The sequence below is a fragment of the Carassius carassius genome, chromosome 11 (genome assembly GCF_963082965.1).
Source record: "Carassius carassius chromosome 11, fCarCar2.1, whole genome shotgun sequence".
Classification (NCBI taxonomy): Eukaryota; Metazoa; Chordata; class Actinopteri; order Cypriniformes; family Cyprinidae; genus Carassius; species Carassius carassius.
Genome location: NC_081765.1, coordinates 15,412,733 through 15,484,821, shown reverse-complemented (window position 1 = coordinate 15,484,821; position 72,089 = coordinate 15,412,733). Strand labels below are relative to the sequence as shown.

At 37.9% G+C, this 72,089-nt stretch overlaps 3 protein-coding genes across 13 annotated transcripts in view; 2 read left to right on the top strand and 1 right to left on the bottom strand.

Moving 5' to 3' along the window:
* Positions 1 to 13,125: 13,125 nt before the first annotated feature.
* Positions 13,126 to 37,444, bottom strand: LOC132152845 (rho guanine nucleotide exchange factor 7-like). 5 transcript variants are annotated; one of them, XM_059561770.1, is made up of 22 exons: positions 37,031 to 37,444; positions 27,814 to 27,897; positions 24,038 to 24,122; positions 23,648 to 23,796; positions 22,333 to 22,534; positions 22,149 to 22,237; positions 21,879 to 21,973; positions 21,577 to 21,672; positions 20,769 to 20,891; positions 20,548 to 20,686; positions 20,397 to 20,456; positions 20,140 to 20,286; positions 19,182 to 19,268; positions 18,937 to 19,015; positions 18,695 to 18,834; positions 17,578 to 17,799; positions 17,216 to 17,309; positions 17,044 to 17,133; positions 16,428 to 16,598; positions 14,698 to 14,797; positions 14,489 to 14,543; positions 13,126 to 14,377 (listed from the first exon to the last, which is right to left on the bottom strand). In XM_059561770.1, exons 1-22 carry the CDS (start codon positions 37,193 to 37,195, stop codon positions 14,255 to 14,257), a joined length of 2,595 nt encoding a protein of 864 aa, XP_059417753.1. In that variant the 5' UTR covers positions 37,196 to 37,444; the 3' UTR covers positions 13,126 to 14,254. The 5 variants fall into 5 exon arrangements, with proteins under 5 accessions (XP_059417753.1, XP_059417754.1, XP_059417755.1 ...); XM_059561771.1 differs by having other exon boundaries at positions 23,663 to 23,796; XM_059561772.1 differs by lacking the exon at positions 16,428 to 16,598.
* A 3,455-nt stretch (positions 37,445 to 40,899) lies between these two features.
* LOC132152844 (AF4/FMR2 family member 3-like) lies at positions 40,900 to 57,628 on the top strand. Of its 6 annotated transcripts, XM_059561766.1 has the most exons (20): positions 40,904 to 41,193; positions 41,643 to 41,935; positions 44,325 to 44,478; positions 45,707 to 45,784; positions 46,220 to 46,253; positions 47,135 to 47,192; positions 47,765 to 47,816; positions 49,362 to 49,399; positions 49,744 to 49,936; positions 51,804 to 53,858; positions 53,995 to 54,104; positions 54,213 to 54,372; positions 54,541 to 54,674; positions 54,787 to 54,850; positions 55,311 to 55,447; positions 55,777 to 55,848; positions 55,962 to 56,055; positions 56,193 to 56,239; positions 56,332 to 56,525; positions 56,768 to 57,628. In XM_059561766.1, the coding sequence occupies exons 4-20, from the start codon at positions 45,710 to 45,712 to the stop codon at positions 56,887 to 56,889; spliced, it is 3,639 nt and encodes a 1,212-aa protein (XP_059417749.1). In that variant the 5' UTR covers positions 40,904 to 41,193; positions 41,643 to 41,935; positions 44,325 to 44,478; positions 45,707 to 45,709; the 3' UTR covers positions 56,890 to 57,628. The 6 variants fall into 6 exon arrangements, with proteins under 6 accessions (XP_059417752.1, XP_059417746.1, XP_059417749.1 ...); XM_059561763.1 differs by lacking the exon at positions 44,325 to 44,478 and having other exon boundaries at positions 40,903 to 41,193; XM_059561767.1 differs by lacking the exons at positions 40,904 to 41,193; positions 41,643 to 41,935 and adding an exon at positions 42,559 to 43,061.
* A 4,612-nt stretch (positions 57,629 to 62,240) lies between these two features.
* Positions 62,241 to 72,089, top strand: part of LOC132152843 (M-phase phosphoprotein 8-like) — an 11,346-nt gene continuing 1,497 nt past the window's right edge. The window contains exons 1-13 of one of the 2 annotated variants that reach the window (XM_059561762.1): positions 62,241 to 62,431; positions 65,828 to 65,977; positions 66,102 to 67,130; positions 67,671 to 67,761; positions 67,853 to 68,335; positions 69,255 to 69,377; positions 69,535 to 69,623; positions 70,005 to 70,145; positions 70,341 to 70,427; positions 71,089 to 71,243; positions 71,368 to 71,525; positions 71,611 to 71,735; positions 71,839 to 71,922. In XM_059561762.1, the coding sequence (XP_059417745.1) occupies positions 62,333 to 62,431; positions 65,828 to 65,977; positions 66,102 to 67,130; positions 67,671 to 67,761; positions 67,853 to 68,335; positions 69,255 to 69,377; positions 69,535 to 69,623; positions 70,005 to 70,145; positions 70,341 to 70,427; positions 71,089 to 71,243; positions 71,368 to 71,525; positions 71,611 to 71,735; positions 71,839 to 71,922 (2,814 nt within the window). In that variant the 5' untranslated portion in view covers positions 62,241 to 62,332. Of the gene's footprint in view, positions 62,432 to 65,827; positions 65,978 to 66,098; positions 67,131 to 67,670; positions 67,762 to 67,852; positions 68,336 to 69,254; positions 69,378 to 69,534; positions 69,624 to 70,004; positions 70,146 to 70,340; positions 70,428 to 71,088; positions 71,244 to 71,367; positions 71,526 to 71,610; positions 71,736 to 71,838; positions 71,923 to 72,089 lie in introns of both variants that reach the window. The other variant, XM_059561761.1, reaches the window with a different exon arrangement.

Below are 72,089 nucleotides of genomic sequence, written 5' to 3'. Positions count from 1 at the left end.
GGTTGACATCCTGATGTCTTTGAGGAGACGGAAACGTAATCACTGGCCTGTGTCACCTCAACGCTGACACCCCAACCTTTGCTCCTCGAAAAGGAGTGGAGAGCAAGCCCCAGCTGACAGCGGCACATGAGCTTATGAGAGACTGTGATTAAGCGAACACTGCTAATCAATGGAACATTCATTTGGTTTCCTGCACGACGGCTCATTCCTGACTCGGCCTTAATTGGCCTATTCTCTGTTAAATAAGATGAGTTTGCATCCCACTTCAGCATTTGGCAAAATCACTCACATCTCTGTCTCACAAACCCACAACACCCCACATGCACACAGCGAAACATACAAACACACGTGACTGGATCTACAACCCAAATTCCGGAAAAGTTGGGACGTTTTTTAAATTTGAATAAAATGAAAACTAAAAGACTTTCAAATCACATGAGCCAATATTTTATTCACAATAGAACATAGATAACATAGCAAATGTTTAAACTGAGAAAGTTTACAATTTTATGCACAAAATGAGCTCATTTCAATTTTGATTTCTGCTACAGGTCTCAAAATAGTTGGGACGGGGCATGTTTACCATGGTGTAGCATCTCCTTTTCTTTTCAAAACTGTTTGAAGACGTCTGGGCATTGAGGCTATGAGTTGCTGGAGTTTTGCTGTTGGAATTTGGTCCCATTCTTGCCTTATATAGATTTCCAGCTGCTGAAGAGTTCGTGGTCGTCTTTGACGTATTTTTCGTTTAATGATGCGCCAAATGTTCTCTATAGGTGAAAGATCTGGACTGCAGGCAGGCCAGGTTAGCACCCGGACTCTTCTACGACGAAGCCATGCTGTTGTTATAGCTGCAGTATGTGGTTTTGCATTGTCCTGCTGAAATAAACAAGGCCTTCCCTGAAATAGACGTTGTTTGGAGGGAAGCATATGTTGCTCTAAAACCTTTATATACCTTTCAGCATTCACAGAGCCTTCCAAAACATGCAAGCTGCCCATACCGTATGCACTTATGCACCCCCATACCATCAAAGATGCTGGCTTTTGAACTGAACGCTGATAACATGCTGGAAGGTCTCCCTCCTCTTTAGCCCGGAGGACACGGCGTCCGTGATTTCCAACAAGAATGTCAAATTTGGACTCGTCTGACCATAAAACACTATTCCACTTTGAAATAGTCCATTTTAAATGAGCCTTGGCCCACAGGACACGACGGCGCTTCTGGACCATGTTCACATATGGCTTCCTTTTTGCATGATAGAGCTTTAGTTGGCATCTGCTGATGGCACGGCGGATTGTGTTTACCGACAGTGGTTTCTGAAAGTATTCCTGGGCCCATTTAGTAATGTCATTGACACAATCATGACGATGAGTGATGCAGTGTCGTCTGAGAGCCCGAAGACCACGGGCATCCAATAAAGGTCTCCGGCCTTGTCCCTTACGCACAGAGATTTCTCCAGTTTCTCTGAATCTTTTGATGATGTTATGCACTGTAGATGATGAGATTTGCAAAGCCTTTGCAATTTGACGTTGAGGAACATTGTTTTTAAAGTTTTCCACAATTTTTTTACGCAGTCTTTCACAGATTGGAGAGCCTCTGCCCATCTTTACTTCTGAGAGACTCTGCTTCTCTAAGACAAAGCTTTTATAGCTAATCATGTTACAGACCTGATATCAATTAACTTAATTAATCACTAGATGTTCTCCCAGCTGAATCTTTTCAAAACTGCTTGCTTTTTTAGCCATTTGTTGCCCCCGTGCCAACTTTTTTGAGACCTGTAGCAGGCATTAAATTTTAAATGAGCTAATTAAGTGGATAAAAGTGTACAATTTCTCAGTTTAAACATTTGCTACGTTATCTATGTTCTACTGTGAATAAAATATTGGCTCATGTGATTTGAAATTCCTTTAGTTTTCATTTTATTAAAATTTAAAAAACGTCCCAACTTTTCCGGAATTCGGGTTGTATTAATTTCTTCAAAAACACAATAAAACGCAACCCACAAATGCAATTAGTTGAATATGCCTGTACTATTAAGAGCATGTTTTACATTTCTGTATTAAAATTAATTTTGATATTTTTAGGGGACATGGAGTTAAGAATTGTCTGGACCATACCTTAATGTCATAGTGAAAAATACTATATAAAAGAATATTATTTTTGGAAAGAAAACCTTATTAAGGAGTTTGGGATCATCTTGTGTTATTATTTCTTAATAAATAAACTATTTGACTGTGTGTCAAGGTCAATACATCTCTTATAATATCAGCTTATTTGACCTTTTTATGACAAGGCAAGGTTAAGTCAGGTTTTAAAATGTCATATGGTGCAACTCCTAAAAAACTGAATGATACGTAATTATAATGATGTGTACACTCCGTGTTTTCATTGTTTAAGAAAAATCCATTATTACATATTGCTTCACAGTTACACAGTCATATATATAATATATATAAATTTCTTTTAAAGGAGATTTTCTTTTTCTTTATCGTGGACACTATTATGTGTGATTGGCCCTTTGACCAAAACAATTTGGTTTGAAACTCAAAAGTTCTCCAACCTCTTCAACCAAATAAAGCCATTTAGCTTCAAAATGTCCAAGCCATCAATTAAACTCCATGTTGTTTAACCAGTTTGAGGATAAACAAATAAATCGAGCGAAAGTCACCAATTCCTCTAAATTGCACTGTCAGTGCTGCAGTGACAGAAATGTAAGTGTCACTCAATTTAAGAGAACAGCACTTGTGTCGAAATAGACGCCATTACAGGCCTCTCCATGTAGCACCATTGACTCAAAGCATCCTCTCTGACAGGTTTGTGTGTGTGGATGTGTGTATTCGCTCTGACAGGTAAAGTGATGGCAGCACACACCTCGCCTCTCACTGTCAACAACCCTCAGCATTCAAGAGCACACTAAACACCATTACAGATAAAACACACGTAAATATTAGTGCAAAGAGTATGTGTGGTGCCCAGCGCACTGAGCCGAAACAAAACACTGTAAGACTGTAAGGTCCACACAAGTAAAACCTCTCACTTAAATGTCGCACTGATCTTAGCTTTCTTAAGCAGGTCAGAGACAAACTCTGTAGCAGAGCTTCAGTGGGTATCGTGTTTGTTGATACAGTGATATTATTTCAAATAATAAAATAGCTTTAGTTAAACATGTTATGAACAATTTTGGACCATTAGACCATTTTCATCAATTTCCTCTTTACAGCACCAACTCCAGAATTTTTTTTAGTTTTTACTCACTTACACAAAAGGCAAATGAAAATGAAATAACTTTTAATTCTTATAAAACCACATTTCCATTAAAATGCATTGCATTGCAAATTTGTTGAAAGATATCTAATTTATCTAACAGCACATTCAGAAAAATGAGGCAAAGGTCATCCAGGCTGACCATCTGTAAAACTTACCTAATGATCTGTTTGTGAACTCCAAGCTGATTTCAAATTGCTTAATTGACTGCACTTTGAATGCCGGCTTCAGTGATAATGTGAATGAACAGAAAAAAGTTTTTAGTAAGGAAAACACCTACACTGGTGTCAGAGTGCTGTAATATTTTCTTGCATGAATAACAAAGCAGAGCAGGTAAGCCAGAAATAGCATGAATGACAGTGGGGGGAAACATGAATAATATTAACACATTTGTGTGAGCTCTTATTAAAATGACTGTCCTTGAAAAATAAATAATTTATTTAATAACTCTGAGAACAGCAAAGGACAGTGCCATTCAAAACTAAAAGAGAAATGGACCACTCAGCGTCCTGTTCTTTCGTGTCAAAAAAAACATTATTTTTGAACTCGCTGATCTCTCATATATGTACACACACACACACACACACACACACACACACACAGACACACACACACACACACACACACACACATATATATATATATATATATATATATATCTGACCGAAAGGGCACTTCAGCATCGACAATTAAAGGGGAAGGGGCAGGGGCAGGTGCTCAAGCTCCAGCGAAAGTCAACATTATGTCTAAGATTATGCCATTATAGATAAAGGCACAGTGATCCCTGCTTGCACTATTAGAAAAAAATACACTGCAAACTGAAAAACTAAATAAAACCTTAAAACACTAATTGGAATAAATGGAATATAGAATGTGTGAATAAAACAGATAAACCCACTGTGTTACCAGCCAGAAGAAAAAGTACTAGTACACCTCATCCTAAACTGTCTCCGTTACAAGAGAAGAGACAAATTAGGGAAGCAATTCACACAAACTGGCAAATAATGCTATCAGCATCACATCAGAAAGTCAGCAGACCTCCACTAATGCTTTCCTTAAATACGTAAGGACAGACAAAAGGAGATAAATGTTAGAAAGGTAATAGTCGTACATCATCTCCTTTACATACACCCGCCGTCAATAGGACTGCAAGGTCCTGACGCTAATCACTACTGTTAGATAAAACTGTGAGGGTTAATGGTCCATATGGCCCTGCAGCACATGAAGGATCAAGATAGCAGCCAGGCCTCTGAATCACTGCCCTCAACAAATCCATCGCCTGCTCTCGCAATGTGGGAGGACAGAGGACTTGTTAGGTCTGGGCAATCGATTCAAGCACAGAGCACTCTTTTACAACCCAACATTCAAAGCTGCAAAACTTATTGTAAAGTCAGCGGGTGAAAGGGAGGGAGTCTTGCCCTAAAGCACTCCCTTTTGTACCCCTGTCACCTTCATTCCAGATTTATAATACTCTATTACAAAAGTGTGCATTGAAGCCCTATTCAATTAGCCTATCAAATTATTTATGGCCAGATTGTGAATGGGTTATCAGAGCTGGAGATAAAAGAATTTACGGAGCTTGTAATGATTCACAACAAAAGGGTTTATGCAAGCTCTGTTCTGTCTGCGACTTTATTAAAAAAACTAAAACAAAACAAATAACCTGTCCAATATAAAATCATTATCATATTTACTATAAAACACACACATACAATCACACACACAAATATATATAAAGAGTACAGACTTTCTGTATGTATAGAAAATCATTTGAATATGCCATCCAAATTATTATGTTAAGATATTAAAATACAAACACACACAGATATACATAATCTCTATGCATAAAATACTTAATTGTAAAATGCTATGCTGTTCAATATCAGATACTATATCAGATATTAATAAAAGTTAACTATTTAATATATATATATATATATATATATATATATATTATTATTAATTGAACTCTTTCATTTGAACTCATTATTTATTATATTAAATAATACACATACAAGATGCATAAATATCAAGTATTTTATATAAAGCATAATGTGTGTGTGTGTGTGTGTGTGTGTGTGTGTGTGTGTGTGTGTGTGTGTGTGTGTGTATAATTTATATCTGTATATAAATACTTCATTCCAACATGTCATTTACACTGCTATGTAAATATATTAATAAAGCTTAATAATGTATATAATGGTATAATATACTGAATATCCTACAGGGAATTCTCTCTCTAACAATACAAAAATACGTACTCTTTTCCAATGTGCATACTATCCACCCTATCTGCCATAAATAGTATTGAAAATGAGTAATATCACAAAGAATTTATCATGGATAGTGTGCACATTGGGATGCGGGCCCGGTTCTTAGAACAGGGCTGTCATTTTAATGCAGAGCCCTGCAGAGTTTAGACTCAGCCTAATTAACCACACCTGATCCAAATAATCAAGTCCTTCAGGCTTATTTGGAAACTTCATGGTATGTGTGTTGGAACAAACCTCTGCAGGGCTCCAACCCTCCAGGAATTGAGTTTGAGACCCCTAGCTTAGAATATACATACACTTATATACTTATATATAACGGCTCCAAATATTCTTATATATAGGCTATATACACACAGATATATGACCAGCTTTGACATTAATATTCAAACCATAGGCCCGCATGGCTCAATTTTGAATGACAAATAGGTAGAAAATAGACGACTAGAAAATAGCACTCAATTTCCTTTTCACTAATGCAGCCAATATACTGTCCCCTGGATCGATGGAGATGCGCCGTGAGACGCTGACCATTACTGTGATTGAATCTCCACTTTGACGCTCTAATATGGAAGAGACTATGGTACTTTAAGTACAGCACCTCTTTTAGGCCGAGGAGATGGATTAATACAGTCTCTTTGCCATAAAAGATGGCCCAGCTCATTATAGCCCTACTGTCTCTGCTAATACGAATCACATATAAAAATACACTCGCTAAGTAAAGCAGCGAGCTGGCAGTCACAGGCGATGTCAATTTAAAAAGAAGAAAAAGCACATACAAACACTCATGCAAAAGAAAAAAATTGTGTCCAAGACCGGTGACCCTGCCAAGCTGCACATATATTGTGTGCAAGCAAAGGATAAAAAATGAAAATGCAAAACGCCTGGACTGTTTACCTGAGAGGGAGTGGTTGACATTTGGACATCTGTCAATCAAATATTCAATAGTAGAGCCCAGTAGTGGGCATGGGACTTTGTTGTCATGGATACGGCTGTAGGTAAAAATGTGCAGCCCGCTGGGCTGTTCCTTTAACAGAGGCTCTGCGTCCACATTCAGGTAGCAGCCAGGGGCATGTTCCCATGCCAACACCCATCTATTTGTGAAATGTAAAACCAGGTAGTAAGAAACAAGATGATTCTTTCCTTTCTCTCACGTCTGTATGTCACGCCCTGTGTTCAAATTTATATATATCTGTGATAAGAAGCCTTGTCTCAGACAGAGTTGAAAGGGAGGTGGCAGTGAACAATTACATACAATGGTGAGAGAATTTTCTGTCACTGTACTCATAGGCGGAAATCCCCTATCTGAGGGTTGTCCCCCCCTAAAATATAATTGAAATATGTGTATTGTAAATAATATAATGATATATAGTTAAACTAATTGTGTAAGTAGTAAAACAATATAAATGCAAACGGAGCAACAACAAAAAAAGTTTTAAACATCTCGAGTTCCCCCTGCTTTGCCTCACATTGCTTTGGTCCACTTCCTGCTCCCATTTTTAGCTCACCTCACCACCGACACACACGTTAGATTAGATTAGCGCGGGTGCGCATTTAGATTTTCCCGCGTTCATTATGATTTATTCGGTTTCAGTGGCGGCTCGTCGGGTGAGGCAGGGGAGACAAAGTTTTCCCCCAAATTTTGAGGTGAAAATGAGAAATGAAAAGGAAATGAAAATAATGTTAATAAAATGCACTATTCATTTCAGTTCATGTCTCAGAATGTTTATAATTTTGTTAGTAATTTCACAGTTGTAATACCATTACATGAAAGCTCCGCTTTTCTATCGCGAATGTGGCGAATCTGCTGATGTAATTACAACCGCTAAGTGAAACAGAAGGGGAGGGGGAGGCCAGGGGAACCAATCAGCATCGAGTGTTTACTTTCAGCGCTGAGGAGTGCTGAGAAAAGTAACATCATAGAGGATGCTAGCCTCCCTTCTGGAATATCAACCCACCATCATAGAGACACAAATTACGTGCTATTAGTTTGAACGTCTCCCGGAGCGGCTGGGCTGATAGAATATATATTTATAGAATATATTTTCTTTACGGTTTCTGACTAAAAGCCACCAAAAAGGCATTTTAAAGTGGTTAAGCAAATAATAATAATAATAACAATTGGCAGGGATCCCCAGACCAATACAATTAGTTTGCCTCCTCTATTTTAAAATCCACGAGCCGCCACTGGTCGGTTTACTTCATTTAATATAGTCAATCTAATATAACATCATACTAAGAGTGCAGTTGTTCTCCAGATATTAGCATAACAAATGTGGTTTATATTTTTATAAAAATTGAATAATCAAGAAGTTAATATTAAGTGCATTTTAGGCACCATATTGCCTGTTTTAGCACTATTTCACCAACGAAAAAAGTTGAAAACTTATCTACAGCAGTAACAGCACTAATTTTGAGAAACACAACGAGGAGGTGTTTCCAAACTGAATGAATCCACTTTTTGAACAAATCAGTCATTGATGTAGCTAATAAATTATTATTTTTTGTTTTTTCCCCTCTCTTTCACATCTATACCGATCTCACTATACAGTTGTGTGAGGGTGTATGTCTAAGAGTGTGTATGCCTTCATTTTGCTAGGCATGGCAAATGTTTTTATATATGCATGTTTTAATTATAACTGTGAAGCAACAACATTGCTATTAAATGTGCTATACAAATAAATAAAAGTTGAAGTTAAGTTCAAATTCCATTGTATTTTGGTGGCTTGATTTTGTAAACAACTTCAAAAACATTGCAAAAAAAAAATGTTTTGCAGAATGTTTTGGTCAATTTAGTCAGCTTTTTCATTGAACCAGAAAGAAACTTTGAGAAGAAGGAAAATGGAATGGTCTCCATGCAATAGTAAGGCTTTCCTCTCTGTAAAATCTGTTTTATTGGTGTACCCTTCAAAACTTGCTCGTGAGAAATGTTATGTTTATTGTCCCCCCCAACATTTAGATGAGATTTTCGCCCCTGACTGTACTTGTTATTTCTGAATAAATATCATCTAGAGTTAAACATATATTAAAATTATTGGTCTGCTTATGCATGCCTGAATGTCGGGACATTCAAAGTGTTTTAATTAAATCCGCTTCCTCCTGAAAGGCTATTCGTTTGCCCGTTTTTTCTTCCAGTTTCATTTGCGGGATTATTGATTCGGCTTTTGATGCTTAATTTAAAAATAAATCTAATTTTAATTAGATGACATTTGCACTTTTGTTAATGTTTGCTTGTTATTTTGTGCTGAATAAACAAACTGAAGCAAGGCGCACTGTTTGTACCTGGTTTAATAGAGCAACAATGTATCATTTTACAGGCTTTATTTTCTCTATAAAATTTTAATTAATTGAGAGTTTTAATTAATTACTCCGCATTTAAAGTGTAATTGTAGTCAATTTTATAGCTGGGATTTGCCAAATATAAATAGACAACTGTTCAACCTTTGTAAAGCGAGCGCTGTCATTCTGTTGTACTGCGGAGCTTCTGTCACGAAAACAAATTCCTCGTATGTGTAAACATACCTGGCAATAAAAGCTCATTCTGATTCTGATTCTGATTCTGAGTGTTTTCAGCGCAGAGTTGGATCAGCTATGTGACCGATCGTTTATAGATCAGTGGTTATAGCGGTCTTGCGCGCCCTCTAGAGGATCAGGACAACTACTGCACATTACCAGTTCACTTCACACACACACACGTCAATTACAAATTTACTCACTCTCATGCCAGTGCTCACCACTGCTCATCGTGCACTTTTGTTGTGTGTTAAAGAGATGCGATGGAAAATAAACGATGAGTGAGGGAGCCAGTGCATAAGATCAGGTGTTTCACAGGGCTGGAACTACACGAGGGAAGCCTGTGTAAATAATGGCAGAATGTTCATTCCTGTGTGAACTGTCCCTTTTACAGTAACACATCTTAACGACAATTTGACAATATATACTTACCAAATAAACGGCAAATAATTATATGTATATTTAAAAATAAAAATCTATTTAAAAATACTACATTTTTTGAAAGGCGCCACTTAGCGGCGACATATAGTAGTAATTAGCTTTTTATGGAAAAAGTTCAAGTTCAAATGACATATTAAAAACGGTTTTCCAAATTAAATTAAACAGTCTAAAATATGCTTTACTATGTTAGTTTGATAGACTACAGAGCCGAACATGCATTTACACAAAAACCGCACAAATTGTTTTCAAAATATGTTACTGCAGTCTGCATCTTTACAACATATCTCAAGAAGTACAGGATTAAATCGTATGCATAAAGCGCCTCGGGTTGAATGTTGTCTCATGGAGCACCACTGCCACCTGCTGTTGAGCTGCAGTACTGACTCTGTGAATGTGACTAAACACTGCGCCTTTGATCTTGTACATTTCTTCCAACTTATGGATTTAACGAGAATACAACTGATGGGCAGTTGTCATAGCAGCTTACATACTATGCTAGGATATTATGAAGCGAGAAGTTCAGGAGACGTGGCCTACATCTGAAGACAGAAAACTGTTAAATCGGTTTATGTTTAAAAGTTTGCAAAGTTGTAACTACATGAAAACTAGACGAGTGGGCGGAGAAATTATCCTTCGCTTGAAGAGCTGTTGTCAAAAAAATTTTTTAGCTGGAGTTTATTTCATTCAATGGCGTAAAGAGGTACTTTTGATTAGAAGTACAGAAACTTTACAGCCTTCTAATCGCTTATAAAGTTGTCAAAACATATTTGAAAACTCTATTAATTAGCTCTTTAAATACGCAAAAGCGACAAAACTCTCAATATTACCACAACAGGCTGAAAGACTCACGTGCTGGTGATTTATTTGAGTGTCATCAAGCAGCAGCATCAGAAGTTATTTTATAGAAAATCCCGTTTTCTCAGGAAATGACATTCTAAGTCTTCATAGCACCAGTTGCAGTAGCTCAATTTTGAGCAGCTGAGAAAACTTGATGAATGTTTGTGCCACAAGGATATCCTACTTAAAAAATATATATATTCCAAGTAACATAAGATGGAAACAGGCTTGACAAAATCTGCCATAAACATTTATCTCCACGGCTAATAACTAAGTAGAGCAAGTGATCACAGGAAATTCATATCGAAAAAAGCAATGTCCAAGCGACACAACAGATGTCCAAGTACACGGATAGTACAACACTAATCCTTAATAATCAAGTAGGTACTTGGTCAGCGACAGTCCTGTCCTGGTCTTGGTTCATAATCTGGCACTGAGGTTCAAGATCCAACTCACTCCGTCCAGTTGCCCTCTGACCGCAACTCTTCACGCACATGCCCTCCTACTTTGGACAATCCACTTTTTCTCCCAAGAGAGAAGAGTTTAGGAGCATAATCCAGCACCATCCAGAAGTTCTCAATAATATATAGCTTTGCTCAGAGGAAAGAAGTGAAAAGAGGAGGAGAATGTGAGAGCAAACAAAAAACCTGACAGGTCAAAACACAGGGGAAAAGCAAGAGGCCTTTGAGAAAGGTCGAAAAGAGCCAGCAATTGCAGGAAGAAGAAAGCTGGAAACGAAAAAGCATGAGGAAACTGAGGAGATGTCAGGAGCATGAGAGAAATGGAGAGAGACTGAGAGAAACTGGTGGTTACCAGAAGCACCCACTGTGCAGACTGCAAATGAAGAGTCCAGGACCAGTCCTTCCCTCCCCTCATTCACAGAGCCACAGTCCTGCACTGCCTTCTATAGCCTTTCCACAGCATGAATATATTACTAGCCACACAATGACGTTGCTTATTGTTTATGAATTACTGGCCTGCCTGACAACAAAGGCTATTTTCATAAGAAAACTCTAATTCATTTCAGTTCCTATTTGATTAGAGGCAGAAGAAAAGAAGCCCTTTGGTCATAGCCCCCAGAGGACTGTTTTTATTCAGTCCGTATGAATAGGGCTTTATTGCTCTTCTTTTCAAAAGCTGACGGGGAAAAGCTTTTAGAGTTAAACATTGACGAAAAATTATTGGGCGGCTGTTTTTGTGCTATAACAAACCCCTTCAAAAGGACACTAAGCTCTTATCCTTCCTCCACTCACTCACTCTTTTCTCTTTCTTTTTTGGCAAATTGTAAAGCCTGGAAATTAATGACAGACAGTAGCAAAAGAGGGAGAGAGAGAGAGAGCAAAAGAGAGAGACCAGCTCAGCCACAATGCATGTCAAATCTAAATGATCACAGTCTACTGAATAGTCCAAAGGAGGAAAAGAAAGGGAAAGACAGGGTCTTAGACAAGCGACTGTGTGTGCGTGTGTATGTGTGTATAGACTGGTCAAAAGCAAAATGATTCCATGTCCACAGAGTTCTGCCGCCCCTTTTGCATTTCGACGACAGGTATTGTGCTTTCACCATTACCGTAAAGAGGCTGTTAATACCTGGGAGTCAAACTTTTTAACAGTAAGAGTAACTGCACAACCATTATGTCCTAAACTTATGCTTTAATCCAACATGAATGTCAACAATGAAGGTCTGAAGCATCTTCGGTGAGAAATTGTGATATTATACTGATGATGGCAAGGTAGCACTAATTGTCCTTTCAACAAAACCAAATTGTCACTGAAAGCGACACCTGTCTTCCAAACTCGATATGCTGTAAAAAGGGAAGCGAACCGCAGAGAACAAAAATGAAAAGGCCATCCTGGCATTTATCTGCAGGTTTTATCTATACACCAAAGGATAAATCAGGGCTTCCTTTATCAGGAGGGCATTATGCTCCTTTGTATTTATGCAGGAATATTTAACAGGAGACAAAAGGTGACTTTCTTCTTATTCATCTGCGAACAAGGCAATGCTGGCATTCTGAAAAGCCTGACATTTGAGCTTTTTGCCAACACTAGCAAAATTATATCCTTTCCATTGTTAATCAGTGAAGTAGAATCATCGCCCACAATGGGACTAGATTGCCTTGTCACTATAATAGAGCCTGGTGCATGCACAACCTTCACCCAGAACTGTTGTGTGCAGACGAAGGCGAGGGCATAAAGTCACCCTTGTCATCGTGCCCTTCCTCTTGACAGAGTACGGAAACATAAACTCCCCGTGTTGAGCACCACACATCTGTTCATTCACACGCAGTTAATACATCTGCATGATGCGTTCTCACATTGCTCATGCTGTAAACATCAGAGGTCAGAGTTGCGGGTTCAAGGTGTTCACAGTGGGAAATCTTCCTACAGTTATATCATTGACTATAAATAAAAAAAAATTCAAGGATGCATTCAATTTATACAAAAATAATAGACTCCTTTTGAACTTTCTATTCATCATAGAAAATTGAAATATTAGGCAGCAACCATTTTGTCAGTAATAAGAAATTATTCTTGTGCAGCAAATCGGCATATTAGAATAATTTCTGAAGGATCATGTGAAGACTGGAGTAATGGCTGTTGTAAATTCAGCTTTGCATCACAGGAATAAATCCTATTAAAAAAAATTAAATCTACTGAAATTATTTTAAAATGTAATATTTTCATATTTTTTTTTCTGATTTAACAAAAATGCAGCCTTGGTTAGCATAAGATGGCTTTCAAAAACAATTAGTACAAGTACTTTGCAGTAATTTTTTTTAAGCCCAACTGATTACATTGAAGTAGAGAAGCAAATAAAAAACCGTCTTTATTTACAGAATTTACATTTATGCATTTAGCAGACGCTTTTATCCAAAGTGACTTACAGTGCATTCAAGGTATACATTTTTTTTTATCAGTAATTTACAGTAACATGGAACTGAGGAAAATAATTCTAATTAATAAATATCCAACATGAATTCTGATGAGGCTATTCTATTAGTGTTGCTGTGTAAGCACTATAGGAATAAATGTCAAGTACAGTAATAAGTCACAGACAGTCAAGTCCATAAATAAGAGTTTGGCTCTGCTTTTGTCACAGTAAGTGACTGACACTGAAATGTATACAGATATAACTGATATAAAAAATTATTCAGGTATAATGAGTATCATAATATTGAACTGTCACAGCTTGAATTGCAATGGCACCTAAACAGGTACTAAACATACTGACATAAGCATCATGTCCCACATTCAACATATAGAGTGACATCTGTGATGCTTGTGCACACTCACTCTGTTGAATTAAAGATTAAATATCAACAAACAATTAAATGGAATGAAAAAGTTCTCTGTATATTTCTCATGTAAATATTCACAGATCCAACATCTTAAATCAGAGAGCATCTGAATAAAAGTTATTTAAAAATGGAACTTAACAGTAAAATATGATGATCTCTTAAACCTTTGTAATGACAAAAGTATTACGTAGAAAACAGGACACTCACAATCCCAAACATTAGTGGGACTTAAAGACTGAGGTACTCCCTCAACACCTTAACATCAGGTGAAAGACAAACTGGTCAGGGATATTCACAGGTTACACTCATGCCACCCGACAAGATTTAGCTACCACTTCAAGCAAGTCACATCATAATTGTTCAGATATAAACAAGTGGTTTTACATTTCTTCAGGATTTCACAAACTAAATCTGCTTGGTGTAGGTGCACTAAAAGACCATTTTTTTTAGTTTTTTAACATTGGAATGAGCCATGTAAGGTCAAATATGTAAGATTATTTTACTACAGACTTCTCTTAAGGTGGTTTCAATGTAAGAAAACACATGATAATTTGAATGTTCTGGTTTAACTTCCCGATCATCTTAAACACTAATGTAAAAGTACAAAAACTAATAAGGAGGCAACATTGATCTCATAAATTGGTCTCATCCCAAGAAGGATCGTTTATATTCTTTAAAATTTTTCGAACTATCCTCTCCAGATCTTTCCGGGCTCTCTGTTCTTCCTCCAGACATTTCTTCATTTTTTTATAGTCCTGTTAGAACGGTAAAATCATGTAAGCAGGAAATAGAAAATATTAAATACTAGTGTTTTTTGTTAATTTAAATATTAGGAAAAACTTCCTCCAGCCCTCAAAGACACTCACCTGTTTAAGTTCTTGTACCTCATCTCTCAGAGCATAAACGACATCCACAAGGCCCCTAGGAAACATAAAATATTGAATATTGTCAGTACATACCTTTTTTCTTTTAAATCTTAAAGCTCTATTCGATTTGTGCTCTCTTGACAGGCATCCCTATTTATTTATTCCCATTATAAACCCTGCTCTGGAAATGGACAAATATGCAGGCTTACTTCTCCTCCAGAAGAGTCTGACCATTACTCTTCAACTCGTCTACACTGAACGTCTCCTCCCCATGAACTATCAGAACTGGACTGGTATCTTTCCACTGTCCTGTTTGCAAAGAGAAGCCCCGCAGAATGATTTCGGGAAGATTGGTTAAGTTGGACTCATTGATTAGGTCAGTACAGGACCGCTGTGCCTCAAAAAAATAGTTTGGACTGGATCAAACTTACACAGGACTGTGCGTGAGTGAGACAGGAGTTAGTCATGCAGAGAGGGGTCATCCAAGAAAACTAAAAGCATTCAAAAACCAGAGGACCAAGGGTTTCCTGAAGGGCGGTAAAACTAAAATTTCATCAACCCCAAAAACAAAACAAAACCCATCAAGTGAAAATAAGCTATACATTTATATAAAAAAGAAAGCAAAATCAAACAAAAACAAAACTTTTTGTTGCAAGATAGATGGAAACAAACTTTTAGTTTTGCTGTAATTTTTAAAGGATAAACATGCTGTACAAAACAACCCAAGATTTATACAAAATGTATATTTCAATGTTTGTGGTATTTTGTCATGTATTTGACTCTGCATATATATATATATTTAACAGACATTAATAATGTCTTAATTTCAAACCACATAAACATCACTGAAGTATCTCTGTTGAAAGGTTTTAAGAATATCTGAATGAAACGACCGACAAAAAGGTAGTAAATAATCATATTGTCTTGTTTTGTTTTTTTTAACCACAGAATAGAACTTGGTCACAAGAAATCACAAAACATTATGAATTATACTCTTTGTCATTATTGAAATAACTAGCAAGTTGATTTTCTTGTTTCTCTCATACATAAAAGAAGAAAAGCATCAAACACTGAGGCTTTGACAGAGTCTCGAATGAATGGTGAAGAAGTCGACTATTACCATCCACACACCTGATTTGAATGGGTTCTAACAATTTAAACCAACATTAAAATTCATTTGTTCTGTAAACTTCCATACTTTTCACCATAGACACACCACTATAAACTTACATGTTAGATACAAGCATACAAAAAGTCCAAAATCATTCAAAATACATTTCCAAATTGAAAATAAATACATTTATATCACATAAGTATGAGCCAGACGTCCCCAGTAATACTGTCCATGATGCCATCTGAGAACCATAGTTATGAATTTCTCTCATTCAATAAGCTCTCTGGTAAAAGACCCAACTCCTTGTTTCAGCAGAGTGGCGATCTAATGTTCACATTCAGTAAAAGTCCAAGTTAATACCACATATTTCAGATGAACGACAATGCTCTAATATTTACAGACACTTTTTTTTTTTTTTACAGCAGAACCTGTCCTTGTTGCCTTCAGAGTGTATTGTACCTTCAACAGCATTAACAATTAAATACATCTGGGAATGAAAACATCAGTTTTTTTTTAAAGGACACTTACATAAATATCAAATGTGATGCAAAAAAAAGTTTAAAAAAACTGAGTTAAGTGAGGTGGTGGTTTCGGGGGATTCAGATGTCAAGGCAACAGGGAATTGCTTTGGGAAAGTGCATATATATGTAGAAAATGATGACGAGGTATGAATAATACAACACTGAGAAATTAAAAAATAAATAAAAATGAATAAAATAAATATGCATTACAGTGACCGATCATTAAATAAATAAATATAAAGTCACTTGAAATAAGAGGAGTGAGGGGGAGTTTAATTTTGGTGGGAAATGTAGGAGCTCTTACGGGAAACAGAGCCCATCCTGTAACTGTGGGCCGTCCATATACTATCATAGTCAGAGTCCTCTGAGAGGTCCGAGGTGGTCTCGGGCCTCGAGATACTGCTACGGCGGCCCAGAGAGTCCACACTGGATTGATCCAAAACGTGGTTATGCATGAGATCAGTGCCTTGCCAGGCTGAAGACGACGTCCAGTCGCAGATGATGAGAGGGGGGTCAAATCAAATGAATGAAGGGAGGGAAGGAGAATTGCAAATGGAAAGGATATTAAACAAGGGGGCCGGACAAAGAATGGATGTGGGTTGTGAAACCACACAGATGGAAGAACCAATTATACCCCAAGAGAGCAAATAGGTTTTATAAATAAATGAATAAACAAAAATGATGTGTAAAGATGTCAAAATGAAAATATGGGAAGCAGGGGATCATGATAAATAAATGAACATTAAGTATGACGAGTGAAAAAAAAAGAGAGAGGTTATTGTTATAAGAGATCTCAGAATAATTTTGTTAAGATCAACAGACTGGTTTAATTCTATGGTACACATAGATAAGTAGGTATGAATGAAGAATGTCTCAGAGGATACGAAACGGAGGTGAACAGGCCCTCGTACGAGACTTACTTGAGTTCAGAGTCTGTCTGGTTTTGGCACTCGTGCAGTAGGCCTCGATCACTTTCAGGATCTGAGCATCTTCCTCCAAAGCTACAGTACCTTCACAGATCAGAGGATACATCAGATGCATGATCTTTCAGAAACTCTCAGTATCAATAACATTATAAACCAGCTGACTTACTCTTCCTCAGTGCAAACTCCTCATCGGACGGCTTCCTCTCTGGCTTTCTCTTGGGCAGCAGCTTTTTCATAGTCTTGGGGCTTTTACTGAGGTCCTGAAAGAGAAGGAATAGAAATAGGAAAGGGAAACAGAAGGAGGTAAAACTGAGACTTTGCAGTGCCATGAGAGAGTATATGAAGTTATTTAGAGGTGTTAATTAGTGTTCACATATTACCATAGTATCAAAATAATAGTGACTACAGTATCAAGGGAATTAATCAACAATTAATCAACAGGTCTGTATTATATTATACTACATTTAATATATTTTCACAATATTTTTAACTAGAAGTCCAGTGTGCTGTAATCTGAGCCCAGAATACCTCTTTATAGCAGAGAGCAGCTGAGGGCCTGAGTGGGGGCGCTGGACGCAAGCAGCTCAGGCTCCAAGGCTTCTGGGTTTTGGGGGGCTCCAGGGGGCCCCACATCATGGTGCTGTGAGGGGTCCCATGAGAGGAGGGGTGTGGTAAGGTGTGGTATGCTGGAGCAACTGTAAAGCCCCGGCTTTCTCCATGTCTGGACGGCGTCAGAGGGTGAGACGGGAGCTGCAGGGGCAAAATGTAGGTTAACCTTGTAGTTGAAGATAATTGACATATCCATTAGATAATGGACATATAGGTCATAATTCAAAAAGAAATAAATACTTGTACTTTTGTTTTTTGTAAAGCTCTTTAGACTGTATTTACACATGTGTCTTTTACTTTTTTGTAAAGCTTTTTGTGCATACCACCTATAAAAGTGTTAAATAAATATAGACAAAGAAAATAAAAGAAAAATGTACACTGAAATATTTCTAAAACATTAATATATCTATTTAAATACTATATGTGTGGTTTACTAAAGGCCAAAGTATACTTTGTTTTTTTTACGCATTTTGCAGTTGAACATGTAGCCGTTTAAAGTATAGTCCAGTCAAGGTGTGTGTGAATGCAGGCGGTCTACACATGTGCTCTAGAAGGCTTCATCTTTGTCCAGTGTCTGCTCGGTTTTTCTACAGAAGTTATGACTGATAAAATGGCTTTGTACTGTTTTAGAATAAAGTTGCTGTGATCTCAAAACCCTCTCACACAAGCGCTTGTCAATGCAGGTATCTGTTGTTGTTGCATTATTCCCATTATAAACCCTTGTCCATTTCTTTTGAAATGGACAAATATGCAGGCTTACTTCTCCTCCAGAAGAGTCTGACCATTACTCTTCAACTCGTCTACACCAGTATTTGTTGCTGTCGTTGTTCCGTCTCTTTTGATTAATTTTCTACTGTGAAAAAATGACCCGGGCCAGTGTCGCCACCGTGTGGAACAACTGATTAGTGCAAAACTAAGTCAATGCGGGTGCATGAGCTGCGCATACATAGAACAAAAATTGTCTGGTACGCGTACCCTTGTGTAAGTGTAATACTGAAGTATACTTTGGCTTTAAGGTGTGAAATAGATGACTCACTGTGTGGCAGGGGACAGTGAGGGGTTTCATGCTGGGAGCCGCCATGGTGGTGTGCTTGGTCTGTCGGTTCAGATGCTCGAGCCAGTCCTGCAGATCCTGTTTGTTATAGCAGATCACCTGAAGCCTCTCGAACATGCTTCCTATTGGATGGACAAACACACAGAGTCAATGAAGGACTAATAATGATCAAAAACACTTGACTGTGTCCTGAACACAAAAGATGTGCATCAGTTTGTCCTTACCCGAGAGTTCAAAAGCATTTTTGTGAATTTCACAGTCTTCTAATGGGGTCACTGTCATCCCACTCAAAGGTAGCTTGCCCTGAGAGAAACAAAGCAGACATTTTTTCTTTGTGCTAGAGCCGTAAGTGCCATTTTAATGTTTTGAAAAGATGTGGTTTGAGTGGATTTTAGGGGGTGGCAGAGCAAGGACAGTGAGATTTATTCTGCTGCGTAGTAATCAGTTCTGACAGCAGCTGGGTTCTGACCTGGTAGATAAAGCCACTCATCCTTGGACTTGCAGACAGGATGAGCAAGACATGAGGAAACAGCAGCAAGTAACGTTCATGCCTCTCCTAAAAAAAAAAAGTTATATCAATATAAAAAACTATAATACCATATAGCCATTATAACTATAGGACTAAAACACATTGAAAAACTATTGCCATTTTTGTCCATTTGAATTTACTTATAATGCATTTGTGCTGTAATTTAGCTTTTTCCATTCATGGTGTCCATGACTGAGAACAAAATATTTAAGGATATAACTTTCAAAAAAACACATATAGTTTCCAAAATGTGCCTCAAAAAAATAACAACTATATCTGTAATAGAGAATATCGTTATATAGATCAGTGGTATCACCTGAAGAGGGTCTTTTTTTTTCAATCACAACAGTTTGGCACCATGTCACTCCCAGACATAGGGCATGTGGTATGACTGCTAACAAACATTTTTGTCAGAATGTTTTGTCTTTATCATAAGTATTTTTTTATATTGGTTTCCCCAGAAGCAACCTGAACTGTTCAAGACCCAGTGAAACAGAAGTAGCGACAGATCTGCTCTTTTATATTGTGACATACATCAGAGTAACATATCTAAAAAGGAAAGAAAAATAAAGAGCAAAGACTTAGTTTGATGCATTGGTTGTTAGATGGAGGAAGATCTGAATGTGTTTTCGGGGTCGATTGTAAGAAAGTGTCGGGATTTAAACAGACTAAATTATCATTATTATTATCATCATTAAGTCCAGATTTTTGATTAAACATTATTAAAAAAAAATGCATGGATGAATCATTCACAGTATCCTGAATAACATGCATTTAGAATAGGGTGAATTTCATTTCATGCTGACATTAATGTCTGGTTTTGGTCAAATCAAACCCTCAAATTCACAGTATTAGGAGAGAAAATGTTCATGAGGTGTACGAGCTATTGAGATCTCACCTCACAGCCGTGGTTCTGGACCATGGCCTGGCTCATATACAGCACTGAACCCAGAGTCTTGATGTCCTCCCCCTCCCACAGACGAATCGTCTCGGTCAGGATCTGAAGCTCGAGCTCCTTGCGCTTCCGCACCTCCTGACATTGTGCCTGTAACCATGGCAACACAACACATTAAGAAGGCTGTTTTCCATGGGAATGATCCACACCTAACTGCAGTGGCAAAACAACCAAGTCTGCTTTAGCATTCTTACACTCACAGAGAGATTCTTGAAAGCCGTCATACATTTCTGAATTTCTGTCCTGTCCAGATGACCCTCCTGAAGGGGAAAGAAAACAGTGTCACACGAAATGCCACCAATCAGTAAAACCTCAACAGAAAAGCCCATAAGCTCAAACTCTCTCTTCTACCTCCATGTGTCTCTCCAGTTCTTTTAGTAATGTGGGATATTTGTCCAGTCTCATGAAGGGTTTGCTGAGGCCAGAGGTCAGTGTGAGAATGCCTGGTGTCGACGCACCCTTCTCCTCCATGAACTCCCCGAGCTCCTCGCTACAGGGACAGAAATGAGAAGAGTCACCAGTTTTCAGAGGAGAGGCTCTCTGTAAAATCAGGCCATGGTATGGTGGCGTACCTGTGATCGGTGAGAATACTGACTGCCGACGGGTGGTTGGAGCAGTAAGACACATAAAGAGACCTCATCTGGGGAATGAGATTCAGGAAGAACCCTCCCACTTTCTGCTGCAGCTCTGGAAGCCTTAACCACAGAACATTACAGAGAATTATTTCACAAATATTGTGCTAATATTCTTCATTTATTTTGCTAAGGATTTTTCTGAAACCATACTCCTAAGTAGGATATAAATCTATATTACAATGTTTTTTACAACACCTTCAATCAGCTTAAATTTACAGACTCCAATCGTTTTGTAGATACACTACCATTCAAAAGTTTGGAGTCAGTAGGACTTTTTGAAAGAAAGAAATTAATACTTTTATTCAGCAAGGACACATTAAATTTGACCAAAAGTGCCAGCAAAGATATTTATAATGTTACAAAAGATTTATATTTCAAATACATGCTATTATTTAGAATGTTCTAAATTAATAATTCTAAATTAATTCATAATAATAAAAATTAATTAATATATTAATTAAATAATTAATTAACTGTTAATAAATTCATAAACCGTTTTGCGTTATCCAAACTTAATAAAGGATTTACCACTAGAGGTCAGTCTAAATATCAGAAACCTCTAGTGATACCCAAACCCTTTTAACGGACCTCAGGTTACCACTCAGGTCTGTTTTCATCAGCTAGAAGTTGAAACTTGATACATTCAATTGAGTCTCAGTTTCACGAAGCGCTTCGGCCCTCCTGTCGTAAATTACTTAGGGGCTAAGTAATTTACACGGCTGCTCACGGTTAGAATAATACTCACTTTGTACAGTCCTCCAGTGACTGGACCAAAGTCTGCTGGAAAGTGCTGATTTCCTCCAGGTTCCCGAGAATGACACTTACGTCTGAGGTGTTCAGTCTATGAGAAACAATGAGAACTGTAAATCAGTGCTCAAACTGATTACATTTTATGCCATCACATTATTATTTTTTTTTATTAATTACACAAAATTACCAAATTATACCCAACAGCCATAGACAGAGCACAGAATAAATGTGAATTTTATTTCCTTCTTATATTTTATTGGTTGTGTGTTTTTTCAAGGGAAAAGCCAAACTTTTTACTTTTCTGTCATCTGTAGAGGTCTCAGGTAGTTGGTCAAAAGGCTCTGGAGCTCCTTTGAATACTCCGTTTCAGTTTCTAAAATGTTCTGTAGCACCTGAGGACAACCAAAGAGCAGCTGTTTTTAGTTAAGATATTTTTAACACAATGATTACAAATCAGCTGTGCTCATTCACAAATCAGTCTGATTACTGTTCATGCACAAAACCTTTAAAATTAAGCAAATCAACCTGGTGTCCCCTGAAAAGGATAATTTATTGAAATGTGCTTACCAGGTTGTAGTAGGTTTTACTGATGGTTGTGATATCAAAACCTTTGGGAGGGCTTTTAAGTGTTCCAAATTTAGGAGACACGTGTTTGTCTGTAAAGACACAGAGTTTTAATAACGGTGCACTGTGGATCAAGAGAAGACTGTGTTTATACATTTATAATGGTCAACAGCAAACTGACGCTTACCAGACCCTTTAACCTCTCTGACGTAATTACTTGGAAACCAGCCAGTCTTGCCGTTGAGGGATCCCTCCCACCAACCCCCTTCTTCTGTGCGAGTAACACTAATGATGTCACCCTTGCTGAAAGAGAGCTCGTCCTCATTGGTCTGCTGGAAGTTGAAGCGAGCTTTAACCACTAACTGTGTGTTACTATTCTCCGTCATGTCCTTTGAGAGAGAGAGAGTACTTATGTTTACATGCAGCCTCATAGTGTGTTAACAACTTACGTAAATCAAAACGGACCCAATTATGTGAATTAATATGTTTATGCTAGACAGAGTTCCAGGACACTGTTTATAAAGCCATCAATTTAAGTTGGAAACCTCAAACAAAAGACATCTTTTTCTTTCTATTAATCAAATTAATGCAGCCCTGGTGAGTATAAGGGACTTCTTTTCAAACATTTAAAAAAAACTGACCCCAAACTCTGTAACGGCAGATAGGGCTGGGTATCGTTAAAATTTTATCAAAATCAATACCTTGACTTTGATACCTGTTCCTGAACAATACTTTTTTTGATACCAATTTTATGAAATCCATTTGAACAAGATTACATTACCTCAGGAAACTATTTTTTTTTTTCAGTTTGTTGAGGTTTCTACACTCAAAGACCCACTTCACAAAGGCACAGAATGTAACCAACACAATAAATCAGTGCAAATATTAATAAAGTTTAAACAGTATTCAGGGCAAAATGTACATTTTAAGTCAGTATGTGAGGATCATTGCTGCATGCCCAAGATCTTTAAATCACTCAGCAGTTCTTAAAAAAAAAACTTTTATAGGGATGACACAGTGTGTTTATAGAAAAAGGCTAAGCAGGTGTAGCGATTAGCTTGATATAAAAGGCTACAAATAACATATCTCTGCAGTTATATGGCCAAGACACACATTAGATTGCAATCGGGAAGTTATTACAAACACTTGATGGTGGTTTAAAGTGAGTTTTGAGTAAAAGCATAGTATACATTTTATGTTTTGTCTTATGTAGCATGATGTTATAATGTGAATTGTCACATAACAAGCATTTTCCTTGATGCATCGCAAGAGCCAATCACTGATTTAGGCTCATCAGACATACTGCACACTTATTGGCTCACTGTGCAAATTTGGTACAGAGCAACAAGACATTTTTCGATACTCGATGGTATCGAGGCAATTCGGTCGGTGCTTAAAAAGTATTGAACTCAATACCCAGCCCTAACGGTAGTGTAGATGGGACGAACAATGTAAATGAATATTTTCATTGAGATCCGCTGACCCTGGTTGAGTGTTCTCACCCCAGTGTTACTCACAAGGCTGCGGAACTGGTTATGGAGCAATTTAGAAGATCGGCCCAGCGAGGACTGGGAGGCCAGTGATTCGAAGGACTTGATCCGGTGTGCAGAAGAGTGACGGGTACATACAGAGTCGCTGCCTATGCCAATATCTACACCAACAGAAAGAACACAGAGAAGAAAAATCACCAATGGGAATATCTGTAATACTGTCGCATACTAGAAGAGCTATAAGCACATTCGCAACTTTGAACACATTTGAAACCGTTGATAACACTGTGATTCAGGGATTTTAAATTTGACAGTTTGTTTCTTTGTTTTTGTTATAGTAATCATGTTTTTAAAAAATATTGTGAAAATCTATACAGGATAATTCTAGAAAGATGCACTTACCTGCAGTCACTTTATTGAGGGCAACCAGGGTAGTTAGCACTCTGCTGAAATTGTGGCCCTGAAACAGGTCACCAGCCTCAAAAGGCTACACAGATAGAAAAACATTATATAACATCATTAATCTAGACCCCCTACATGCCATTTAAAAATATGAGAGAACCATATAGGACTAGTTCAAGCACTTAAAGCATGGCTCCTCAAATCTGGCCCACAAGATCCACTTTCCTGCAGAGTTTTGCTCTAACCCTTATCAAACATCGTGAGCATGCTAATCAATGTCTTCAGGATCATTAGAAAATCACAGGTAGGGGAGTTTGATTAGGGTTGGAGATTAACTCTGAAGTGCGTTGGACTTCCAGGGCAAGATTTGAGGAAGGGGGCCATATACTTTACAAGCGTGACACGAGAGGCATAATAAAACTAGTCTTACACACTATTCAAGCCAAGCGCACACTTTATTTACAAGGCGGGAATTTACAGTGCTTAACAAATGTATTAGACCACCACCCAATGTAAGGTTTGTGCCACAGCTACGATAAAGTAATAGCATTGTTGATTAACAAATTCATTCTTTATTTTTCTGTAAAGGTTAATCCAACCGTATGTGTAAGCTCTTTAGTCACAGTAGTATTTGTAATGCTAAAATATGGTTGTTGTTATCAATGTTTCTTTTAATTTACTGTTTTACAAGAAAGGCAGAAAAAAATAGTAAAGCACCTTATTATTATTATTTTAATTCAGATGCACAATTACAGTCAATAACAACAGAGACTGTAGAAAAGTACATAAAAACAATGCCAGCAAGAATGCAAGCTGTTATCAAGGCCATAGAAAATATATAATATGGTTATTATGTTGTATTTAGTCGTTTCAGTTTTTATTTGCCTAATAAATAACAATAAAATGTTTAGTTTTAATCAAGTTTTTGCCCGATATATATTCTATATTTTTATATAAAACACTTATTTTTTCTAATCAACAATACTGTTAGTTTAGGGCAGCTGAGTTACAAACTGTGTGGTGGTGGTCTAATAAATTTGTGAAGCACTGTAGATAAAAAGAAAATACATCAACATTGTACTCCAATACACAATATCAAAGAACATTGAAAAATCTAGTTAAAAATAACCCTGGAACGTTTTTCACTCTTTCAAATTATATGCACCCATATATCAAAATGGTCAAATCCATGTATATTTTTATACAAATATTTAAATGTATGCAAAATGCTTGAGAATGATTGCACAATTTGTCTAAAGATATGAGGCTTCCAAAACGTAATGGACAAATATAAATTACTTTGTGATATCATTGTGATATTCAAAATATTGCATGCCAGCAAATATGGTGAATATGGTGAATATTTCATATATACAGTCCAGACCTAGAAAGAGTCCACATTCATCATCTATGGAGACAATCATCAGTCATTCACTGCGTATGCCGTTTAGACTCTGAGCAGGTGGTGTGGTTAGCTAGAGGTCCCTTATGTCTCTTTGCTCATAAAGTGAGAAATCTGATTTGTTCAGCTCTATATGGTCTGTCCTGTGTTGCCCTTTGCCAGTATTATGTTTGATGGACAGTTATGTGTCCTTCTGTCAATGGACAGAGGCATGTGACCTTCAGTCGGAGAAAACATCAGCTTCTCTTTACTTTCCGCTCTGATTACAGTTTATGCCCTGAGAAAAGCAAAAACAAGTGTGTGGATGTGAATAAGTGGACAATGCATCATCTTACAGCTCCTTCAATGATACACTAAATCACTGTAGGAATATCTTCCACTTCTACTGTTAACATAAGAACATCAATCATAGGTTTTATTTTTATTATGCTCTCCCACCACAATAATTTAATGAAAAATGTGCAGTTTCAATTATTTTGGTATTAGTAATCAGAAACATGTTTTGGGGTCAGCACGATTTAGATTCATTCCATTTAGAGTGAAATCAGACATTAATAATGGAAGTTGTGGGATAGAGTGTGAGCAAAATGAGCTGAATGAGCTCAGTGCTTCGTGAAGGAGCTTCAGAAGAGGCTGCTCATAAGGCAGAGTGAACTGGACACTGAACAGATTAACCAATATCCCTGTAAACCACAAATTTAGAGCAATGTGATGAGCTTTCATCCCCAGAGGTCAAATAGTCTTACTTTAATACAAAACAAGTGCAACACAAACTCTCAGACAATTAAAAAAGCCTTTCAATCAGGCCTAGTTGTATCACATAAACTATATGTTAGGTCTGTCATCTGAATGTGCATAAAATTTATGGGCTGGCTGGAGGCATGACAACAATAACACGTCCTCACAATATCTGTGACAAGCGCTCACAGCTCTAATGTTTCAGTCATTCTAATATTCTAATGTTTTAGTCATAAGACTAAATATAAGTGAATACTAACAGCTCATTTCTATTCCAAAATTTAGCAAACTGTGATGGTGCTGTTGATGACAGCATTGAACCGCAATGAAGCCTTGGGCACTGCCAGGTCAACCAAATACCTTTTAACAGCTCGGAGAGGAGCAAATTACTGTGAGGTGCAACAGAGAACACTCAAAGCACAATAAAATAAAGATGGAACCTAAACCTACACAGTGTTGAGAAGGTACAAAGCAAAGTGAACTGTGAGATTCACATATACGAATGAGAACAAATCCTGAGATTAATTAATTAACAGAATCACCAGCAAAACATACAGATCTAGATCGTGTAGAAACAATAAATGTACATCTGACACAGCATTAATGTCAAAGATATGGAGTAACGATAGCCACTGAACTTGAGAAGAGGGCATCTTTTCCTAAGATATTGTCAGTACTTGTTTAGATAACGCTTCACACATTACGCAGCTACCAAGATCTCCATGTGTGACATGGGCTTCAACCTCACCATGTCTAGATACACTTGACAATACACTTGACAATACATTAGCATCACCCTGAACCATCTGCTCCTTAATAAATGCGCATAGATCCAAATCCCACTAGCCCTTTGTATGTCTTTCTGTCCACATTTGTGACAATTTTAACTGATCAGGCTCTAATAGTGGACAGAACAAACTTTTTTTAGAAAAAGTAAAGTTAAACATAATGCAAAATTTACTTTTTTTCAGAAATGTTATTTATATTATAATACAATGTGATTTAATAATTAAATTAGCCTGAAATAGCACTGACAAATAAAAACATAATTAAATTCTGTTAACATCTCTATAACATTACGCTTACTATATTACACTTACAGTATAAACCTAAAATGTCTGTAAACGCAATATATAGCCGTCTATATTTTTTGAAGGATGTCCCTCACATAATAATCATCATATTAGGGGTACTTGGAGTTAAAAAGTTAAAACACATTCTTAAAAGACAGTTTTGTTTACTTAAACAAGCAGAAAACAAAACATGAATTTATACCAGAGCTTCAAATTCATGCAGACTCAGGAAAAGACAAACTGTAAGTTACATGAATGGACAAAGCAACGCCATTCATAGATGGGACACAGCCCTATGCTGTAGCGAACAAACTCACCACCAAAAATACAAATATGTTATTGGCAAAAATTGCAACAACAACCAAAAACATTTTCAGAACATTGCCAAGCTTTTGTCCCACTAGACTATGACAATGAAGCGATGAGCAGGGCATGATCTCTCTCATCGGTCCAGGGTTGCGTCTGCTCTGTAGACTGCACGTGTCTTTTGTTGATTGTTTTCATTGTGGCGCCAATGCAGCAACATACAGTAGAGTCAAAAGAGCAGAAACACACCGACTCACCTCGACGCGAAACACCGCGCAGCCCTTGAGAAACTCCGTGATGTTGCTCAAGCACTCGCTGTCGTTCTTGGGATCCTGATAGATCTGAGGAAGACGGGAAGAGCAGTTAAAAAGCGTAAAAGCTTTGGGAGCGAAGGGCTGCCTCTACTATCCTGTATGAGAGAGTCCACGGGCTGACTGCCTGCCTATCACCACTTCCACACACACATCGCGAAACAGAGCTGCGGCACCGTGGAACTTTTTTATTTATTTATTTTTTTAAGCGAAACAAGACTCTTTATTAATCCAACACATGGGACAGCACCGTGGAACTGGACAGCAGGAAGTGGGAGGACGTGACGTCCACAGATGGACGTGATCCAACACACCCCTGCTCTGGCGGGGCAAATTAAAACGGGTCCGTCAGTTAGAGCAGGTGAATGTTAAAACTTTCCGATATATAATGTAGTCATCTGTATATATCATATTTTTGTCTCTGACAGTGTATTCGCTAATCTGTGAAGGTTTTTTTTTTTTTTTTTTTTTTAGAAAAATAGACAACTTGACAACTCCAGCGTTAATGTCAGTCGCTTAATTTTATTGTAGCCTATACTTCAGCGTGGAGGCACATGTTATCAATGTATTGTGAGCTGACACACTAAAGGTAAACACGTGGTGGATTCTGGGTGGAACCAGAAGAAATGTAGTCAATATATTATCACTGTAAAAATTGAAAAATTAAAATATAAATATAAAAATACTTGATCCAACGTTTGGGTTCTCAGATTGAAACCTTCTTGAGAAACGCTAGGTATACCCTTTTTAAACTTGCTTGGATATCTTTTATTGTGTACTAACTAAAAATGACCTTTAATAGGCTATATATTTCAAGTGCATCAAAGCCTTCCCCTATAATGGGGTTACAGTTTATGAAGTTCTTTCAGGAACCGCAGTGTGCTCCATTTTGCTCCATCAAGTTCCCAAGAGATGTGTGCCTTGAGGTTCTCCTGAGGGTTCTGCCAGTGTGGCGATCTGTTTTTCATTTTCACACTACAAAATGATCAAATTGGGATAAATGGGGTAAAAGGAATCCTTGGATGCCTGCCAAGCCACTGATGCTTGTGTGAAATAATCATAGGAATAACAGTAGCCTACCTACAAAAAAATGCAATGCTAAATCTTTAGTTAAATCTATAGGGGTGGTTTCCCAGGCAGGGTTTAAATTACGTCTAGAGTAGGCTTTATCTAGAATAGTTAATCATGGCTTTAAAAATGGCTTTCTAAAAACACAGATTAAATACAGATTACTAACTCCTGGACTATGCAGTCCTGGGGCCAGTACCATAAAGCTAGATTAGCTGGTTAGCCAGGTAAGTTTCAGGTTAGTTTGCACCAATCCTGGGTTTAAGGTACCACGTAAGTGGCTTCGCTTTTAGCGGCAATTTAATTGTCTTAGTAACTTACACTCCACAGCTAACCTGCTCCGGGGCAGGTTATGTTCTGGGTTAGAGATCTCAAACTGAAGTTGGACCAATCAGATGTGAGAGAAGTGACACATGTCTGACACTAAGTCACTCCCCAAGTTTGTCTTGCTCCAAATTAAAATTCAATAATGCTAAAAAATAAAATAAAATAGAAGTCTGGCTTTAATGATAATTACGGAGTCATTTTATGATTTATATAATTATTGTGATTCATATTATTATTATTATTTATCTTTTACACAAAAGCAATTTAGTTTAACAGTTATTATAAATCGTTTATTTTAAATAAATAATAATATATACAGATCATGTAATATAAATAAGCTGTAGTATCAAAAGACTGCACTATTTAAAAAATAAAAAATCTGACCTTACATGTTCGAGTCTCTATCACTAAATATTTTCAAATGTATAAACTAACATAACAAGTTTCACTAGTCCCTGCACTTATTTTATTTGTCCACCTTCATTTTTCATATGACATTTAAATTTGTCATATTCTTCAATCTCTTAACCTTTAGCAAAACCTTTAACCTTTTGTTTTGAATCTTGCTGGTCCCTCGCGAGAAGGAAATCAAACTTACTTTGTGTTGCAAAGCTCGTGATTGGCTGTTCGCCAGTGATGTCACACATTCATGTGAACGCACTCCACAAACTCAGGATCAAAGCCTGAGTTGACAAAGAAAGTTGATGAACAGCATCATGGTACCAACAAAGTTGGATTGGAGAGGTTTGGTTTTGTCAACTCAAAACTAAACCTGTAACTCTGAATTTGTTCAGCTACCATCATGTTACAGGCCCCTGAACTAAAATTAACTAGATTAATTTAAAACCAGCTGTGCTAATCTTAATTAGCATGACAGAGGTTGTCTATAAAACATGAAATGAACCAAGAAAAGATTAAAATTTTATGGAATTGAGAAGCAAATCTAAAGAAAACAATGACAGAAGAAAACATACTTCAATCAACATTAACTGAACAAGAGGAATCTTTTTTAAAGCAAGCTAAATAAACTGAAAACATCATGTGTCGAATAAAAGAAAAGGAATGCCTTGAAATCTGTTTGTAATGAATTCTTGCATAAATTCTTGCAATCAGGTGTCGTCAGTTTAGCAAAATGTTTATTATTTTTTATAATCTTATATATATAATGCAGCTTAAATAGAGAGAGTCATGGTCAGTATTATTGGCACCCTAAGTACATATGATCAAAGAAGATTGTGAAAATAAATGTGTATTGTTTAATAAAAAAAAAGCTAATAGAAATTAAATAAAAGTTTAAAAAAAGAAAGAAAAATACACATTTTCAACAAAATCACATTAGGAAATGTATCTCTAATACACATTGGCCACAATTATTTGTACCCTTAGAAATTGTTATTAGGCAAATATGAAGTCAACAAAATAGACAGTCAATTAATAAATAAAAGTAAGAAGATAGCTAAAGCATTGTAAATGTCCATCATTAGGACAATAATTAAGGAGTTCCAATCAACAGGAAATAAAATCTACGTATATTGTCTAATGTGTCTATAGTGTCTTAATGCAACATGAAGAGGAAAGCTTGGGTAGCCAAAGACTCTGCAAGGAGTCTTGGTATCAGAAAGCTTCAAAAACAAAACAAAAATCAAACACCAACTTCATCACCACAAGTTGTTTGGGAGGGTTTGAAGAAAAATCCTCTACTTTCATTCAAAAATAAACTCCAGCATATTCAGGTGTCAGACACGACTGGAACTTCAAACAGAATTAAGTTCAATGGTCAAATGAACCTAAAAACATGATGGTTTTGGTAAACACAGGGATAAAATGTACTTCATGTGTACAATGAAATACACTCACTGGTCACTTTATTAGGTTCACCTGTTCAATTGCTAGGTAACACATATTGCTTATCAGCCAATCACATGGCAGCAACTCAATGCATATAGGCATCTAGATGTGGTGAAGACGACTTGCTGAAATTAAAACTGAGCATCAGAATGGGGACCAAAGGGGATTTAATTGACTTTGAACGTGAAATGGTTGTTGGTGACAGACGGGCTGGTTTGAGTATTTCAAAAACTGCTGATCTACTGGGATTTTCACGCACAACCATCTCTAGGGTTTACAGAGAATGGTCTGAAAAAGAGAAAATATCTGCATCAGAGAGGCTAAGAGACACTACTCCAGGAGGATAGCCCATTGTTTCAGCAACTACAGAGACACTCAGAGCCTGTGACCGGGGATACAGACCATTATGGACTACAATCCCCCACCGCAGGCCTGTGACGGCACCATCTCCCTGCTGAACGCCGCCTTCGCTTGCTTTGAGGCACAAAACAGCACTACTGCACCATAGACTCGAACTCCTCCCGGAGACCAGGTGATTAATGCATGCAAAGCTCCAGGTCCTGAAATCATTCCTGGGTGTGTACTGAGAGACTGTGTAGTGGAACTCACTGATGTCTTCACATACATTTTCAACATCTCACGAAGTCGGGCTGTTGTCCCCACATGCTTCAAAGCTACCACCATCATACCTGGTCCAGGTGGGGCTCAACACTTCGCTGTGCAACTAGCTGTTGGACTTTCTGAGGGGAAGACCTTAGGCAGTACAGGTCAGCAGCAACACATCCAGCACCATCACACTGAACACTGGGGCACATTTATTTATACATGCCCTTATTTGTATACTTGTATTCTATATTTAATCTGTATTTTTATGCTCTACTGTTAGTGTTATCTGTATGCACAAAGGGTCTGAGAGTAACGCAATTTCAATTCTCTATATGTATGTGCTGTGCATGTGGAAGAACTGACAATAAAGCAGATTTTGTCTTTGACTTGACTTTGAAACCGAGGCTACAATTTGCACAGGCTCACCCAAATTGGACAATAGAAGATTGAAAAATGTTGCCTGGTATGAAGAATCTCGATTTCTGCTGCAAAATTCAGATGATAGGGTCAGAATTTGGCGTAAAGATCATGAAAGCAAGGATCCATCCTGCCATTTCTCAATGGTTCACAGTGGTGGTGTAATGGTGTGGGGGAGATTTTCTTGGCAAACTTTGGGCCCCAAACTGAGCATCATTTAAATGCCACAGCCAACCTGAGTATTGTTGCTGACCATGTCCATCCCTTTATGACCACAGTGTACCCATCTTCTGATGGCTATTTCCAGCTGAATTATGAACCATGTCACAAAGCTCAAAGCATCTCAGACTGGTTTTTTGAACATGACAATGAGTTCACTTTACTCAGCCTCCACAGTCACTAGATCTCAAACAAATAGAGCAGCTTTGGGATGTGGGGGAATGGGAGATTCACATCATGAATGTGCAGCCGACAAATCTGCAGCAATTGTAATGCAATCATGTCATTATTGAACAAATGTTGGACTGTTTCCAACACCTTGTTGAACCTATGCCACAAAGAATTAAGGCAGTTCTGAAGGCAAAAGGGGGCCCAACCCGGAAATAGCAAGGTGCACCTAATAAAGTGGCCAGTGAGTGTATAATGCTGTATCTTTAATGTTGTTGGCCTACTTTTCTGCTGGAGGTCCTGGACATCTTGTGTTGCATCTATAGGATGTATGTTTTTAAATTAATTGTTGAGGTATGTTTTCCCCACCCTTTGGGGTGTGGTTATGTATCCTGTGTGTGTGTGTTCTCGCTCACTCTCTACCGCTCTCTGATTGATAGGCAGTTCAAATTGCCCACAGGTGGTACTCATCCGGGTGTGTGCTGCAGACGGTGCTGCTACAAAAGAGCACACCGCTTGGGAGAGGGTCACTTCTCCCCTGCTCCAGACTTGCATTGTGTTCCTTGTTCATGGTGTAAGGTTAAAATAGTTAAGTGATCAGAACTGAAAGTGAATTGTATTCCTGTCCACAAGTGGTGTGTTGAAGCCACAGAGTGTATCACATTTATTTTCTATTTTTATTTTTGTTAAGGTATTAAGAGGTATTGTAACTCACTTTATTTGATTTATGGTTCGTATTGGAAGCTGTAGGGAGAGGGTGCCATTTTATTTTGTACTCGTGTTTATCCCTGTTTTTGGTTAGTGAGGGAGTTGAGGAAAGCTTTTGTTGTTTTCTTTTCTTTCAATTGGATAGATTTAGTACTCCTCCTGCTAGTCAGCTGCTGTTTTGTTTGTTGTTTTGGCCAGGCCCTCTCCTGAAGACATTTATTGCTTTATAAATAAATTACTTAAATGGTCAAACTAAGTGGTGGTTGCATTTTTCTGGAGCAGAGGACTGAGGTGATTCCTCCACGTTTTTCTTTAATTTATTCCTTTAAGTTTAAGTTAACCTGTTACTCCCACTCCCAACCCTAGACTGGGAAAGGGGATTGTAACACTTGTTTAGATTACATCATGGATTCTAGCAATTAACAACAGATAAAAACCTTAACCTGACTGACTCGGTCTTAACTCTTATAATGGAACTTGTTTGGATCTTCCATCAGGACAATAATCTAAAAAGACCATCCAAATCAACAAAAAATGGGCTACCGTGGACAAAATGAAGGTTTTGTCGTGCTCATCCCCAACTAAAGAAGAAAGTGTATCAACATGGACCTGGGAAACTGAAGGATCTGGATCGATACTGTATAGAATAATGGTCTCTGAACTCTTGTCAGGTGTTCTCCAAACTCATCAGGCATTATAGGTGAAGACTCAAAGCTGTTATCTTGGCAAAAGGAGATTGCAAAAAGTACTAAATAAAATACTTTTTGGGGGTTGGGGGCGAGGTGGTAGAGTGTATACACGATGTTAATAATATGTTAATTGTGCAGTGTGAGATTGATTGGTAACAGAACTTTGTGAGATTGCGATGAACAAAGAATGACAGTTTTTTTTAGTGGTTATGAGTGCTCTTTGTGAGTTTTCTATGCATTCAATTTAAAATATAGAACTTTGTTATTTGGCCACACACACATACTGCTTTAGTAGTTTAGTTTCAGGAATGACATCTGGATTTTTATGCGGGATTCACTCTCGAAGTAGCAGTATTTACATGATGAATAGACTGGAAAAAATAAGTGAAAATGTGCATTAAGACTAGACCACCCTCACTAATTTCAGAAGTACCCTCAGTGATTTTTTCTAGAGCCTGTTTGATGCACTTTTGTTGTATATACAAATGCACTAAATAATTTAAATGCATATTTACAATTTAAGTACTTAAATTGAGTATTAATATAATAAATTAATAAATTAATTAAAATAAGTATTAATAAAATAACTAGAAAAGGCTGAGAATATTTAGCTTGCATCCATTTATTGAGAAAAGCTTACTCTTTTACCTGAATTAGAAAAAAATACAACATTTGAGTGTGTACTAGCAATATCTGAGCAAGAGCAGAGCCAATTCTTTAAAAAGAACAATGCATATTTAAAAGCACACGTCCAGTTTTGTGTGAGTGAAAGAAAACTGCTTGCAAGTGGAGATTCATGCCTCGTGCTTTAGGCCTACATGGATCACGTCACATTATGCGCTTTGGACATTCTGATTAAGATAATGCTATAGAAGCTGCCTAAAATTAAGTATAAAGAGGAGAAGAAAGCGTCCCTAGGTAGCTGCCTACAAATGCCAGGATCCACCACTGTCAGATGCAGTTAGAAATGTACTAAAAACAAGCCTATAGCAAGACATCTGGTAGGGGGGGCACCTGGTGTGGCCCGTCAAATTTTAGGGCCACCCCTGGCCACCACATAGACCCGCCCCTGACGCTGTGGTCTGTGTGGGTCCTGATGCCTCGGTATAGTGATGGGGACACTATACTGTAAAAAGAAGCATCCTTCAGATGAGACGTTAAACCGAGGTTACTTTCTGTGGTCATCAAAAATCCCATGGCACTTTTCGTAATGACTAGGGGTGTAACCCTATTGTCCTGGCCAAAAAGCCACCACTGACCCTTGTCAATCATTTTATTTAGCTGACGCTTTTATCCAAAGCAACTTACAATTTCTATATATATGTCAGAGGTCACACGCCTCTGGAGCAACTAGGGGTTAAGTGTCTTGCTCAGGGACACATTGGTGTTTCACAGTGGATTTGAACCCAGGTCTCTCACACCAAAGGCATGTGTCTTATCCACTGTGCCAACACCACCTCCAATCATGGCCTCCTAATAATCCCCATCTACTTGATTGGCTCTATGACTCTCTCTCCTCTCCACCTGTAGCACTGGCGCAGTTCACATGATTGTAAAGTGTTTTGGGTGTACAGCAATACACAATAAAGCACTATATAAGTGCATCATTCATTCATTCATCTAGTAATAGAAGTGACTGCCCATAGCAGGAGTTTGAGACAAACCTGCCTTATACATAAAAGCAAAAGTCAAACAGACGTGTTCTCATTATTGCACAGAGCACTTACCAGAATAATTAAGAGCATAATATAATGTTGTTCTATTATTGCTCAATTTTAAATTTTGATAGTCAAAAATACTGTGACAGATATATGGGTCAAAACGTCAATGTTTATGTGCCTCTGATAATAAAGCGGCATGAGTGTTGCATTAAATTTAACAGGTTAGTTCTATTGCACTCTGACAGGTCACGTGGATAGTCCCAACAGAAACATGATGCTTCTACCCAGACCATCTAAAAATGTCAAGTGCGCTAAAATTTGTTTTTCCACTTTAAATATGCAAACTTTAGGGGTTTTTTTTCCTACTTCCACATAGCTCTCTACCTGCTGTAAACATCCTATTGTTGTGTTCACTGTGAGAGTGTGAAATTTGATAAGCAAACCAGATGTAGCTTGAAAATAGGTTATTGCTGTCATAGACTGTTAGTCATTGTCAGAGCTGACTCTGAATATGACTGATTTCTTAAAACTTAAAACTCTGTATACACCAAACCAAGAAGGCGAGACTCCATGCATTATTTATGGATAAGGCAAACTGCTTTAAAAAACATGCAGGATAACATTATACCTGTGTGGTCATGTGCTTATATGTATAAAAAAAATACATTTCTAATTTGAATTATATTCTACTCTGAGGCATATTAAAATCTTTATGCTTTTCATAGATTTGCCTTTAACCTCATATATGTTGATCAGTGGAATATATTTTCACTCTGATACTATGAATCGAGTAATTTTGTTGTTTAATGTTATTGCATTCTGATTATTTCTGACTCCAGTTGAATGACATTTGTTATGCCTTTCCAGTTTGCATTGCATTGGAAAGAAGTAAGCATTTGTGGGAATAAAAAAAAAACACTGTTTCTTTAAATGAGAGCGCATCTGCTATTTTGTTTACTGTCTATGGCGGCCCATTTCCAGTGTAAGCAATATAAGCAAGGATGCATAGCTAACCTTGATAATACCTAACAGATCATACACATCCATGTAATGCGATTTGCACGCGCTTATATCCTCAGGTTTCCATATGCAAAGCAGGTTACTTACATCTTGCATACATGCGGTTAATATCCACATTGTACTGGTTTTCTATGAAATATGACAGTCAGATTTAAAAATTCAGTTTGGAACAAATCTCGCAATAAAAAAAAATTGTTTCCTAGAGCAACGGCAGCACTAGCGCGCGCTGAATGCCTAACGTTACCGACCTGCTGATGCTGCATGGGCTGCGTTTTCATTCATATAGCTAGAGGATTAAAACATATGTTCTTACATACAAAACATACACTATATATCCCACTTGTGTGATAAAAAAAAAACGTTTGTAATGTGAAGATTACAGGAAAATGAACACTGAAACACGGTGCGCTAAAAGGGAGGATGCGCGCTTACTTTATCAGTAGTGCCTGGACGCAGCCGCTCCAGCAACCTGCACAGGACGACCCCATCCTTTAGCGAAGAGTGCAGAAATCCATCAGGGTCCGAAATGGTCTTTTTTGGTGATTCCAAAACCCCGAGCGTAATGAGCCAAGTAACCGTTTGTTCCGCCGGATTCATGGTCACACCAGCAAGGTCGATTGATGCTATCAGTATTGCGATTGTAATGGAGAAAAAAATAGGCTGTATGTTGTTAGCCAGTCGTTGAACTGGACACCATTTTCTCAAAACGTGTTGTTTGAGGGATGGCGCATTATGTGGCACTCCATGGAGATGAGTAATGCTATCGCTTCGCTCCCATTTATTTTATTACGACAAGCTTTTCACTGGAATACAGTCAGCGCACCGCATCTTCCGGCAGATGACATCACAGACACAGCATATGTGACCAGGCGCCTTCGCATCCTACTTTGCATGTGGACTGCATAGGTTCACCTGCTCTTTGCATGACAGATGTGTCGTTACAGAAAGGTCTAGTGAACATTTGTTACAAGAGCTATGATTAAAGATCAGTGAGAAGAACTTTTGGTTAACGACCTTAATGAAAGGACGTCGTGAAGTAGGCCTAGTTTTATACGCTGTGAGAGTGTGAAAGCATGGATAAAATATAGGGGATTTTAAATATGCAGTCTTCAGCCCTTCTGTTATTAGGCACGTTTATAGAGTTGGGTTTTACGCCACTGTTGTTGTTTTAGACTAGTGTAGTTCATATATTATCCGCAGGGTGGCGTCCTTTGACATAATATAGCCTGCTCAAATGCATCTTAAACCAGCCTAAAATACTAGACAGTTAATGATTTTGAGCTGGATTAGACTGGCCCTGCTGTTCTCAGCCTCACCAGCCGAAAAGACCCCTAAACCTGTTTAAACATCAACAGATGAAATAGGAATGTGTAAGGTTGTTGTTTTTCATTAGCCTGTTCTCTTTTTAAAAATTTCTGTGTAATTTACAGAACCTTTGCAGTTAGTAAGGTTTAATAATAATAATAATAATAATGATAATAATAATAGGGCTGTCATTACTTCAGTATTCAGTGCCACATGATCCTTCAGAAATTATTGTAATATGCTGATTTCCTGCTGAAGTAACATTTCTTACTATTATCCATTTTGAAATCAGTTGTTCTGATTTCTGATTTTTGGAGCAACTTTGTTACACTTTCTTCAGGATCTTCGGCTGCATTTATTTCAAATAGAAATCTTTTTTTAAATTTATACATGTATAAACTGTCAACTTTTATTATTAGTTTAATGCATCATCAAGTATAAATCAGTCATCTTTAGGACCTTAAAATTTTTAACAGTAGCGTAGCTTTTATATTACCATGTGTGACAGCAGTAACTAAGATGAACATTTATAAATGACTCTCACCCATCGCCTCTCCCTCCCTAATCCCACCAACCCACAAAACACTATGATAGCTTTCCATCCAAAGGCCATCCTCCTATTGCACAACATTGACCTTGAACTAACATGTTATACAACTTGCGTTACTGAGAATATATTGCATATATGTCTCATATTGCCATGTTTCTGAAAAGGTACATTACCACACACTTCCATATCTTTTATTTATTAAATAAAAAAAGAGTACATACATTTAGCTATGCATTTTCCTGCTATAATTTGCCAAAAAAAAAGTCTAAATTTCAGTATGTCATTTGTTCTGTGCTATCCTTGCTAGGCATCATCAGGGAAATGTAGTTGTATGGTGTAAACTGTTACCCTGTGCAAATGACAGTAAAGAACATATCACCTTTAGTGATACATTTTTGATGAACAAGCTCTGATTCATGCATAACAGTAAACTGGCACAGTCAGAGTAAGTATAATCTAAATCAGCATGAACATGAATGGAGAAACTGAAACATTTATCAAAACTATGTTCGCTAGTCAAATTGGATAGACAGGATAAACCACCACTTTTCCTTTCCAGCTTACCACTCACTCCTTCTCCCTCCTGAATCATCTGGCTAGCTACCTAGAGGAATCTGAGTTCCCAATGGGTCACCATGGATACCGGTGGAGCTTCAGTGTTCGTCTCAAGAGTTAGATGAAGGAGAGAAGCAACCCCTCTGTTGCTGGGAGGGCAGAACCTCATGTCTTAACAGGGCTGCCATGGGACTACCTACAATCCCCCAGACCCATCATCTCTAGTAGCTGTAACCAAGGATGCCCTTGCTATATTTCCTCCCAGAGTACTCTCTAGGTGGACCCTAACCCCTTTTTAATTTCTTTAAATATTTTATTCAATCTTACATTGAAGTATTTTCTTTCTACGTGTCCTGTCTATTTGCCTTTGCCTATTTAAAAAAATCATCAGTGTGTCTCTTTATAAAATACATTAATGCCACCATCTTTACACCTTCTGAGCTAAAGCTGTTGTTATAAGTGGTCAATATGAGGTAATGAAAGCAGTCTATATTGTATTGCTCATCTGACTCCGCATTAAACGTAAATGCAATATATGTGTATAAAAAAAAAAAAAGTGAAGTGAAGTGACATTCAGCCATGTATGGTGACCCATACTCAGAATTTGTGCTCTGCATTTAACCCATCCGAAATGCACACACAGAGCAGTGAACACACACACTGTGAGCACACACCCGGAGCAGTGGGCAGCCATTTATGCTGCGGCGCCCGGGGAGCAGTTGGGGGTTCGATGCCTTGCTCAAGGGCACCTAAGTCGTGGTATTGAAGGTGGAGAGAGAACTGTACATGCACTCCCCCCACCCACAATTCCTGCCGGCCCGGGACTCGAACCCACAACCTTTCGATTGGGAGTCCGACTCTCTAACCATTAGGCCACGACTTCCCTGAAAAGAGAAGACTCTGTCTCTGTCTATGTTTTACTGCTGTACATTACAGATTTATGATTATTTTTCTACAATTAATTTATGACAAATGTTTATACTGTTAATCTGTTCCTTTCTGTGTAGGAGTGACAACTGTAACTCATAAATATATACAGCCTGAACAAAAACACCACAGATACAGATTTATTCAACATTAAACTCTCAAACACAAGCATATGCTTTTATCAAAAGCTTTTAAGTGCTTTAGATTCAAACAAGCTTCACTTCACTTCCACTTTTGTGTGATTTTTGTTTTTTAAATACTGCATGCTGCAATACTTATCTTTCTCTGACACTACCTCTCTCTCACTCGGTGGTAGCACTTTCTCAGTTTCAAGCTATTTTTGATTATTTTCTTCCTCCAGGTGTGGCTCTTATCATGAGGCTGAGTACTGACTGAGAGGTCATAAGAAGAGCGCTCTTAGTAATGAAACCACAACTGTAAGAAAGAAAGAACAGCAGAACATCTGTGGCATTTCTGTCACTTCCATGCAGACAAACACTGTTTGTGAAAGATTAGCTGCAAAACACCTTAAATCATGCAACCTGATTAGTAAGTTATTACTTTTCTTTGTGGTTAGACTTTCATCTGGTGCAGAATATAATGGATGAAAATGTCCCCTAGACTTAAAAAGAAACCAGTGACCTGCGCCAAATATAGCCACAATATCATAGATATCAGAGTGTTTATTAAGGCTAGATAGAAATCCACACAATAGAAACCCCATGGCATCAGGGCAGTGAATTTTACACAGGCAAGTAGCTCTCACATTTGTTTATGGGAATATATTACAAGAATTAATGGTTTAATAATGGGGGCAGTTTTTTGTTGTTGTTGTTGTTTTGTTTGTTTTTTTGCCTGTCAAAAATTTGTCAAATTTATATTAGTTAATTCTTGCTGTTTTAGATCTTTGTGTGCATATGTTTTTTTTTATAAACAGGTGGCAAGAAGGTGTTGGAAATCTGTCATTTTAGGATTTTTAGTCTCCTAATGTTTCCATGTTGGACAAGATTGTGTGTGTCAGATGTCAGGAAGAGTCACAGCAAGTTGCACACAGACACAAACAAAAGCCAAGCTGCACTGATGAGTGAATGAAAAATCAGTTCACAGACCGAGAGAAAGTGCATGTCTCCCTAAGCATCACCATAAATTGTCTCCTGGCTTTCATAATGCTAGGCTCTGTTTGCATATCTGTCATTTCAGTGAAATGAATGAAGCAATGCGGGGGGGGGATGTACACCCACAGATCTGGAAGTCTGCAGTGAGTAACAAGCTAATCTCTCTATCTCAGCACACATACAGACACATCTGGAAATTATGTGGAAGTCATTTCTTGCCCAATCATTTTCTGTGGGTATGTAACAGTTTGAATTCCATTCCTTCCTCTTACGAGATATAAGGCTAAGCTCTATAGCTTGTATCTTTTAAGATATGTGTTTGTTTTGTTAAAATCATCACTGATGTTAATTGAGGTCTTCCTTTCCACCATGATAGATAGATAGATAGATAGATAGATAGATAGATAGATAGATAGATAGATAGATAGATAGATAGATAGATAGATAGATAGATAGATAGATAGATAGATAGATAGATAGATAGATAGATAGATAGATAGATAGATAGATATTTTTTGTTTGTTTTCCCAGAGGTATTGATGCTTCAGCTTCTCGGTGACTGTGTTTTCCTCCTCCCCGCTTGCTTACGCAGGAGTGTTTCTACGCGCATCTCCGTTCATCGCCGTCTTAGTGGTCTGACACGATGTTTAGGTGACAACGCCGAGCCTCGGTCCGTCAGCCTCCGCGCATCGCGTGCTTCCACAGAAACACCGACGGTGCCTATGATGCGTGACCTGTTGACGCTCGTTCTCCCGCGGTGCGCGCTGCCGCGCTTCTGTGTCTGCCAAAATGGACTACTGAACAATCGACCTCAACATGCCTACTATTTATGGAAGTAAGGGAAAACTTGCAAGGGTTTGTTTCATGCTTCAGCACGCGTCCCAGGTTAGTGTCATGATGCGTTTAATTCCATTGTTTTTCAAGGAGAGATAAAAACATGACGATAACTACAATTTTATTTAGTGTTATGCTATTTATTCTCTAGCTTGTATTTGTTATTATTATTATTTTGTATTGTTATTACTAATGAATTTCTACAGAGAACACTGAGGGATGCAGTCTCGCGCAACCCTTTTTTTCTGGCGTCTCATACAAACGTCAACTACCTTTAAACTTTTTAAAACACAAACTTTTTTCTTATATATATATATATATATATATATATATATATATATATATATATATATATATATATATATATATATATATATATATATAACGTGTAATGTGCAATTATTAATCTTTTTTTTTGTTACATACCTGTGATGTGCAAATATATGGTCTAGTGGTAAAAACAAATGTCTGTGTTTTTGTTTTGTCAATGTTAAGTCCGATGTTGATCATCACGAGTAGCATGCTGTTGCTATGGTTATCTCCGCGAACTTGAACACGATTTCACATCGCGAGAGTCTTTTTAATGTTGTGTAGAAATAGGCGTCCAAACTAACGTGCAATTTAACTTTTGACAAATATTTGAAAACGCAGATTGTTGCTTTATATGTGAAGAATATTGAAAACAGTCGAAAAAGATGTATTTAGAATAATCATGCGCTGTCATATCTCTATAGTCTACACTGACTGAACTTCTGAGATGTGATGCTTTATGGTTTTGTCAGTTGAACTGTTTTCCGGTGTGAGTACCTCTGAGCGCAACTTGGTGTTTTCGGTTTTGCTGTGTGGCGCACGCAGCTTTGATTAGATGGTAAATTCAAATTCAAATTTTTAAATAGCGACTTCCTCTTCTGTCACTCTGGAGAGCTTCTTCAATCTGTCAAGACAATCGTCAGCTGCCTCTGGTGCTGTTACATCATGTTTATCTCTGCGCTTTAGTATCTTAGTTTGGACTTTTCCACAGAGACCAGAAGGCATCTATAGGGGATTATGCACGTTGTGTGAATAGGTTCGCTTGTACAAATATTTACAGACCCATATTTGGGTATAATAGTAATAAAAAAAACTGGGAGAAGACAAATTGAAGATCAGCTGAGGGCCCAAAGAGGATCAGAACTAAGTGAGTAAGGTTATAAATGCACCTAGTAGCCTATAGCTTCTGAACGTTGGGTATTTCTCCCTCTCTTGCTTACACACACACACACACACACACACACTGCTGCACTCATGCAAACAAACTGGCTTCACAAATGACTCATTCTTAGTCATTCTGACAGTTATTTAATGGGTGTTGTGATGAAGGCTTATTATAAAACAAAAAGTGAGGGATCAACAAAAAATACATTATAATTTCCTACAGCTGCGTGTGAGTCAGCTTCTACACTGAAAGCATTTGAGGACACTTTATATTTCAGTTCATACAAGTGCATGTGTGCAGAAAACCACCATGGATCCCAAATCACCTGCAGATGTCAGCTGTGTGGCATTTATTCAGCTGCAGTGTATTCAAGATTTGATCATGTATTCCTAAAATATGTAGCTCAGCTTAAAACAGGTGGTATTATATTGATTAATATTGATTGACCTGATTGTTCAGATATTTTTCAGAGCATTGCTCAAAGATAACATTCTTCTCTTATAGATACTTTATTTTTATAGATATTTTTCAGTGTCCTTGTTACATGTACACAGTCAGAAAGAAAGGTAAAAATCTGTCACTGGTATGGTACCTTTTCAAAAGTTACACCTTTGTACTTTATTCACCTCTAAAAAATGTAGATATTAGTACCTAAAGACTACATATTAGTATGTTTTGAAAGTGTACCGCCCCAGTGACAACTTTAGTATCTTTTATATGTGAGTGTACTGACTAGTAATAACAGTAAATGATGCATATTGCATGAAACTAACCCTCAATCAAACCCAAATCCTAACCCTATAGTAAGTACATGTTCATTTTAATGTACTCCATGCATGTTTTTTTTTATTGATGTTTCCTTTCATGATCAGTTATTAGGTCAAACTGCATGTTCATGTCACCCTTTGCCCCAGTTTTGCATGGGCTGAAGGTTTTAATAAATGTCAATGCGGTCTTCGATATCAAAGTTTTGATAACCAGCCGCCATGTACATGTGCATTGTGCTGCACTGTACAGTATGTGTGGGATCATCGCAGTACAGTACTATACAGTGCTCCATTTCTCATATCTGTCTGTTACCATCAGCCTGAATTCTGTGTAGGTGAACGAGCACATGCATAGATGTGCACGTCTTCCCAGGGTTGCTGTTGTGGTCATATGTATTTTTAGAAAGATCACAGTAGATGTCTCCTTTTCAAAACAGTGTATTTTTGTTGTTTTTTTTTTGTACTGTTTCAATTGTAGAAATGCAAAATCAACAGTCTCCTGTATAATTAAATCTGGCCATGTCAAAGAATCTAAGGAGTGTGCAGACAGAGAACAGTGAGATGCACATACATAGAGAGACAGAGAAGCAGTTGCAGGTTCACCTGGGAAGCCTTGTTGTTGGTGAAGAGAGGTGAGTCCTTAGTGACTAAAGGTGGCGAGAGAGATAATGAAGCAGGTGGATGAGAGGGAAGGGGGAAGAGTTATGCTCTGGAGGGAGGTGTGTGTTTTCGAAATATTGCTACAGGCAAGGAAGGACGATTGATGTGTATAATGTATGTTTAAAATATGATACTGTTCTGCAGTTCGACTTTAGCAGTCTGTGTTGAACACATGGTGGTGTTTAACCTAGTAGTTTACCCTCAAATTGATCCAAACCTGTAAGAGTTTCGTTCTTCTGTTAAATACTGTATGCACAGACAGCTACAAAAGTGCAGTCACATTTACCATTGTTTGGAAAATTTGAGTAAAATCCAGTCATGGATTCTACACAATAAGGAATTCCACATGAGGCCAAACAATTTACAATTTTACAAGTTGGTCACACAGAAATATTGGTGACTGTTTGAGTATCTGCACCATCCTCCTGACACATGTAACATTGGCTCATCCAATGACCATCTCTATAACCAAAATTAGAAAATGGAAGTGTGGTCAGTTGTTTTTTTTATTATTATTATTTATATATTATTTATTGGCATTGGCCAAAACTGCAGTTGTGTTCAACTTAGCAGCATGGATGCAGAATCATGCGAAGACTATAATTTGTACCATTGCAGAAATGTTCAAATTGCAGTCAGCCATATATAATTTTTATAAAAAACCTTTTAATGAGAAAACAGTTACTGTGTGCAACTTTTTTGAAACAGTTCTGACTGAATGTTTTACATTCAGATAAATGACTGTCAGACCATGAGCATTTTTAGCTTAATCAGACAAACACTGCACGTCTGTTTTCCTAACGATTATGAGGGTCGATAACTCATGTCCATTTCACACACTACTTCCTGCTCTGTGACACACACACAGCCACAAGCACAGATTACACAATAAAGTTTTTACTGTGTAAGTTATTTAATCACACATATTATAAGAAATGCCATAAGTTCCACTAACCCACAAATACTATAAGTTCTTCATCAAAAGATAATGAACTCTCACTGATGTATATTAGGTCATTAAATGGATTAACAGTCGCTCTTTAGTAACACAGGATCTAAATAAGACATTACTTCTGCAGTGTCTGCTCTTGTTATGAGTAACATGCAGGAAATCAAATTTTTGGTTATCACAGGAAAGTTCATTTTCCAAACCTGTAAGTCATTTTGACTTTTAGCCACTGTCCTCTCATCTCTCCATAGGACATGACCCAGTCCTGGCCTTACCAGCAGCCCCCAGGGGAAGGGGGCACTCAGCATTTCCTGTACTCAAACACAAAGGTACGCATGCATAGGGTTTATTACAGACTGCAGGCAAATGTGATAAATTCAGCAATATACAGCACCATCTCTGCTCTGTCTCTGTATGTTTATCTCTTTCGCTCTTTTCCTCTCTCTCCCCGATGGATATTACGCTTGCATTGTTTATTTGCACACACTCATAAATCTGTGTTGTTTTAGCACAAGAATCACTACAGAAATTATGCAAATCGGGTAGCAATGCCCAAAGCACAATGCAGGCCGGTTTTAGGGACTGAAATGTACCTCTAATTTAATGACACCTGGTTACACTGGATTTTGGGGGCTTAAGGTAAAAGGTTAGGTGCTAAGATACAGTGTGATGATGTTTATTATAGAATTCACCCTTTTGTCTTTGGTCAAGATGCTGTTTGTGTTGATTTGACTGATTTGGTTTATGCTGTTTATCTGTTTTAGGAGGGAAAACAGCCCAATTCACGACACAGACATGGTAAACATGCTACTATGCAAACTGTATGTTTGGAGCACTGTTTTAGATACATGTCTCTCTGTCTGGATTAGGGATGCACCAAAAGTTATTCTGACTGATACAGATAAGATTATAGTTATTTTCATGGCTAATAACTGTTAATTGACTGATAATAAACTTATTTGCTATTTTGTGTTGATACATTCTAAATTCTAAATTCTATAAATTCTAAAAACTAAATTCAATCATTTTAAATGTTACAAGTGAATTTAGGCATCACAACCATGCAATTGAAAAATTTATATTTATTTTGATATTAACAGTATTAAATATGACAAAATTATATGAATATTTAAAATAACTTTTAAAATAACTTTTAAAATATCTATTTCTGTGATGGCAAAGCTGAATTCTCAGCAGTCATTGCCCCATGATCCCTCAGAAATCATTCTAATATCCTGATTTCTTAATATCATGAATGTTAAAAAAAAAGGTGCTGCTTTTTTTTTTTTTGTGCAAACCATGATACATATTATTTGATTTAGACAACTTTTGTAACATTATAAAGATCAATTAATGTGTCTTTGCTAAATAAAAGTATTAATTTAATTAAAAAAAAAGTTATACTGACCATAAACTTTTGAACAGTGGTGATCCAATTTGACCGATATTACTTACACATCATTTAATAACAAACTTATATGGTACAGATATATTGTGCATGCCTATTGTGTGTGTAATAAGAAGCTTGCTCTTTATTACCTGCTTTGTTTTATTTGAGATATCGCTACATGATTCACGTCTGTATATGTATACACAGCTGTGCTAATATATAGCCCTGTTTTTACATTCTGCTCCAAAATGCTTATGGATTTCTCTTCTTGTTGCTTCTTGTTGCCCAGTGAGGGATGGTGTCTCTATGAGGATGCCCTCACGTCCACTCGTGGCCCCTCATAAATCGTAAGTGGGGTGCACAGCACCCAATCCGTCCATGGTAACCAAGCAACATGTTGTGTCTGAACTGCTTCTACCTGTTCACTTTATTACACCATAAACAATTGCCTTTACAGAAGTCAGTGATGAACGTCTGTGCATATTAGTGTGTATAATTAGACTGGGCTTCCTGAAATATAACTGCTTTGGGCCCACTGCTGTTTAAAACCAGTTTCACATGGAGGGTTACCCCAGTGTTATATATTTCAACCATCTCTAACCACCATACTAACTTCATTGACTTCATAAAGTTCACTGAGTTAGTATCTAATTACAGAGCAGGTTAACACAGTAGGGTAGAGCTTTAAACCACACTACCATCATATTACATCCCCGTTCAACATTAGAGCGCTGTGTTTATGACCCTTTTCTTTGAAGGTTGTAATCAAATACAATCTCATATAGCTAGACCGCTCGAGGCAAACTCACACATTTAATACACACACACACACACACACACACACAGATGTGCTGCAGATTGGCACAACGAATAAGTCTCTTTGTCAAGTGTGACATTCTCTCATTTTTGACTCTCGCAGCATGCTCGCTGATGACCTGAAGCTCAGCAGTGACGAAGATGACAAGGACGAGGTATAAAATCAATTAGTATTAATAACTTTTTTGCACTGCTTGTGCTGTTAACTTTGAACACAGTCCAGCTTATTTGTTCATTTATCACAAAATGCATTTATACAAAACCACATGGCTGCTGTGGTATTTGTGTTTGCATTGCAGAAAGCACTATATTGACACTAACACTGCCATTCTTTTCTTTGGAGAGCTCAGTGAGGCAGAGTCCTCTATGTTGTCTTCGGATTAAAAGTATACTAATACTATATATATATATATATATATATATTATATGATATTACCATGCTACTATTTATTCAAATTAAATCTCCTAAATTATTGATTGTACACTAATATTCAAAAGTTTGGGGTTTTAGGAATTTGGTAAGAAGACATCTCAAGTTCACCAAGGCTGAATTTATTTGATCAAAATACAGTAAAGACTGTAATATTGTGAAATAATAATTCACTTTAAAATAACTGTTAAGCCATTTTAATATATTTAAAAATGTAATGTATTCCTGTAATAAGAAAGAAGCTGAATTTTCAGCATCATTACTCCAGTCTCATGTGTCACATGATCCTTAAGAAATCATTCTAATATAGGCCTCAATAAACATGTCTTATTTTTATCAATGTTGGAAGCAGTTGTGCTGCTTAATATTTTGGAAACCATGATACATTTTTAAGGATCTTTTGAATATAATGTTTAAATGAAAAGCATTTATTTGAAAAAAAATAAAATAAATGTCTTGTGTGTAAATGTCCTGTAAATGTAAATGTCTTCACTATGAATTTCTTAAAATTTGAAAAGAAGTGTCAACCCTTTTGTATAAATAAGTGACTATACATTTTTTTATTATGAGTCAATGACTATTAATCATCTATTCCTGTGTAAACACTGCCCTTGTAATCATTTAAAGAGGTGACCCATAATTAAATCAAGCTGAGAGGTTGCTAAAAAACAAAACAAAAAAAAACATCTCACATGCAGAAAATTTCAAGTCCTTTCAAGTTTGTTTGATTCCAACCTAATGGAAAGTGTTTGAGTTGTTTTCTTTATAATTAGTCCATCCATTTTGACCCAATGAACCAATTCAGGCTGGTTTGTGGGGCTGTATGAGTAAACTGTACAGTATCTAGCTGATCCTCCCTCACATTCACTTCAATAGGAGTTCTATCGAAAACAAATTATGATCATCATTTTGTTTTGGAGGCACTGCCTTTTTGCCTTCTTGGGAAAAATGACACTGCTCCATGTCTGTGCTGCTGAACTTGACATAGTTTATTGAAATTGAGAGTGTAGCCAGTTTGATATTTGACTCTAACTTTAACCTACTTGAACATGTGTGTATCTCAACACAGGACTCCAGGATTATGAGTCATAACATTCTGAGTCATAAAATACACCGGACTCGTGACCTTTCTGCTGTTACTGCAGGATTGTAGCTTTTGCTTTTGTCAGGATGCTAGTAATGGCCATAAAGTTGAAGATTCCAAGCTAAAAAGCTTTTTTATTCACATTTTTCTTATTTATTTATTTATTTATTCTTATCTGTTAATCAGGGAAGTGAGCAAACAACTTCTTGGGCTGATAATGACCGGTAAGTTTTATGTTAGTAACTGTTCTCATTATTATCCATTGTTTGTCTGTATGTGTGAGTGTGTGTTTTACATGTTGAAGAGGTCAGAATATGTGGAATGTGACAGCTGGATGATAGACCAGCCTCTGTTTCTTTTGGCCTTTCAACATGTTCAACCCCCAAACACACACACACACACACACACCACTCATAGTGTTTAGTCTGCATATTTGTTGGGATTTTAAAATTTCGTTGAACTTGATAGTCAAGACTGTTGTACATTGTAAATGCATTCTGAATGTGTGGCCTAAGAAATGCCCGTGTTTCTCAATCCATATCCATTGTTTGCATGTACTGACTGACAGCTTGTCAGGCCAGCAGCAGCACCGCACACGCATACATGTCGGAAGAGTGAGACATTCTAGCTCAGGGTCTTCAGGCTCAGACCCTTCCAGCGAGTGGGAAAGCAGCAGTCAGCGGTCACATAGCCCGAGCCCAGGGACACACAACCGGTGCGGGACATCGCCCCAACAGCGGACCCTAAACTGCAGTACAGAGGTATGTGCTAGCATTTATTTGCAGTGAAGTATACTATTTCTCATTGCCTCGCTCTCTCTGTTTCCTAGTTGTTGTTTTTAGCAGATGAGGTAAAATGGGATGGTGGGGGGTGGAGAGAGGAATGTCGAGGGGCGGCCGCTGAGACTTTAGAATCTGGGTGTCATGTCAACATGTGGTGTTCCAGATGACTAACTAGATTGGAAGTAATACATGTCAACATTGATTTAGTCACAAAAAGCAGAACTTAAAGGGATTGGTTACCCAAAACAATGAAAATTATGTCATCATTTTCTCACCCTCATGTAGTTCCAAACCTGTATGATTTTACAAAACAACACTGGACCTTACTGACTTTCATTGTATGGATAAAAAACACAGACATTTTTCAAAATATATCTTCGTTTGTGTTCCACAAAAGAAAGAACGTCATACAGGTTTGGAACAATGCGAGGGTGAGTAAATTATGACAGAATATTAATTTCTGGGTGAGCTTTCCTTTTGAAACAGCACAGGAAAATATTTGAATAGTTTTATGCTGTGTTATGTTCTTATATGACGTTTGGGGGCTCTAGCAAGTCTTACTTTTTTTTTTTTTTCATCAGGAGGGATTAAAAGCTTTAGTAGTATAGTGCTACACCACCATATGAATGAAGGTGTCTGTGTGACACAGCTGGCTCTATTACTGAACATGCCATCTATTTGGAACCTGTGGAGAAGGGAGGAGGGAACACCATGTGTTTTTCATCTAGAGGTAGTCATGTAGTGTCTCTGAGAAGGACGGCTTGGAAACACCACACGGTTCCAGGTAGAGGGGGGTTTGAGGGGAGGGGCAATGGGAAAAGGGCACAAGAGATGCAGTGTCTTTGCTGGAAAGAGAGAGGGGAAGGGGGAATGTTTGAGTGGAGGAGTTAAAGTTTAAATTAGCTCTGGTCAGCTACTGGAGGCGAGAGTGGAAAGCTCAGTCTGCCCTGGAGCTCAAGTGTGCTTTCAAGTGAGTGTTTGCTTTGATTTTGTGTTGTTAATTCAAATGTTTTGTAAAGTCAATAGTGAGTATAGCTTACTTTATTACGCTATAAAGTGAGATTATGTTGTCATACAGTATTTATTTTCAGTACAGCTTATTTCTGGTTTGTAATAGTTTGGAGTGATTGAGCTTAAGAGGCAATGTAATGGTGAAAGCAGTGTGAAATGGAAAGAGGGTATGCTAGGGTTTAAGGAATCTCCAGTTTTCTGGCCCTTTCTCTCGTTCACCCTTTCACCTCCTGTTTTTCTTTTCCTCTCTCTCCCTCTGACACACAGGCCCATTTACATAAATACTCATATTTCCTATTTGTTCATTCAAATCATTTCTCCTTGTATTTCCAATAATGCTTTGTCACTATCACATTGTTGAGTAAATAAATTGTCATGGAGTCAGATATTGGTTTATACAATCTTCTGCACACATAGAGTGTTTCCGTTGCATCAGTATGGTAAAGAATTGAGATGTTCAATAGCTAGAAGTTCTATCTATCTAATATTCCTACATTTAGCCTATAACCTGCCATGATTGACTGTGCATCACCACTGTTACTTTAAACGTGATGTTCACTTTGTTAAAATGTCAGCCACACACTAATTTGTTAAAGAGTTTCTGTAATGTATTTTCGGTGATACTGTTATCATCCTCAGTGGTCAAGCGTTTATGGTCAAGAGCAGATTCACTGATAATCATAATCTTGTCAAGTTTTGTAATCCAGGTCACTCTAGATTTATATTTTATCAAATTCACATTATTTTATTAAATTCAAATTTAGAGTGATAATATTTGATCAGTTTTACCATTGTTACATTCTCTGTCTTGAACTCATGTCTTTTCTCTGTTCAGACGGAAAGTCCACCATCCACACAGTGGCAGCTGGACAGGTGGCTTGAGAAAGTCCATAAAAATCATCCGTCATCTGACCACGACCCAGGTGGAGGACAGCGACAAAGTGCAAAATCTGACTGTGGCCGGGGACCATCACCTGGAAGATACTGGAGCAGAGATTCTGAGTCCAGACGGGATTACAGTCCATGTGAAAGTCCGGTCCCAAGTCCAAAATTTGACTACAGCCCCAGAAACAGTCCTGATCCCAGCCCAGAATACAGTCCATGCCCCAGTCCAGGAATTAGCCTTGTGCCGAGCCCAGTGCCAAGTGTGTGTCCAAGTCCAGGAGACAGCCTCCAAGGGAATCGAAGTCCCAGCCCTTTACCTTTACACCCTCCCAGAAGCCCCAGTCCAAGCCTTCCATCCACCGCAGTACCTAGCCAAGGTACATATCCTCAGGTACAGCCACCTCAAAAAGAAAGTGTCAGGCATATTGCAAGGCCAAACGTTACCTCTAATCCAGCACATCGTCCCAAAGTAAGGCCATGGGTGCCTCTAGACCATAGTGTCGACCAGACAAAGGAGTTTAGACCCAAAGACTCTAGATCCAGAGACTCTCGTTCCAAAGACTCCAGACCTGGTCCTCCCCAACAACCCAATCATTCCAAACACAGCTCAACAGAAAAGTCACACAAAGATCTCACACACAAGTTTGAAGCCAAAAACTCTGAAACCACATGCAAGCAAAGGTTTAACTCACCTTCAAATCCTATTTCAAAGCATTCGTCAAAGCAAAGACCAAGCGTTAGCCCAAAACCACAAGCCAGGCACTCATCTACAACTGACCATAGTATTGAACATAATCACAGAAGCAATGAACCTACAGGGGTGTCAATCCACAATTCACACCCCAAATCAGGCCATTCATCTCATTTTAATACTCTAAAGATTTCTGAACGTGGTCCCTCGTCAAAGTCCAGGGACTCATCCCGGAGCGAAGTCAACAGTCGATCTAGTCACAGCTTGAAGACTAAATCTTTCCCAGATACAAAGCAGTCCAGCTCTAAACAGACTTCCCAACAGAGTTCCAGCCCAAAGCCCAAGGTCAAACTAGGGGATGCCCCAGTGCCCAGAACCGGGCCTTCCCAAAAAGACCCGAAGCCAAAAGAGAGAGAGCGAGAGTTGGACAACCGAGGTAAGGCCAAGGGAGCAACCCTGGTGCAGACCAGCAAGGAGCAGAGACAAAGACTGGCGGAGGAGCAAGTTATAAGGCGTCGCTGGGTTCTGAGTTCTGAGGAAGAGGAAGACGAGGAAGATAGGAGAACTGAGGAAGGGGAAAGAGAGAGGAAGCGGAGGAGGAGGAGGGAGCAGGAAGTTGAATGGAAGTCAGTGCAGCCCAAGCAAAGACCTCACACCAACAGCCAGCATCACACTCAAAAGCAATACAATGGACTTAACCTTGAAGAGCAGAGGAGGAAGAAGAGAAGGTGGAGCAATGAGGACATTTCCTCAGGTCCTTATGTGACAGACACTAGACTTTCTCCTCCACTTTCTCCACCTTCCCCTACTCCTGTCATCAAGCCCACTCATCCGTCATCTTACTCATCCTCATCCTCCTCATCATCATCGTCCTCATCATCTTCCTCCGAATCAGACTCTGAGTCCAGTCCACCCCGGAATGTTGCCAAAGTCCCTGCAGATTCAACATCAAACCAAAAAACTGTGTCAAAAAGGAGACATGACAAACAGACTTCTGGCACTGGTGCTCACCCCCACGGGTCAAGCTTAAGCACCCCTGAGACAGATAAACAAGGTCGGGGCAGACACAAACTCTACACACTGGTGCCTTTCGGTCGATCTGAAAAGTCCCCCAATGTCGCACATCGAGGCCTGAGAAAACTTGTTGTGAGGATAGACCTCTCGCTTCTGGGTAGACTCCCTAGTGCAGATGAGATTACCGAGAGACAGTCCTCATCTTCAGCTTTGTCATTGGGAAAGGCAAGAGAAAAGACTTCAATGAAAGACCTGCACCACTTAGACCAACTGCCTGAAAATGGCAGAAGTAAAAGAAAAGTGAGGAAGAGAAAAGCATCTTTATTTTTAATCAATGCATACAAATCTGCAATTCTTAAATTAATGTTTCTCTGAATATGAGATTTGTGTTTTTGCATACATTTATGCTTTTTGTGTGTGTATTTTACTATATCAGGCTGAAAATGGAGATGCTCAGAGAGAGAATAAAAGAAATCAATCACGTGCAGATAAACTACCAGTGTCAGTCCATAATGAGACTGAGGAAACCTTCAACAAGCAAAATGGGTATATTTAGACCTAATCACTGTTCACTGTTATTCTTGTCAATTGGGAAATGTTTATTGTCTGGCTTATGCTTATTGGATGATGTCCTTTTTTTTGCTGTGTATGCAGATGTCAGGAAGATTACTTTTATTCCAAGAGGCCAGTGTCCCCATTGTCTCCTCCATCTGGCATACTGGAGCTCGCAAAAACCTCAGTAAAAACTCAGCATGCTGAGAAGTACCACACACCTCCAGAAAAAGACAAAGATTCAACAGCACAGAAAACACAGGTTCTTAAAATATTGCTCACATGGAACACTAAAGTCTTTCTTTCTGTCTTATCTTGTAATGATTAAAAACAATACAGCAATTCATGAACCTTACATGTCCAGTATTGGAAGAGGGTTCTTTAACAATTGTTCTAATATAATATATATTAATATGTATTAATTAAACAGGACCAGAAGACGCAGCCCAAGGTAGAGGTGGAGTGTGTCAGGGTGTCAGGACACCTACAGTCTCTCTCTGGATCGCTGGTTCCTCCCTCGAACCTTCCACTCCACTACAGAGGAACCGTACCTATCAGTGATGTGTGAGTTAATGTCTGTTAATGCCTCTGTTTCATTTAACAGTGCTGTGACATTTAATGTCAAACACCTTCCCTTAGTTCTTTCCTAATCTCTCCTTTCTTCCCTTCATGTTAGCTCTCATCATGCTGAATACTACTTGCATGAGGCCAAGAGGTTGAAACATCGAGCAGATGCAATGGTAAATAATGGATATAGATTTTTTTAAGTAACTTTTCCCAACACTGATTACCACTAGACAAGACAATTATAGAGCTCAGAGTTTTGCAGCCTTGAAGCCACAACCCCACATGCATTCTCAAAAAAAAAAAAAAAAAAGACAAAAGCCGTCCACTGGGGCAGTACCTTTATGTGTGCGTGTGTGTGTGTGTGTGTGTGTGTGTGTGTGTGTGGCATTGCCTGAAATTTTTTTAGGAAAATGTTTTATGCTATAAAATTTACTTTTGTTTGAAAAAAAGAACGAAAGAAAGAAAAAGGTGCTTTTTCAATTGCTGTATGACAGAAAGCGGGATCCCAAAGATTATATTACCCATAAAATGAGTCACAGACCAAAACAAGGATGAAAATCTTTGGTCTGTATCCTCTGTAACTAATTCATCGACTTCTTTCTTTTATCCTTTTGTCTCTATCCCTGTTTGCAGGTGGATAAGTTAGGAAAAGCTGTGAATTATGTGGATGCTGCTTTGTCTTTCATGGAGTGTGGTAAAGCCATGGAAGAGGGACCGCTGGAGTCCAAGTCCCCCTACACCATGTATGCTGAAACTGTGGAGCTCATAAGGTGTTTAAGAGTTTTATTTTTCTCTGTTGGTCTTTTTCCGTGTTTTTTTTTTTTTTAACATTTTCCATTGGCCAGACATTACATGACTGGGTAGCTCCTTGTTACAGGATGCATACCGACTATGTTTTACCTACAGTAGTTGTGGGTTTGATTAAGTGTTGTGATGATAAGAGCAACAACAGGCCACAAAACGTGTAAATCAGTGTCAATATATTTGATGTTTTCACAATGACCGATATTTGAAAGATACCAAAATAGAATTGGCCAGAAAAGGCCAATGTTTGTCAGAAGTTCTGTGTTGATTTGACATGTTCTATTGTGTTGGATAGATATGCTATGAGACTTAAGAGTCACGCCGGACCTGGAGCCAGCCAGGAAGACAAACAGCTAGCTGTACTATGGTAAATACAACACTGCAAAAATCTTCAACTGTCTGTATTGTGGTTTTGATTATCTGAATCTTGATCGTGTTAAAGTCTGTTGACAAAATGCAAATTTTGTTTCTGGTTTGCAGTTTCCGCTGTCTTGCTCTTCTTTATTGGCAAATGTTTCGACTTAAAAAGGATAACGCTCTAAAATACTCCAAAGTCCTGCTGGACTACTTCAAAGTAGGCGGTTGTCAGTTATCATACATTAATATGCAAAAGACAGTTGAAAAAATACCTGCAAATATAGTTTGTTAAAATAGCCAAGTTGTCCTATTCAAAGATTTACTCATTCTTGTTACTGTTTTTACTTTGATTAGAGTTCTCCAAAAGGACCTCACAAACCTACTTGGAACGATGCTGGAAAGTAAGAGTTAGGTTATAGTTGGCCCTTGAATTCATTTACACACCCACTGTGAGAGACCTTTATGTTGTGCATTTGTATTTGTGCTTTTACAGGGGAACTGTACCTCCTGCCTCCATTTGCTCCGTCAATATAATGGGGTCTCACACAGGCAGCTCACAGAGCAGTGTCATCAGCATTCCCCATCGTATCCACCAGATGGCAGCAAATCACCTCAACATCACCAACAGTGTCCTGTACAGTTATGAGTACTGGGAGGTTGCTGATACCCTGGCAAGAGAAAATAAGGGTGGGTTTTCAATCAATTCTGCTTTTCGTCTTGAAAGGGCCCATTTTAATAATTTATAAAAACATGTATTAGCTATTGTAAAAAAAAACAATACGTAACAATATGTAAAAATATGTAAAAATATGTAAAAAAAAAAAAAAAAAAAATCTATTTCTATTCTACATTTACTATTTTTTTGTAAAATGTTGCATTTTAATATTTATATTTATATAAAAAATTATTCTCTCTCACACCCACACCAGAATTTTTCAACTATCTGAACACACTGACTGGGCCCTTGACTCTGCATAGCAGCATGGCCCATATCGTCCAGTACACCAGGCAAGGGCTGCAGTGGATCCGGATCAGTGCTAATCTATCATAACACCATGCACAGACATTCACAAACTTCACAAATCACTTGTTTTGCCAAATTAGCAAAACATTTTACAGTGACCCTGCACTCTGTGACCAAGGAGTCTGGTTTTGGATCAAGACAGTAATGAAGAAAATTGTCTGCCAGACATTATGTCCTCATTGGGTATTAAGGAATGGACATACCTGTGTTACGTCACCTTACTGAGCATTAAATGTCAAGATATTTCAGGATACGTGTCAGAAACAATTATGTTTTCTTTAATGCTATCAGGCTGGTCAAATCAAAAGAACCTTGGTCATTAAATTCTTAGCATCAAGTTTTGAAAAGGAACCATTGTTGGCTAATTCATCAAGTGCTGCTTTTCTAAAATGTGCCACATTTTTATATAAGCAATTAATTTTTAAAGGTTTTTATTTTCTGTATGTAAATACATTGCCATTACAAATCTCTTTACTGGTTTAAAATAATTTTTGTATGATGGGTTGCATCATCTAACTTCAGTAAAACGTTCAGTAAGCCTTTCCTAACTTCTTATGTCAAAATCTGTGCATGAAAAAATCTCTTCAAGATCTCTGAATGTGATTTTTTTTCTATGTGCAATAAGTCTGAGATTTTTACATAATATCAATAGCCAGCATACAGCCATGACTTCTAATGGCATTGTGTTAAGTTGTTGTAAAGTTTAAACTGAAAGAAAGAAAAAAACATAATCAGGACTTTTGTAAATTAAATTGTTTTTACAGGAGATTGTAGTTGTGTTGATCATATGTTGTTGATGATGATGACGATGATGATGATGATGACAGACCAACATCAATCCATTAGTGGAAAATTTATCATTTTTCAGACCTTAGCATAAGATCCCTGAAAAACAAGATTATATATTTTGAAACAACATGCAAATCAGACTAAAAACTTAACCTACAAATGAACATAGACTTCACACATTCTAGTGAAAGCTTTTATGGATACCATTTTATCAAAACCTAAGGAAATCAAAGCAGGAATGTCCTCACATAGTAACTTTACCTAAAGAGTGAAAGAATGCTTAATGTGTCAAATATAAAATAAAATAAAGTGGGCTCTTTTATCCGATTATTTGAGGAAATAATTGACAGATTAATCAATTCTTAATCAGCCCTAAATAAATTAAATTCAAATTCCAAAAAATTATAACCTTTATATGTATCATAATTTTTGAAACTGAAAATTCCCCCATTCAATTGATTTAGGGCTGCAACTAGCAATTATTTTAAGAATCGATCACTGAAAAATGGTAAGTGTTCGCTAAATTGTGAATCTGGATCTTAAAACAAATAATATTGCTGCATTATAAGCCCCCAAATTTGCTAAATTACGGCATTTAACCTTCTTAATGCACATTTTATCAGTTGAATAACATAGTATATTTGAATGTCCCACATTAGTATAAAACATGCTGTCCCACTTTTGAAACATCCTTTTCTAAAGTTGGACAACAAAGATTTCTTTAAATAGAAAATATTCTTAAAACATTTTAAGAATATTAATGCAAAATTTGATGTCTAAATTCATCACAAATATAAATTGATAGCAATTTATAACATTGTTTTATTTATAACAGATTTGCATACTTAACATTAATTTAGTCTAAATCCTATATCAATGTCATTTCAGTGAACTTTACAAGAGGTACTTCCTGTTTGTTGATTTTCTTGGCCACATTTCTGACATAATTTCCAGAGAGTCAACTGATTTCAATAACTTGACACCCCTGCTTGAATTCAACACCAATCATGTTCAGTTTAATGTTGTAAAAGAAGAGATAAACGCACTGAAGTTTAGGTCTCCCACATTAGTCAGTGTCCCACATTACACTAATCAGCCCTACAGTCGTGGCTAAAAGTTTTGAGAATTACATAAATATTAGTTTTCAAAAAGTTTGCTGCTAAACTGCTTTTAGATCTTTGTTTCAGTTGTTCCTGTATTGTACTGAAATATAATTACAAGCACTTCATACGTTTCAAAGGCTTTTATTGACAATTACATGACATTTATGCAAAGAGTCAGTATTTGCAGTATTGGCCCTTCTTTTTCAGGACCTCTGCAATTCGACTGGTCATGCTCTCAATCAACTTCTGGGCCAAATCCTGACTGATAGCAACCCATTCTTTCATAATCACTTCTTGGAGTTTGTCAGAATTAGTGGGTTTTTGTTTGTCCACCCGCCTCTTGATGATTGACCACAAATTCTCAATGGGATTAAGATCTGGGGAGTTTCCAGGCCATGGACCCAAAATTTCAACAATCTGGTCCCCGAGCCACTTAGTTATCACTTTTGCCTTATGGAACGGTGCTCCATCGTGCTGGAAAATGCATTGTTCACCAAACTGTTGTTGGATTGTTGGAAGAAGTTGCTGTTGGAGGGTGTTTTGGTACCATTCTTTATTCATGGCTGTGTTTTTGGGCAGAATTGTGAGTGAGCCCACTCCCTTGGATGAGAAGCAACCCCACACATGAATGGTGTCAGGATGCTTTACTGTTGGCATGACACAGGACTGATGGTAGCGCTCACCTTTTCTACTCCGGACAAGCCTTTTTCCAGATGCCCCAAACAATCGGAAAGGGGCTTCATCGGAGAATATGACTTTGCCCCAGTCCTCAGCAGTCCATTCACTATACTTTCTGCAGAAGATCAATCTGTCCCTGATGGTTTTTTTTTGGAGAGAAGTGGCTTCTTTGCTGCCCTTCTTGACACCAGGCCATCTTCCAAAAGTCTTCGCCTCACTGTGCGTGCAGATGCGCTCACACCTGCCTGCTGCCATTCCTGAGCAAGCTCTGCACTGGTGGCACTCCGATCCCGCAGCTGAATCCTCTTTAGGAGACGATCCTGGCGCTTGCTGGACTTTCTTGGACGCCCTGAAGCCTTCTTTACAAGAATTGAACCTCTTGTCTTGAAGTTCTTGATGATCCTATAAATTGTTGATTTAGGTGCAATCTTAGTAGCCACAATATCCTTGCCTGTGAAGCCATTTTTATGCAACGCAATGATGGCTGCACGCGTTTCTTTGCAGGTCACCATGGTTAACAATGGAAGAACAACGGAAGAACAATGATTTCAAGCATCACCCTCCTTTTAACATGTCAATTCATGTCAATTGGGTCATTCTAACCCAATCAGCCTGACATAATGATCTCCAGCCTTGTGCTCGTCAACATTCTCACCTGAGTTAACAAGACGATTACTGAAATGATCTCAGCAGGTCCTTTAATGACAGCAATGAAATGGAGTGGAAAGGTTTTTTTGGGATTAAGTTAATTTTCATGGCAAAGAAGGACTATGCAATTCATCTGATCACTCTTCATAACATTCTGGAGTATATGCAAATTGCTTTTATAAAAACTTAAGCAGCAACTTTTCCAATTTCCAATATTTATGTAATTCTCAAAACTTTTGGCCACGACTGTACATTTATTTGTGAGGTAACAACCTCAGCAGCTGTGCTGAATTAATGTTTAGTCATTTGACAACACTTTAGCACACTACTCTGAAACGTTTGTAGCTTATTACATACTGTTTTACACACTATCCTTTAAAAAACTGTAGTCATTATACACTGTGTACTGTGCAGTAAGCAAGTATGCCATTTCGAACACAGCCACAGCCTCCTCCTGCTGTAGTACTCCAAGTGTTGCCATGTCTGCTTAGAAATATGCGACCTTGAGGTTGTTTTTACAAGCCATATTGCACGTTTTTCTAGCGCGATCTGGCAACACTGAGCACTCTCGCCGCACGCCAATAGTATGTTCCTGCACAACCAGAGGCTGCAGATTCAGGACCGCAGTTCAAGTACCCTGTTGGTTTAGTTTGCAGTCACGTTACTTTGTATATAGCATCAATATATTAAAGTATTTGTTTTTAAATGTGATTTTGGATTCAAAATGCAGCAGAGGTTAATTACTAAGTGTGCTTTGAGTCACAATTTTAAATTTAAACATGAATTTGCACAAAATATAAATGAAATATCAATTTTGTAAAATGTATGTATATCAATTTTAAAACAATTGTAAAAAATGAAGAACCTTAAAAGTCTTAGTCTCTTGAATTATACAGTATATTGATTAACCTCCTTAAGGTGAATTAGCTCATTATCAGGTAAGTTAAAGTTGGAATCAGCGTATGGAGTCACTAAATTACAGCCAATATTTTAAAAGTTTTTGAGAGACAAGACAAGACACAAGAATGATTCAAGAATGTTTATATATATATATATATATATATATATATATATATATATATATATATTTGCGACAACATCACAACAGCACCAAAGTGAACCCCTCTTCCATCAGTTGCTGCATGGATAGAATGGCTGGAGGCTTGAACTCTAGAGAAAGAGAGAGCGAGAGACAGAGAGAGATAAATAAGAAACATTTGTTTAACATATTCAACTGGAATATATATATATATATATATATATATATATGAAAAGTGAAAGTCCTTGCAGCATGTGGTGCGTCTCTTCAATTCGGGCAGGGATCTCCCTTTTTGGATTGTTATATGTATCTTGAAAAAGAGAGAGTCTACTTGTTAAAATATTTTTAGATCATGAAAATATCCCTAGTGCCTTTTTTAATCATCTGTCCTACAATGAGCCTAACCAAATCCATAAAATCACTTCATATTGGCCATGCAGAACATGACAGAAACTAACACATGATATCAATGGACTGTATGTGGAGTAGTAGACCTGCAGATTAGGCCAAATTGTAACAAGCTATTAAAATTGCCAAACGCCTCATTCATCATTGCAAAACAATGCCAAAACAACAGGCTAACACATACTGCAACTAGGCAGTCAGTGCAGTTTAATTATGAAAGATATTTTATACATAAATATGGTAAAACAACGACAATTAAGCCAGTATTCACACTAATACATTAAGCTGCAGGTAAATCTTACAAACCTTACATCAACCATACTCTTGTCATCTGATAAGTTTAATTAATGTGCAGGCTAGGTTCACTTATAATACTTCGTCATTAAAACTCAACAAGGATTTATGAAATCATGGCCACGAATTAACGTCGTAGTAATTAATAAAAATAGCTCAAAAATTCTTAATTTGGTGGGAATTAATCATTAATTCATAGTTAGCAGTTCTCACTATGTAATCTTCGCACCGTTAATACGTTATAAAATAAAACTTAATTAAATATTGGTACTCACCGTCTGATTGCTGTACACGTCGTCCATCTTTAATTAGTGTTGATCCAGTACGGTAGGTGGCGCTGTCACAAAAAAACTAGGGTCCTAAAGCTGCGGTCCAAGAACTGGGGTCCTGAAACTGCAGCCTCTGCTTGTGCAGGAATACCCTTCTCCCGCACGCGCGCTGCTACTGTATTCGTGTGTATGTGCACACATATATACAACGTATAGCGTTAATATTTTACTCAGTTAAAGCATAAATGGCTTCCGGGGCCGAGAGAGCGGAGCCTGGAGAAAGCGAACAGGATGAAGAAGATGTCTATGAAGTGGAGAGGATTATTGACATGCGAGTGGAGGAGGTGAGAGAGAGTGTTTGTGGCGCAGCTGCGGATGCCATCTTGCTAGCAACGTAGCATGTCGCTATTACTGTCCTTAGTAAATACTGCAGACACGCGTATAATTAATAGGATAAGTCTAAAGAAATAGCCAAAGGGGTGATTTTACGGTCCGTTCGCCTTAAAACACCAAGTTCCCGTAGCGCAGAGAGGCTGTTTTCAGTCGTTTTAACTTTCTGGTGGTCAGCTTAACTCACCGCCAGGTTTAAGCCGCGAGATTCGGTTTCAAAGGCTCTTCTTGTTTACATAAAACCTGCTTAAAATCTAGATGAATTACCACTTTATACCCTGGACTAAATCTACCCGCGACCAAAATGAGTGCCTAACACGAACAGTGTTTTTTGATGCGGAGGAAAACACTGCTGACATCGGTGACAGTCATTCAATGGTTAAAATACACAGTTGTTTACAACATCCATAACACGCGCTACTACATCTGGAATCTCTTTGAATAGAAATGGAATTGAAAAGAGAGACTTATGAATGATTAGGCAAAATCTTATGCTCATTCTTCTATTCACACAATATGCAGTTTCGCTGTATGAACACAAATGTAAATACATCTCTTACAATACAAACACAAAATGCGTGACAGATGAATCGCGTGTTTATTGTTAGCCCTTTGTGCATGGTCCTGCTGATGGGAATGCGTAACAATGACTCAGCATTTTGCTTTATAAATCATTTATTTTTATTTGAACTTAATTCGTTTTAGCTGGGAGTAACAGCCCCTGGAATAGTGTTGCTGTACTGTGGGGAGCCGTTTTAGACATGGATTTGGTCTGTAGATATGTGTTTTGGAGATGGGGTTGGGATCCGAGTCTTTTTCCCTGTTCCTGTCTAGGTGCTTCATGCAAAGGCCCCTTGAGCTCTTATAAAGATAGAGAGGGGGGAATATTACATTACAAACCACTTTCTTCAACTTCAGGTCTGGAGATCCTGGGTTGCCTGAGCAGATGTGAAATGCTGACTGAATGATTTCTGAGAGACTGTTTTACGTGTCGTTCAAGCTGTGTTAAATGCAAGAATGACTGATCACTTCATGCCAGACTGCTTCAGTTTATTTTGGTGAAGCTACATTCAAGCAGCGCCTAATCACAAGGACGTCTTTGTGTGTTTGTGGAACTGTGCTCTTTAATACTCAAAGAACAGGTGTTATGTGACAGTGGGAGGTTTGTTATTAAAGAACTTAAAGAGGAAGCCAGATAATGGAGTGGAGTGAGCAGACAAAATTAACTGACAAAAGATAGTGATCGAAAGAAAATTACAGACAACTCCGATATAGCCTTAGTAAAGTCTATAGAGGAGGTCAGTGTTTGGAGGACAGATAATGCAAAAGGCTTGTAAAATCCAATTTTGTACCACTCCGTGCCCTTTGAACTGGAGTCAGTTCTACTGCAGTGTCTGTAATGTGTAAGAGGATTTGCTAGATGTGGGCAAAATTGTGTTTTAAAGTAATTGAGGAACCTAGTATCATATTTTAAGTATAAAAGTGCAAAACTTCATCAACCACCACCAGTGTGCAGCATCCACTGGGATAATGCGAGGGCAGCCACAGGACAACGGCATCAGTGTGCGCGCCGCTCACCACACATCAGCTACAGGTGGAGAGGAGAGAGAAAGAGAGCCAATCAAGACGATGGGGATTATAAGGAGGCCATGACTGACAAAGGCCAGGGGAGCAGTTTTTGGCCAGGAAACCGGGGTTACACCCCTACTCTTTACAAGAAGTGCCATGGAATTTTTTTAATGACCACAGAAAGTCAGGACCTCGTTTTAACATTACATCTGAAATTATGACTTGTTGTGTGTAAAATTAACTACAGTTAAAACTATCTGTGATCAGTGTGCAAGATGCCCTCACTTTTTGATTGATACATTTTAGTCATCTCCAGTGATATTTTTGTATCTAGAGCTTGTTCATTTGTGACCCTGCAAGAAAGCTATGTGAAATGGCTTTTAGACTGAGAAATATTTCTGTATCTCTGTGTGTCAGTCTTTAAGCGTCTGACACAGTTTTATCCAAGACCATGATGGCTGAGTGCCAGTAACAGCCACTCTCAGATCAACTGACAGCCTGTGCTTACTAGACTACTGAACAATCATGTCTTTAACTCGCTTGTTTACATAAATACAGTGATTAACCACTTCTCAATTCTGCTAGCCTCTGCACTGAGGCAGTTGTACAGTAAACTAGCAGTCTAATCTAAGCCAAGGCTCTCGAAATAGGTGCAAACGTATTAGCAGTATCTCAAACTTTGAGACAAAGACAGATTTAAGTTAACCTACAACAGTCACAAAAGTATGTCGTTGAGTTGCTTGCTAGTGTCGTGAAACCAGCAGGTGTAAAAAAGGAAAGCGATCCCATCCACTCTGTCGATTGGGATTAAAACATATTATTTGGCTTCGATCTTTAGCTATTATTAATCCTGCAGATAGAGTCACGTGAAATAAGAGGAGCACGGGAATCAGCAGGGTTTGTTACTTAGCAACGCAGCAGATAATGAACTTCCCTTTGAATCTAACCCGTGGAGCTCGGGATGCGTCTGCTAAGAATTAATTACTGCCTTAATGCCTCTCATTGTTCCCTCATGTAGTGCACGACACATCTGACACTAGAGCCTTAGTAGTATTTTTATATCATAAAACAAAAAGTCCACTTTTATCCTTCACTTATAAGAGCATTTCAAGATAAATTACAGTTTGACATGTTGTGTCTTCTCTGCTTGTGTGTTTTTTGAAGTACTAGTGGTCAGTGTTATTTTCACATTATGCATATAATATTATTATATTTATTAATATCTTTCTTGAATTAGCTTTTATTTGTATATCTTCAGTTTTCATTTTAGTTTTAGTAATTTTATGTTTGTCATTATTATTATTATTATTATTTGTGTTTAGCTTTTTATATTTATTTTTGTATTTATTTGAGGACATTTTTTTTGTATTTAATGTTTTTTATATTTTCTTCCATAGACAGTAGGTCTCTGACACAAACACAATCCAAAGTGAAACTGGTCATCAGAGCTCCTTGACAAACGATCAAGCTGCTCATATTAACATGACAAAACAACTACAGAAGTTATTAAAAGTGCAACAGGGAGTGCATATGTATTTCAGTGCAGAGTGCAAATACAAACTGCTGTGTAAGCTATTTATTTGTTCATAAATATGTAGCTGTCAAATTATAGCTTACAAAGCCATAAAAAAAATCTGCACTTGTTCATTTTGTTGCCTGTGCTCTAACTCAGTGAGAGTGAAGTAAAATTGACTGGATCAGAAGCCTTTTTTCCCTTACCACTCCATAACTTACCACACCCCATGGGAGGCCATGATCTTTGACCTCTGACATTTCTACAGGGAGAGGTGCTGTACCGGGTGCGATGGAAGAACTACTCATCGGACGATGACACCTGGGAGCCTGAGGCACACTTAGACGACTGCAGGGAGGTGCTGCTTGCCTACAAGAAGGCCCTGGCTGAGATGAAGCCAAAAAAGGAAACTGGCATGGTGAGACTCTAAAGACATGTTCACATGATTGTAGTTTTTCTAAGAGCTTGTACAGACAATGCTACATCTGTTTTACTTGATGAAATCTTTGAGAATATTGATTGTGCTCCATTGTCCCTAGAAGCTGCCAATGAAGAGTGATTTGTTTGATGCTGATTCTGAGAGTGACAGTGATAAAGAAAAACACAAAGAGTCACCTATAAAGAAGAAGAAGAAGAAAAAGAAGAAAGTGGAAGAATCAGATGATGACATTTCTGTGAAGGAAAAGAAGAAGAAAAAGGAGAAATGGCGGGAAGACAAACCTCTGCCTGCACCTGAGTCTGATGAGGAGGAGGTAGACAGCAGGGATCCTTCCCCTGCACCTCCTAAAAAAGAGACAAAGAAGAGGTTCATTGAATCTGATGATGATGATGCCCCAGTTACTCCTAAAAAACAAAAGAAGCCTGACAGGCATAAAGATGGAGGAAAGCAGAAGAAAGAGAGTGGAGAGGACCACAAGAAAAAGAAAGTAAAATCAAAAAAAGAGATTGATACCTCAGATGAAGAGGATGAGAAGAGCGACCTACCCTCTGAGTCCCACACGGATGATACGACGAACACAGAAACAAATGATTCCTTCAAAACCACAACAACAAAAACCACCGACAAATCTGCGAAAAGTGAGAGCGGAGGTGATCTCAAGCAGGCCAAGCAGAAAAAGGCCAAGTCTGACCTGAAGCTGCAAGGTTTCAAAGACCTGATTCAAGAGAAGAAGTCTAAAAAAGTAGAGGTTTCAACAGCCACACCCAAAGAAAGTGGTGCAAACAAGCACAAAGCCCTTACTAGTGGCAAGAGCACTAGCAAGTCATCTCGCAGCGAGGAGGAGCCCGACTCCAGTGACACGGGGGCACCTACGTCCGCACCCAAGTCAAAGGTTAAAAGCAAAGGGCAGGAAGCAGGCCCACCTTCTCAGAAGCTTTCATCCGCATCTTCCTCCTCCTCCTCCTCCACAGCATCAACAGCACCCATCAAGCCCAAAGAGGAGGAGCCAAAAGAAGAAGTTGGAGAGAAGGGAGGTGCCTCTAACTTGTTTGAGAAGTTCCTGTTGAACTGTGAGGCAAAAGATCGTGTACCAAGGAGACAAGCGGACCAGAATAAGAATACAATTCCAAAGGTACAGGTCTAAAACTCTGATGTAACCCATTTCCTTCCTTTCCTTTTTTGTTGTACACCTGTTAAAACAACTAGAACCAGATCATTTTTATGATGCTGTTAATTCAAAGAAAGAAGTCCCTTATTCTCACCAAGGGTTATTTGATCAAAATACAAAAAAAAAAAAAATAATTATATTGTGACGCATTATTATGATTTATTTCACAATAACTGTTTTCTCACTGGTTTTCTACTTATTTTAAAATTTTATTTATTCCTATGGTGGCAAAGCTGAAATTTCGGCAGTCATCCGGTCTTCAGTGTTACATGATCCTTCAGAAAGCATTCTTATTTATATAACATTTCTTATCAATGTTGAACACAAATGTGCACCTTAATACTTTTTTGTAAAAAAATAGTTATAGGTTATGTTTTTTTATGATTCTTTAATGTCTTTACTGTCACTTTTGAACAATTTAAGACATTAATGAATTTTTGTCTTCAAACAAATGTTAGTGGCCTGTTTGTGATTTGACTTTTTTTCTCCACATGTTTTTCACAGGGTACAGGGAAAAATGACAAAAAAACAAAATTGTCAAAGCAGTCTCCTGCACGGAAACCTGATTCAGACAAGGCAAAAGATGGTAAAATACGTTTCTAGCTGACTTAAATTTTTCATTCTTAGTGGTCTCTATGGTTTTGGTTTTTTTTGTTTGATTAAGCACTACATTCTTCTTCTAGCAGTGCCTCGCCCTGGTCAGAGTCCCGTCTCTATGGAGATCGATGAGAAGCAGGAGAAGGGAGCATCTGAGATGGAGAAAAGTGATAAATCAGACGAGCCGGCCCCCAAGTCTAAGGAGGAATTACAACGAGAGCAGAGAGAGGAAGAGCAAAGGAAGAGGAAAGAAAAGATGGAAGAAGATGAGAGAAAAAGGAAAGAAAGGATCGAAGAAGAGGAGAGAAAGAAGAAAGAGAGAATAGAGGAAGCCCAACGGGAGAGAAAAGCACGCTTGGAGGAGGCACAGAGGCTTGCAGAGGAGGCCCGGCAAGAGCGGCTGGAAAGGAAGTCCATGGCTGAGTCAGTAGCGTCTCCTGACTCAACAGAAGACTCCAGATGGAAGGACAAGAGGAGGAGGAGGAGGGATGACAGTGAATCACGGGTCTTCACCGCCTGCGATGACAATCAGGACTCTCAGGAGACCATGGAGCGTTCAGACAAAACTCCTGGTTTGTATTCGGCAATGTAAAGTTAAAAGAGGTTCAACTTTTGAAAACATGTCTTGAGACACCTGCATATTGTTCATTTGCACAAACCATGCATGGTTAATTGAAATAAAACCAAAATCGCAATATGGCTTAGTGAAATTGTCAAATTGCAAAGGCTGTGATTTAATTAAATATATGCATAGTGTGTTTTAGAGTGAAGGGTAGCATTGTGTTCTTTTACACACAAGCAGCTTGTGATCTGGTGTTTTCAGTGTCTGTTCGCAGTAAATGCTTCTCTACACAAATCCATCTCTGCATCTGCTCTGAGTTAAAGTTTCTTATAATGTGCTTTTAAAAACACAACAAGCTCCAGCCATCTTTACATACTTTTAATGAGAAGTGTTTACCAAATGGCAGTGTCACTGTCAACACAAGCTAAGCTTAGTAGGGATACTCCACCCCAAAATGAAAATTTTGTCAATTAATCACTTACCCCCTTGTTGTTCCAAACTGTTCCAAAACTGGTTTGGAACGACATGGGAGTAAGTGATTAAAGACAAAATTTTCATTTTGGGGTGAAGTATCCCTTTAAGGGTTCCCTGTGTTTTTATACCAAAATTAAAGCTTGATGGTTTAATATTTAAACATGGAAAAATTAAGCCCATCCGTGCTGATGATGGCATTGATTATTATTGTTATTAATAATGTGTTATTTTTGCTTTTAGTTTTTTTTTGCTTTTTTTCAATTTGGTGAGTTTTTTTGCCCCACATCAGCACTTAATTAAGCCCTTTTTTTAACAGAAGAACACATCTTGTGTGATCAATTTGTATTTTTCTATTATATATGTATTATAGGCTATATTATGTGGTAGCTGATATAGTGGGGATCCCAAGCTGTTTTTGAGTCTCTGGATGCTAACAACATGTTTCTGTTTGACAGACAGGGGACCACCATCTCTTAATCTTGGGGTGGAGCTCAAGCTGGACTGGATGACACTGGAGGACTTTCAGAAACACTTAAATGGAGAGGATGAGAATCTCTCTCCGCTGGCCTTAACTCCTGGTGAGTGATACCCACACAGAAAAACAACAGCACAAATCCCTCCTGAAGGGCATATTTTAGGTCCACCTTTCATTTATTGTAACTTTTCAGTTGAAACATTTTCCTCATCATTTTTCTCTCCTCTTCAACCTTGCTGTGTTTACCATGTAACTTTCAGCTGAGCTGCGAGAAGCAGTGAAGAATGGGAATTACTTGGCGGTAAAACGTGCACTTAGTTCCAAAGAGGACTACAATCTGGACCAGGAGGTATGTAACATATTTCCTTTTCTCTCTTCCTCTCTGTCTTGAATCTATATTAAAGACTCCTCAGAGAATTAGGTCATGTTGTAGTTCATCATGGGTTAATCATTATGCAGTCAATGTTTTCAGTCGAACATAATTGTCTATAATACCTGCATACATGTATCTGTTAACATCTGTTAAAACATCCAATACATGTAATTAAATATTTGACTTGAATCAATGAAGAAACATACTTTTTGGATCCAGATGGTGTAATTGGAGCATCTACTAGCAGAGGCTAACTGGACCTTTAGCAAGGCAGCCATACCTTGATCTAAGTACTATTTGAGAGGATATCATGTGAATATATCTTTGGATGTTTTGTGTATGTGCTGCCTCCTGCAGGACTCTAGCGGCATGTCCTTAACACTGCTGGCTGCTGCAGGCGGTCAGGATGATGTCCTCAGGCTGCTCATTAAGAAAGGAGTGAAGGTTAACGCTAGACAGAAGAACGGCACCACTGCCCTGATGCATGCTGCTGAAAAGGTGCAGAACAACACAGGAACCCTCACTGAAGACTCTTCACTTCAACCACTAATATTAGAGAATATTAGCATTTGTAATATAGTATTTTTGTATTTGTCTTAGTATAGTTAAGCACTAATGTTCTGTGTTAATTTATTGATAAGTACACAAGCCCACACAAGTCTATTTTAATAACTCGGTTCTGTTTTGATGCAGAACTTCTTGACAACAGTGGCCATTCTCCTAGAGGCAGGAGCATCTGTAAATGCCCAAACTCTAGGTGGAGAAACCGCTCTCATGAAGGTGAGAAGGCTGTTATATTGATCTGGGTATTAGAACTTAACAGAAACCACCTTGTCAATGACCCTAGGATTTCTAGGTATGTAGATTTTTTTTTTTTTTTTATGTTTTTGAAAGGAAAAGAAAAACAAAAACTCTTAAGCTCATTGATCTGCATGTATCTGATCAAAAATACAGTAAAAACAGACATAATATTAAATATTATTCGGATTTAAAATAACTTTTCTTTGTAATTTATTCCTGTGATGCAGAGCTGAATTTTCAGCAGTCATTACTCCACTCTTCAGTTTGAAATGATCCTTTAGAAATCATTCTAGTATGATGATTTGCTGCTTAAGAAACATTTCTTATTATTATCATTGTTGGAATCAGCTGTGCTGCTTAATAGTTTTGTGAAAACCGTGATGCTTTTTTTCAGATTTCTTTGATAAATAGACTTCTAACGTTTTCTCAATTTATATTTATCCTTACTGAATAAAAATATATAATTCTTTCCAAAAAAAAAATTATACTGACCCCAAACTTTTGGTACTGTACTGTATATTGTTTTTTTAGTTTAGAAATTGAGCTTTAGCTATCAGATAGTTTGCACTTTGAAGTTATAATTTTATGTTGTATATCTTGATCTGTACTGAGTGCTGATTGTTGTATTATTCATTTTAAGGCTTGCAAGAGGGGCAATGCAGATGTGGTTCGCCTCCTGCTGGAATATGGTGCTGACTGCAACATCTTGTCCAAACATAAGAACACTGCCTTGTACTATGCCAAACTTAGCAACAATTTGATGATATATGATCTCATCAAAGACCATATGCAAACGTGAGTGTTTCACTGCTACATTATTAGAACACCACCACATGTATATATTTAAAGATGTAGAACACGGGCACAATGAAAATATTGCTATTAAAATAAGACGCATGTGTGAAAATGCATCTTGCAGGTTATCAACTGTGGCTGAGGAGACAATCAGAGCATATTTTGAAACACGGCTGGCCCTACTGGAACCTGTATTCCCTTTGGCTTGCCACAGATTGTGTGAAGGGCCAGACTTTTCAATGGAATTTAACTACAAACCCCCTCAACACGCACCAGGAGAAGGTGAAAAACTCACTTTAAATTTGTCTGTTCTCATTAACTGCAATTTTATTTACCGAATTAGTTATTATTGTGCTTTCTGTCTTAGGATCTGGCATCCTGCTTTTTATCTTCCATGCAAACTTCCTTACTGAGATCACAGCTAGACTCTGCGGGCCCTGTAGTGTTCATGCTGTTGTCCTGAATGATAAGTTTCAGCTGCCCATCTTCTTGGTAAGACACTGATGTCACAATCGATCTTTATTCAAATTTATTTCTCTTTGTTCTGTTGAATGTTTGCAGTCTCTCACACTCTTGTGTGCTGCTCCCCCTGCAGGACAGCCATTTCATATACTCCTTCAGTCCTGTTCAAGGAACCAACAAACTGTTCATGCGTCTGGCAGAGTCGCCCACAGCTAAGGTACCTAGGACTTACACACATTTATATGAAATGGTATAAATGCCTAAATGTGCACCAAAGCAAGTGTGAATAATTGAGAAGGCTTTGTAAAATAATAGCTAGTTGTAACTAACAAGGTTTCTATGGTTCTTTGGAAATATCAGGGAATGTTAAAGTTAAAATTCTGT

Coding starts and splice junctions, on each gene's coding strand:
- LOC132152844 (XM_059561763.1), top strand. CDS start 41,867: ATGCCTACTATTTATGGAAGTAAGGGAAAACTTGCAAGGGTTTGTTTC. Junction 49,937..51,803: donor CCCTAAACTGCAGTACAGAG/GTATGTGCTAGC, acceptor TTCTCTGTTCAG/ACGGAAAGTCCACCATCCAC. Junction 55,849..55,961: donor AAACAGCTAGCTGTACTATG/GTAAATACAACA, acceptor TCTGGTTTGCAG/TTTCCGCTGTCTTGCTCTTC.
- LOC132152845 (XM_059561770.1), bottom strand. CDS start 37,195: ATGAATCCGGCGGAACAAACGGTTACTTGGCTCATTACGCTCGGGGTT. Junction 20,892..21,576: donor TCACTGGAGGACTGTACAAA/GTGAGTATTATT, acceptor TCTGTGGTTAAG/GCTTCCAGAGCTGCAGCAGA. Junction 20,287..20,396: donor CGGCTTTCAAGAATCTCTCT/GTGAGTGTAAGA, acceptor CCATGGTTACAG/GCACAATGTCAGGAGGTGCG.